At 40.4% G+C, this 72,089-nt stretch overlaps 2 long non-coding RNA genes across 4 annotated transcripts; both read left to right on the top strand.

Moving 5' to 3' along the window:
- The first annotated feature begins 6,899 nt into the window (after nucleotides 1-6,899).
- LOC137161492 (uncharacterized) lies at nucleotides 6,900-8,748 on the top strand. Its single transcript, XR_010922098.1, has 3 exons — nucleotides 6,900-6,950; nucleotides 7,406-7,555; nucleotides 8,620-8,748. It is a non-coding gene; the product is annotated as an uncharacterized lncRNA (long non-coding RNA).
- Nucleotides 8,749-29,396: 20,648 nt separating this feature from the next.
- On the top strand, nucleotides 29,397-67,757 carry LOC137161491 (uncharacterized). 3 transcript variants are annotated; one of them, XR_010922097.1, is made up of 5 exons: nucleotides 29,397-29,470; nucleotides 39,910-40,025; nucleotides 48,871-48,992; nucleotides 49,282-49,326; nucleotides 67,650-67,757. It is a non-coding gene; the product is annotated as an uncharacterized lncRNA (long non-coding RNA). The 3 variants fall into 3 exon arrangements; XR_010922095.1 differs by lacking the exon at nucleotides 67,650-67,757 and adding an exon at nucleotides 50,094-50,363; XR_010922096.1 differs by lacking the exons at nucleotides 29,397-29,470; nucleotides 39,910-40,025; nucleotides 67,650-67,757 and adding exons at nucleotides 41,076-41,132; nucleotides 50,094-50,363.
- The last annotated feature ends 4,332 nt before the right edge of the window (nucleotides 67,758-72,089 follow it).

Below are 72,089 nucleotides of genomic sequence, written 5' to 3'. Positions count from 1 at the left end.
ATACCACTCTTTCATCTCACAGAGATGTTATGAAATTAAATTCATTAATGTTTGTGAAGCACTCAGATATTCTAAGAGCACAGCTGAAATGTTCAAGAGCAAATTAATGATTTTGTATTCAGTGCAGGATTTGGATGGTATGCTAAGTAAGACTTGCGGCTACACATTAAACGATGTGGTTGTATGTCTTTGGGTACCATCCAACGGAATGAAGCAGTAATCCTGCAGAAAAAAATACCTTATGGGCATGTGTAATTAAAGACTATATCATATTGCATTCAGATAAGGGAATAAAGTTAAGGTTATGCAGGCAGCCTTAACGTTGACATTTTCAGACAAAGAAAAATAACTTTGCTTCTGTGGGGGGGTGTATAGCTACTTGCTGACACTTAGAGGCATGCAATATGTGAAAAGGGCAATTATAAATATAGTATGCATACCTCCCCACCAAACAACAACCCTCCTGTATTATTAAGGTTACAAAATCGAGCACTTAAGTTATGCAATGCCAGAATTAAGGTTGCCTGTGCAGCCTTAAATCAGCCCCCTTGAGCAGATACATTACAATAGCAGCAATAGGCTGTTTCCTTTATGTGGATGAGTCATTCTAGGGGATGAGAGCCATTCTCTGCCAGTGGGCTTCATAGCTATTTGCTAGACAGCAGAGAAAAGGTGTGACTCAAGACTCCAGGTTCTGGAGGGAGTGTTTTCGAGAGATTAAAACTCTTCCTTCCTCTAGCTACCCCAGCCTGTTCCCCTTGCTCCTCTTTTCCTGTCCTTATTTCCTATTTGTTCCTGTTGTCCTCATCTTGCCTCTTCCAACCCAACCTATCCCTTCATCTGCTCCTCTACCCTCTACATTCTATTCAGACTCTGTCCTCCTTTTTTTCTCTCCACTCTGCCCATGCATGAGTGATGGGGGCACTGAGAGCACAGGAATGACATTCTCCTTCCTCTGTTTTGTTGTCTGGCTCCACTGCAGCCCCTAGCATGAAGGAGGAGCAATTGCAGGGAAAGGCCCTGGCTGGAACATGCTCAGTGCGGGCTGAATTTAGCTGACATTTTCAGCTGTTTATACTTCACCAGATTTGTATGGATGTTCACGATAATGGGAAAACTCCTTCCAAGGTGATACTAACCCCCCACCCCAGACAAACTTCAAGTCCCTGCTCTAAAACATGGAGGTATTAAAGCGTCTCAATTAAACACCTGTGAGAGGTTTTTTTAGGATTGGCAAAACACAGTTTTCACATACTTCATTCTTAAACAGCTGAGAGTAACTTTCACTGAAACTTTCTATAGAATTTCAGTCTGGGGCAGAGACACAGCACAGAAAAATTCAGCCTAAATAATTAGTCTGGCAAAGTTCAACTGAAAACAGGCTCTTATAATGGAAAATATTAGGCAACCTTAACTAGTGGTGCCACTATAATACAATCAAATAATGTGCTCAAATTCATGAAGGTTAAGAAATGCCAAACTAAAGCTAATGGTCTGTTCTCAGCTCATGTTGGTGTGGAAAAAAATACCTCTTAGCTACTTTCAGCCTGGGGCAAAATTTTATGGTGGAGTTATAAACCCCTGCAGATAGATGTTTTAAGTGGAGTCACTATTAGACCTTAATTATAGCAATATAAGACTTTCATAAACAGCATTTAAAATGTGAGCACAATTGAGCAGGATCCCAAGAAATAAGTCAGTAGCTTTGATAGTATTAGCAGTAGCCAGAGAGCAATGAGCATTGTAGGGAATGTGCATTGCAGAAATGAAATAATAAATGTGATTTGTTTTCTTGAAACACTGAGAGGCAAAACTGAATTAATCTCATGGTTTTATCTGTAGTCTACACCTTACCCTCAGTGCAGGCAGATTCTTACTGCTGAATAAGACAAAATGTCTCAGTACTTTTTAACAGTGAAATGAAGTGCAGATTGCTTTTATTTCATAGGGACAGAGACAGTAGACACTTGACAAACATCCATTAATAAAGCTTTGCAAATTGTGGTGGCTTCAGTATGGGGTGGACATAGAGGGCTGTCTAATTGCAAATTTACAATGGGTTGGGGCGGAAAGGGGAATACAAGGATGAGTGGAAATGGGTGTCCCAGCGATCAGGTGCAATCCTGGGAAAATTAGAAATCAATAAGGGAGAAGGGGAAGGAGAAAGCAAAAGAAAGTCAAGGACACAACACAAGACATAGGGGTTGCAAAATCTTAAAATGAAAAACTAAGAACACCTGCTCCCAGGAAGAGTGATGCATGCTAGGAAAATGACTACCCTTAATTCTCTGATCATCTTGTCTGCTGTGGGCGGGTATTTCTATGTGACATCTGAGGTGTTGCTGCTGGATATGCATTTTTAGTTGCAGCAGAGAGCAGGTAGATTTAAGTAAGTTTTGCTGCTTTAACTCTGCTGTTGCAGGAGAAAGTAGGGAGAGTTTGCTGGCGGAAAGAGTCGGAACTGGCGGAACAGTACTTCTGCTCAAATCTGAATGCCACTGCTGCCACGGTTTACACTGTTTTAAGGAGTGATTAATTAGCTGACATTGCAGCTTATTATCATAATGGCTTGGCAAAGGTGGACCAGTTGTTCTGCTGCTCAGGAGAAAGTGGTGGGTTAGATTCTACCCTGGGTATTTGCCCATAATTCACATTGGTATCAATAGGAGTTGAACATGCCTATTGGCGGCCAGCAGTTGAAAGGATGGGACAGTCTACTAGGGAAAAGAGCAACTGAACATATTCCTTTATTCCCTAGGGTCAAATCCTACTCCCCTTTCACAAATAGCCCCACTGAAGATTATTTGCGCCAGGCAGGTGAGCAAGATTTGGCCGATGGTTACCTTCATAGAGCTTGGTGTAAAAGAGGAATTGTATAAGTCCAACCAATGAAGGGACAAGGGAGAATCAGCCTCCAGTTTCTTTTACTTTGGCAGGGGACATGATCTCCAGAAAAATAAACATTGCAAGCTGTCACCCACAGCCTTTAACTGTTTCATAGACACACATGCTGGAGCAGGAGGTGGACATGGGAGCTGTTGCATGTTGATTTGATAATTTTGTACAACTTTGCTATGTTTCTACCCTGTCTGTCAATCACATATATTTGTATATGGAGGAAGTTCTGGTCAGTATGATACCTTTCAACATGAGGTTGTTGTTGAGTTAAGCTGAAGGAAGATAGGAAGAGGTGTTTCCAAATAGTTGTTTTCCCCATTGCATCAGTTTAAATGACCCCTCATTTTGCGTTGACAAATCAAAATAAATGCCAGTTGGAATTGCTATATGTTCCCCAATAACAATAAAAGCCACGGAAGCCAGACAGAAGCACATTAATGCATGTAATGTCTTCCTTTAGAAGGACATACACATACTTTAGTTTAGAGGGCTTCTTGTGTCTCTCTTCTGCATTCCACTTCTTCACTGTAATAGCATCTTACCATAGAATGTTTTCCTTCCTCCTTTAAAGGAAAAATAAATTAAGCTTGTGTCTTTTTATGATTTATAAAGGAGGTTTCAAAGGATTATATTTTTAAAAAGATATTTTTTCTTGTTGGTTTTCATGTTAGAAATTTAAGTCCCATTTATGCTGGAAGATTCTGATTGTTGGGAAAATTGTGAAATAGTGATGAAAGAAAGTAGAAGGAGAGGTATTAAGAGGGGAAGGGATTTTTAGTCAGGCTGAGTAAAAATTTAATTTAATAACTTATTTATATTTATACCTATTTAATTTCAATGACTGATTTAACATTTTGGAGCAAGGAAGCCTTTGTTAAAGATTTGAAATCCTTGCTCCTTTAATCAATGTGTTAAGATGACAAAGAAGAAAAAAATAAAATAAAATTCATGATCTTCCAGAGGCTCTCCAATAAAACCAGGAAATATCAGACTTTACATTACTGATTGTTTTTCCCCTCCAAAACTTAAAAAAAACCCCAAACATCCCCATTTCTTTGGCCTCTTGTTTCTTTATATCTTTTTTTTTAAAGTCATAAGCCAAAAAAGTCCATTTAAAAAAAAATCTTTTGAGTTCATTTTTTTAAAAGGCTGTATTTATGGCATCAGCTTTCCTGCCACATTTAGGGCTATAGTCTACTCACACTGAATTCAGTGGCAAAACTTCCACTGAATTAAATGGGAGTAGGATGGGTGCCTATGAATACTCTCACCTGGTACAGTACCGGTACATAGCTGTCACGGATATTAACGGAAGCTATGTGCACACTGAGAGACAAAAAGATTCCTTAGCCTCTGCTATGTTTCTACCCTGTCTATCAATTATATATATTTGTAGACACAGTTCTGATCCTTTTAGAATCGCAGGTTCAAGCCTGGAATCCAGAGGGTTAAACATTCTCAGTAGATTTAAAAATGGTGCAAAAAAATCAAACCAAAAGAGAACCTCACATCAAAAACCATTAATAATAATAATAATAAAATATATTTTGGCCATGTGGTCATAAATAGTACCTGTCAATAGCACAAGAAATCATGCAGACTGCAGGGAGATGTAAAGCCACTGAATTATGTATTAATACGTCATATAAAAGGGAAAAAAACACTAAAGAAATACTGCAGAAAAAAAAAATCATTAAAAGTGAACATGTCCCATTTGGTCAATTTTGCTAAAATTAAACAACAAAAAGCACCAGTTAGAAGTTAACAAGTTAAACACTCTTAATTTTGATATTGGATTTTTCATTATAAACCATAGAAAGGTGTGGCTAAACCGTAGGTTCAAGAATTGATTTGATGTGTTCACTCATCCAAATCAGCTTTTTTTTTTTTTAAAAGAACTTGGAAACCTGGAAATGACTGAGCTGGCTGACATTAACCTGGAGCCGACACCAGCTCAAAGAGGGTATTTTGGATTAAAAGAACCTGCGTTGGAATCTCCTGGCAGACTGGTACTTCTCTGTCATAAGGTTTGTGGTGGTGCTGTGTACATACATGTGAAAAAATGACATCATGTGTCTAGAAGTCCAGATTGTTCTGAACAGAGGAGACAATGTTAACCAGTATAAGGGGAGGTAGCCCAGCCCACTTCAGATTGCAGGTTTGAGTTCACTCATTTCCCCAATGGCTCTTAACATAAAATGGCAGTAGCCAGTGCCTGACTGACCTAGTGGAGTTTGCGTCCACAAGGCATACAGGATGTAGAAAAGAATTGCCTACATTTTGCTCAGCGGGGTTCACTGTGACCATTTGCCAGGGCCCCTATTTTGCCATGCACACCTAACTGACATAATGCTGAATAGATTGCAGCTGTCCTCCTCTTTAACATGGAAGAGCTGCTGATGGAGATTGCAGGATGTGTGCTGCTCATTCTTGGCTAGTCACATCAAGATGGTGCATTGGGACTTAGCTCCTTTTTGAGAGCTATGGCAGCAGAACCTAGTGAAGAGCTCTGTGGTTCTATTTAGCCCACAGGATCTCACTTCAGTCCCCTCTCAATTTAGAAACCATGAATGTCTGCCTCAAACACAAACCTCTGAAAGATTTCTAAAGTATTTTGATAGGCCTGGCAGAAAGGACACATAACATGAAAACCACTTTGTGACTGCTTCATTAAATACATCTGAAATACATGAATAGCAATGTAATTCCAGCATATTTTGGAAAAGCAGAATTCCCGTTGGTCACCTCTAGCATGTTTTATCTGCGTCTTAGTCCAGCCCCAGTGGTGTCAGTAACATCTTCATTGCAGGGTGAAAAGCATTCAGCTGTTGTAGTGACAGCTGTGGCTAATTCAGGTGCTCAGACACCTGTACTTGTGCTGCTCCCATCTGCTGTTGCTTGTTCTTATTCCCCAGCTATGGTGTAGAGAATCTTTACTGATTCCACTTTGAGAATCCATAGATCAACACCAGATGAAGACAATCAGGCCTACCGGAGCTTATCTCCCTCCTAAGATAAATGGAGATGCCTAAAATACTTGTAAAATATATTGCAGTCCAATATCTCTTGTCACCTGAAGAAAAGAAGAGCCTTAAATGTCACCCTGGTTTTGATACCAGCTTGTGGATTGAACATCAGTGTTTTTTCCTTTCAGCAGACACTGATCTCCAGAACTAAACAGATGCTAGGTTTTATATTGTTCCATTTGAACATAATGAAACAATGTTGAAGGAAAATCAAAAGAATTGACTCCATACTTGCCACCTATCTGAAGACCAAGAGTATGTCTACATTGCAATAAAAAACTCCCGGTATGGAGTCTCAAAGTCCGGGTCCATTGACTCAGGCTCACCGGGCTCAGGCTGCAGTGCTAAAATCTGCAGTGTAGACAGTCAGGGTGGGGCAGGTGCCCAGGCTCCAGCCTGAGCCCAAACATCTCTACTACAGTTTTTAGCCCCACAGGTTGAGCGCTGGGAGCATGCGTCAGCTGACCCAGGCCGGCCATGAGTAGACGAACCCCTAGTGATCTGTATTACTTACTAGTATTTACCGTAGGCTGTAGCACTTGTGTGGTACTTCCCTGCTCACATATTGTAGGGTTACGTAGGTGTCTGCAGATCTTGGCAAATCTGTATTTTTAGTTATATTAACTTTATTATGTAGAAGCTAACATTTAGCTTTCTTGTAGTGAGTAATGTTGCAGCATATGTTAGTGTTTATGCTGCATTGGAAATTGATCTCTTGACTAGGAATGGAATTTTATAATTTAGTCATTTTGTTATTTTCCATAGTTTAGAGGCAAAGTTCATTGGGACAGGTTAAATGAGGCAAGTTGCCTGTTTGAAGAAATAATATACCACGTGTCTCTGTGTCTGTGATTGGATGAGTCTGTTCTGTCCAATCAAGACAATCAGCCCAAAGCAGAGGCAGTTTGTTTTTGAGAGAGTGGAAATGTATATGAGGTGGGGCTGCAGTGCATGTTTTCTCTGATTCAGCTGGGGAAATGTGTGTGTTTTGGCAGGGATGCTGATAGCTTTTTCCTGGCTCTGTCTGTGTGTAGTACTCTTCTGCAATTCCTTTTAGAACGATCTTTTTTTATTTAATTTTTAATTTGGACATAACTGAAGTGCTTTTAACTTTTTACATTGGGAAATGAATTTGTTTCACTGAGTTCTGTTGTGCCATCAGACGTGTGTTATTGCCAGAAGCCCGTAGGCAGTTTGATGTAATTTTCCAGTTAGTGGGAAGTGTTTTAATAATAACACTATTAAAAAGAATCCCTGTGTTCTAAATTTTGGATCTGAATTTGGATCCCTTCGCATTGCAGGCGTTTGGGATCCATGGATCAGTTTCAGCCTGTTCTGGATGCCTGGTTGTAAAACTCAGATCTCAAGCCTTCTCTGAGTTCTAGTTATTTGCGTTTGGGGCTGAAGTCTGCACCTATATCCAATCATTGTTTATCTTCTGGTCAAACTAACAGATAACTTCTTTGTTTCCCTGATTGTAGAGTTCTTTTGCATCATCAAGCTAAGGCCTAGAAAGCACAAGTCCTGGAGCCTGAGAGAGTGAGATCTTGTCGACACTGAAGATATGCCTGAATGGTGGTCAGCCACCAGTGTAACTTCTCCATTACCAACCCCTACTTAGTGTAGAGAAGGTAAATTGCTGTAGGGTGCAGCTTGCCCTAGCTTCAAGCAAGGGGTAAGCTCAGGAAATGCCAAGTAACGGCTGTGCCTGTTTACATGAAGAGTTTGCACCGTTACCTGGCCACCAACAACTCTGGTTGGGGCAAACCCCCAGCACAGAGAAGGTCTTAGAGTTTTTAAGTGCACACAGCACATTTTACAGCTGCTGTTCCTGTTACCAGCCCAGCTCATATGTGTCCTCACTCCCTTCCTTTCCCCCACGTTTTTTTGTCTGCTGTAGTTAGGTGTGGCTGCTCTTGGATATGTAAAAGCCAACTGCGCGTGGGAGAGAGAGGGAGTGTCAATTTTTTCCATTTGGTTTCCTTCTTACTACTTACGTTTTACATTGTACATGTATGTTCTGTCTCTAAAATTCACTCTATTCTCTGAAATATTTTTCTTTATTTGATTAAAGTCTTATGTGATTTCTGTGTGCATCACACAGGTCACATTCAGTAATAGCTTTGGTGCAAGTTAATAACTGTGGGCTCCTATGACTTTGTGTGATGTCTCACTCTGACTTCACAATGAAAGAGGGTGTTGTGTAAATATGGGATATTTCATTCATGCAAGCGTGAACATTCTGGCTTGTGATTCCCATGCAAACGCAACCAGGAAAGTTATGGAATTCATTTCAGAGCAGAAACAGGAAGGCTCATGCAGCGCTGTGTGACAAGTGCTGTAGAAGTTTTCAGTTGTTTTGTCCAGTTTTGTTTTGGGTACAATATGGATACATTTAAACTGTGCTCCTGCTTCCATTTTAAAACCATTTTGTCTTCTTGAATATTTCCTCAAACCTTGTTACTTTGGTTTTCTAGGCATTCTTATTCTAGCCCCATCCTCCCCCACACTCCCTCCCTTTCAAATCTAAAGCTCAGCATTCTCAGAAATCTGGCTTCCAAGGTGTTTGCAAGGAGAGATGATTTTTAAAACTAGAAAATGCTGATTGAGGCTGTATGAAATAAACTTATCTAGGAGGTACTACCGCTTGAAGTAATTTCTTACCTTTTTACATTTTTTTTTTTTTAATTAAAAGATTGGGATGCCTCAGGACATAACTTTCAGTGGACTGACCTGATGGAAAAATGAACATGAAATGTATGTATTGAGATATATGTATATGAATTTTTGTATGGCAAGGTTCAAATACGATGGTAGTTCTAAAGACACTGGTATTCCGAATTATGCAGGTGCTTTGGTAGGAGGGAGAGTGCAAAACATGTTTTCTGATGCACATCACAAGGTGCACTGAGGGGTGGGTGGGTGGATATGCTTGAGAGGGAGCAAATTATCCAGAAGTAATATTTTTGAGTTGAGTGCTGAGTAAAAGGGTCCAAAGATGGGTTCACCTGTACTTCCAACTACAACGCACCTACTACCTGGTGCTCTGAAGCAGTAATACTTAATGGCATTATGCCCTATCTGCACCAGGGTAACTCAGAGACCTGTGTATTTAATAAGTCATGTTTGGAAATGAACTTGCAGGTTATAAGATCTTACAATTTGCTTCAATATTATTTCTAAACCAATTTTAAATACGCCTTACTTCATTTTATATAACCGAGTACTTAAAAAGAACCAAACTGATCCACTTGCATAGAATTAAAATGAAAGCCAGCAAGTCCAGTTTACTGGATATTATTTAATGCTGCAAAACTCTTCCATTTAAGATTTATTTTTTCAACATTCACCTTTCTATGGAACAAAATACATTTGAATTTGAACAATGGAACAATCAGTAAAACCATTACTCTAGATTGACACAGATAGAAAAAGCTATCTTTAGCCAGAGAGAACTGAAACTGACAAAGTGATCATGGCATCTATGTTCTTGTTTCTCAGTACTTTTCTCAGTGACTAGACTCTGGGGAAAATCTTCAAATCTTTAAATAAGCAGAATGAAATACTCACTCTGAACTGCATTGTGGAAAGTCCCAATTACTTATTCTGTGCTTGAGCTTCCAATGACATCAGTGGTTGTTCCACCTGCACAGATAATAAGCAGTGTGGAAAAGGACTCTTGTATAGTGCAGGTTGGAAAGAAGAATTGTGTCCTTTTAATAGAAATTCATTGGTTTGGGCAAAATACAGCTTTTATTTCCAGAAAAGGTGGAAAGCATGACTGTCCTAGGGAAGGAATGAGTCTTCCACATATTATTTCTTTCTTTTGAGAGGGAAAAAATTGAAGGACTGTTATATCACTTTTCTGTGGGTGTCCATACTGGACATTGGATACTGTTTGTTCTCAGGGAATGAGTTGATGCCTGTGCAATGTCAGAGTATATCAGCCAATCTTGGTTCTGTTGCACAAATGTTCTGTTAGAACAAGGAAACAATTACATCACTATTGCACCTGCCAACTGAGAAGCTCAAAGCACTTCACAGACACTGTTACATTGAATCTTGCTGTGCCAGTGACAGGTAGCTATTGTTCCAGTTTTTACAAGAGCTGAATGAATAAATCTTAGTGGCTAATTCAATACACAAATTTGGCCTCTTTCCTATTTGTGAATTGTCCAAAAGCCCCTTTTGACTTTTTGGAATGTATTTCTTGGTCAGAATTACCCCCATAATAATTTCTATACGCAATTCTTGCTCTTTGTATTGCCTATGGGAAGCTTATGGTGCATATTTAATACCCGGATTTAGAAATTTGGTTTCCATTGATTCATTTTGATCAGTCACATGGGTGACATGGTATGTTTCTATAACTGCATGTCAAATCAGATTTCGGCTGCAAATATTCCCATTTCTGAGATCACAAATCATGCTTCACTGACATATGCTGCTTTAATAAACATTCCTGCAACTACATTCATTTGTTAGAATGTTCATGAAAAGGGACCACAAAAGGGATGTGAAAGCAAATACATTTAAAAAAAATTGGGTGAATATTTGTAAGGAGTTTTTAGGAGGTGTTTACCTGGCTATAGTTTTTAAAGGGGGAAAACCCAGGCATAAATACTAAGTGAATATTCTAAGGATATACGGCAACTTCGTGGCAAAGTGAGCCATGACTAAAACCTAGCTCTTATATACCACTTTACAACCATAGATCTTGAAGCACTTTGCAAAGGAGGTCAGTATTATTTCCCTTTTACAGACGGGGAAACTGGGACGCGGAAGTGAAGTAACTTGCTCGCAGCCATCGAGCCGGGCAGTGGCAGAATTGGAAATTGAACTCCGATCTCCTGGGTCCCAGCCTAGTACTCGATCCACTAGGCAAGCCTGGGTCTCCTGACACTCAGTCTTGAGCTTAAGCACAGGACAATGCTTTCTCTTTTGGGAGAGGCAGATGTGAAGGAGAATAGATAGGACACAAATGTGAGAGCAAACAAAAGTTCTCAAATCAGTTCAGTGCTTGTATTAACATCTTTATTCTGTTGTCATAAAGCATGAACAGTGTGGTAGACACATTCAATGTAGTTTCTTGATCCCTCTCTGCTCCATGCCATCCCTGAGTTTCAGTACTCAGTGAATTCCGTCACTTGATTACTCATCTCATTCAACTAAGGAGGAGCATGGACAAAACGCGTTGTTAAAAACAACTGTGCATGTACACAACTTCAGAGAAAGATATGCCAGGAAGGAACAATTCCTTACTGCAAATAGTCATATGTTAATATAACCTAGAAATAGGTCTTTGTTTCAGAATGTGTTTCACCATAATGCTCCCCACATTTCCTGAGGGTATATGCTTTCAGCCCTCTGGCCTTCTCCCAGGTGCCCCCTTGCGGTCTCACCTCAGGTTCTCTTTTGGGTCCCCAGTAACTCCATGGAATCTTGCCCTCTAGTTCATCAATGGTTTATTAACAAACATTGTGGGAAAAGTCCCTAACAGAAATCCCACAACATAGTGCGTGTCACCCCCGTGCAAGCAGTCTTTAAGAAAATTACATATTCTCTTGGGCAGTAACATAACATGTACCAACTTCTGGCATCTTCTGCTGTGCATGGACTCTGTCAGTCCTTCTCTGTCCTTCTGCCAGGACAACCACCACAGCCCTTCCTTCTGGAATGCCAACCCGATCTTCCCAGCAAGAACCCCCACAGCCTGTCTGCTGGGAGCATCCTTGCCAGGGGAGCATCCCTCACTCCCCATAACCCCATTGCAATTGCTCTGGGTCCAGCTTTCCAGCCCTGGAGATGTCAGCAGATAAGGTCCTCCGGTGCTCCCTCTATCTTCAGCTCTACCTAGCCTTTGGCTTCAGCTTTCCAGTTTAAAGCCAGCAGGCAACTCCCTCTGCTGCTGCTTCTCCTGCCTTCAGTCCTCTGGCCCTAGTTTTCTGGCTCGGGGATGCCAGCAAGCAAACCCCGCTTGCTGCTCGCCTGCCTTTAGCTTTTTCTCAGGAACCATTTTCTCTCTGTCAGCTCAGCTCTCCTGACTCTGCTCTCTGTCACTGGATGTCACCAGGCCTCCTACAGTTCCCCAGGTGCTGCTCTGCCCTCTTAAATGACCTAACTGAGAGCACTTGGACTGGAACAGAAGAGCTGAGCCCAGTGTCACTTAATAGTCCAGCTACGCAGTTACAGCTTAGAACATGCTGAACATTTAGCCTTCAGAATGAGGTTATGTATGTAAGGGTGGATGGAAGAAGTCGATGGACTAAATTTGCTGCTGGCATAAGTGGTACAACTCATTGAAGAAAACACTTATGGCACCAGTGAATATGTTCCACTGTGTCTGGCTGATGTGATCTTTCTCTTACATCTTTCTCTTTACTTTTTCATATGTTTGAATTCATGTTTATAACTATCAACAGAATATTATTACTCTTATCGGTTCATGATACAGGACACAACAAGTTTTCTATGCATTTTGTTTATTCTATACATTATCGGATAGAAGATATCCATTGAGGATTGTGGCAGGCTGAACTTAACAAATAGGATACTGTACAAGACGGACCTTCTCAGACAGTGGCCAAGGCTATGTGCTTCAGCTGCAAGAAACCTTGTAATGGATAATTATGGACCTATCTGTGGATCTTTATCCAGTATTACTGTTTCAAACCTTTTATGATTCTTCTAAAAACTGAACTACACATTTTTATTATACTACCTGCCAGTGAATCCTTTTGGCAGAGTTTAAACATAAAATGCACTTTGGGATAAAGTAACAATTTGTCATAGCACATTATAGTAAGTTGCTAATCCTTATCAAGTTCTGAGATGTTCCCTCTAGAGGAACTGATCATGATGAACTCATCTGTTATTGATTTGGGCCTAGAATAATTTGTCAGAATTTCACTGGAATTTAGAGAGAGTTCTGCAAAAACAGATATGTAAACTAGGCATGCCTGTGTTACCCAGGGTTTTCCAAACATGAAACTATAGTAACTAATCCTTGTTTCCCAAATAATTCTAGGAAATAAGTCAATGGGGGACACAGCTCTGCTGTCTGATAAATGATTGGTACACATAAGAATGATTTCATTCAAAGATCCTTTTTTACTGAGTCTAAAGCACACTTCTAAAATAGCAATAGTCTAGAGTGACCCATATAGTTACCCAAAATCTGAGATGGTGTGCAGTGGTCAGCAGCAGGTGTCTGGTGGCCAGCCTTCCTCCTAGCTGTTGGGGAATTGGACGTTCACTCCCTAGCTTGTTGAAATTCTCTTGAACTACTTCAAATTCTCCTAATTTCACACTTTAACTAATTTCTTAATAAATTGCTCAAAAAACAAAGGACATAATTCAGAGTAACCCCTAATGAACTGACAATTTTCCTAGTATCAGCAAGCCCCACCCTCCATAATTATACTTATCAGCAAAGCAATTCCTAAGCATAACAGCAAGAAATGCATGATCCAAGGTCAATTATCCACACACCCTCCCATTCCCATGAATCTGTCACCTTATCTATCCTTATTAGCAATACTGCAGCTGTGCAGCTGTTTTGTCTGCTTAAGCAAAAGTCAAATTATTCCTGACTTTGTGGTGTTCTCGCTTCCAGTTAATGGTGGCTGAATATACAACATGGCTGTGGTTATGTCAAGTCTAGCTCTCTCATAACACCTGAACTGTTTGAGACTGGGTTAAGATGAGAACTGTCCCAAGACTTAAACCAAGACTGAATCAAACCTTTGAGCTTTTGAAAAAATATGGGTAAATGTTTAAAAGTATCTTGTTTCCACTTTTTCTCCTCAATTTACCTTGGTCCAATAGAGATTGGACACAGGTAGTACCAGAATGCTGAGAGAATCTGTTCTCAAGATATTTCCAGCCCAATACAGTAAGTCTATACTGGAGCTAGAAGGAGTAATTTCCAGCTTGAGGAGACCTCCCAGTGCTAGTTGTCATCAAGCTAGCATGAGAAATAGAAATGCAGCAGACGCAGTGGAGTAAGTGGTGGGAGGGGTTAGCTGTTCAAATATGTACTGATTGTGCTTTGGGTGACTAGCCTGTCCTGCTGCTCACGCCAGCTGTGGCTTGGTTCCCATTCTTAGTGCTCTAGTTTGATCGGAGCTAGCGTGGATATGTCTCCTAGAGCTGGAAATTACATCTTAGAGCTCCAGTCTTGATAAACCCTCACTGGATCTATGGAAGATCTATTCTTCCTTGGTCACTCCTGTCTCATGGAAGTCCCTACCCTCCTGTAACTTGTAAAGCACTGGAGCCTGAAATTAGTTGTATGATCTTATTACTATATCCCTAGTGCTCTTTCATTCCATCCCCCAATTAATTGAATCTCATGAGGACGTTAAACTGCACCTACGAAAGTTAGACATTTTCAAATCAATGGGTCCAGCTAGATTGCATCCAAGAGTTTTCAAAGACAAGAGCTGACTGAGGTGCTCAATGGACCATTAATGTTGATTTTCAGTAAGTCTTGGAAACCAGGGAAGTGCTAGAAGACTGGAAGAAAGCTAATGTTGTAAAGGGTAAATAGGATGACCCAGTATTTATTGGCCTGCCAGTCTCACATTGATCCTGGGCAAGATAATGGAGCAGCTGATATGGGACTTGATTGATAAAGAATGAAAGGAGGGTAATATAATTAATGCCAATAAACATGGATATATGGGAAATAGATCATGTCAAACTAACCTGACTTTTTTTTTTATGAGATTACAAGTTTGGTTGATAAAGGTAAAAATGTTAATGTAATACACTCAGACTTCTGCAAGACATTTGACTTGGTACTGCATGGCATATTTTTTTAAAACCTAGAAAGAAATAAAATTAACATGGCACAAATTAAATGGATTAAAAGATGGCTAACTGACAGGTCTCAAAATGTAATTGTAAACAGGGAATCATCATCAAGCAGGTGTGTTTCTAGTGGAGTCCCACAGGGATCCATTCTTGGTCCGATACTATCTAACATTTTTATCAATGATCAGGAAGAAAATAAACTCATCACTGAAAGCTTGCAGATTATATAAAATTGAGTAGTAAATAATGAAGAGGGCAGGTCACTTATACAAAGCAATCTGGATCACTTGGTAAGCTGGACTCAAGCAAACAATATGTGTTTTTAATATGGTGAAATGTTAAGTGTATGAATATAGGACTAAAGAATGAATGTAGCCATACTTACAGGATAGGATCTTCTATCCTGGGAAGCAGTGACTCTGAAAAAGATTTGGGGGTCCTGGTGAATAATCAGCTGACCATGAACTCCCAGGGTGAGGCTGAGGCCAAAAGGGCTATTGCAGTCTTGAGTAGGAATGGAGAGATTATTTTATCTCTGTATTTGGCATGGGTATGACCACAGCTGGAATACTGTGTCCAGCTCTGGTGTCCACATTTCAAGAAGGTTGTTAAGTACCTAACTGAGGAACAACTATTAAAGAGGCTCTTCAACCAAGCAGAGAAAAGTATAACACAATCCAATGGCTGGAAGTTGAAGCTAAACAAATTTAAATAGGAAATAAGGGGTACATTTTGAATAGTGAGGCTAATTAACCATTGGCATAATTTACCAAGAGTTGTGGTGGATTCTACATCACTAGAAATTTTTAAATCAGGATTGGATGTTTATCTAAAAGATATGCTGCATGAATTATTTTGGGGAGGTGCTATGGCCTGTTATACAGGAGGTCAGACTAAATGATCACAGTGGCCTTCTGGCCTTGGAATTCAAGAATCATGTTCATTGGGGCAGGAACTATATTTTTTGTTCATTCTGTAAAGAGCCGCTGGTATTTTTGGGAGCTGGATAAATAAGCTGGTATGGTGTGCTATTAATAAGCTGATAATAGTAAACGTGGTGTGATGTGTTAATTAGCGTTTGGTAAAGCTGGTTAAAATTTTGTGGCTGATTTTTCCTATGAAAAAATGGGGATTTGTTGGGAACAAAATTTTACACAGGAAAATGTTGTCTTGATGAGATTTTTCTATGGGAAATGGGAATTTGTTTAATTTTGAATTTAATATTTTGTTTCTGAAACTAAAGAAAATTTTGTATTTAGATGAAAAATTTTGATTAAAAAAAATAAAAATGTTTATTTCATTTCAAAATTCTCTGCAAAAACAACTTAGAATGAAACATTTGAATAGGGTTGTTGGGGGAGTAAAATGAACCCCAAATATTTTTTGACTGGCTCATGTTTGGATTGAGAACTTTCTGGAGAAAGGGGATGCAGCTGTTACTGGTGCTTGTATAAGTAGTAGCGTGGAGAATTAAAATAAATAAATAAGGAAAAGATCTAACACTGACAAATGTTCTAATAAAAGTGGATGTCTATGTGCTACCCTTATGAGTTGGGAAATTTTGTGTTTTATTTCAAACTTCCCATTTTTCTTAGACTGGAAATACCCTGGCATATTACTGAGGCTGAGTCATTGGTGCATTATAAAGTTATTGCCAGTGATGCTTAATATGTACTTAATTTAGCTATAGGTCTCATTGTCTAAAAGAGTTAAGAAAAAAACACATTTAAAATGAGTCCTAACTATGCATTTAATTTGGATTTATAAGACAGATATTTGTTCTAGTAATTAAAAAAGGCACTTCGTATTAAAAACACATTCATTGAGGATTTTACACAGATGTAAAAGATTTAAAAATAGTTAATGAAGGTATTCTAAAGAATCAATTGGCATTTACGAGAACTGATTATTGTAAACATATTTGAGGTTTAACAGCATTAATGTAACCACTGATTTTGAATTCGGGATGAACAAAGGCTTGTCTGATTCAGATCCAAGTACTCTACTTCTGTCATTTTTCTGAGGCAATTCAGCTGTTATCTAGTGGGAAATCACTTCATTTGAGCCTTTTTATATTTCATTCCAGTTGTTTTTTAAAAAAATGTATTCCTGTGGATGATGCCATCAGAAACCGATGGAAGGAAATTGCCAACCGACAGTGTATGCCTAAACTCTAGTGAAAATGGCAGAACCCTATGTTCTGGAGGCAAATAGCCAGATTTATAGTGTTAAGGGGTGAAGAGGCTTATATTGCACTGCCCTGTTCCAAAAGGGTCTTCTGAGCACTGGGTGGGGAAGGGATTCACCCAAGGGAGGGCTCTCAGTGTTAATATCCATGCATTTCCCTGGGGTGTCTGACTTCTGGAGAAGGGTTGGGGAAGTCTTAGTTTGTGGCTCAGGTTCCACAGGAGATAAGGTTGGGGTCAGTCTATGCTGCAGCTGGCAGCGAGCTGCCGAGCTGCTGAGCCCAGAGTAAAGACGCTTGTGGTAGCAGGGCTCAAGCTAGTGTGCTGAAAATAGCAGTGCGGATGTTGCAGCTCGGATTCTCAAGCCCACCCAACCCACTGGGTCTGAGCTCGGAGGGCTAGCCCAAGTCTCTGATAGAGCCACAGGTCCACACTGCTATATTTTGCATGCTAGCTCGAGTCCCACTAGCACATGCCTGTCTACCTGGCTTGCTCCTAGCCACAGTAGACACATGCCCTTAAGGGGTGTATGCTGAATTGATGTGTCCCCAGCCTCTGTGCTCCAGCTGGGCACATGGAGGTCAAGTGGAAAAGTAATACATTCTGTAATTTATATTCCTTTACAGTGGCCCCCCTGTGCCCTTTGAGGGGGGAGAAGGTTAGAGAAAGCCTAGGAGCCATGTTGCCAGACAGAAGGGTGGGTAGGGGAGGGGCTGTCAGAGTCTAAGGTAGGGCTCCATGTAAATGGCTGTCTTGCAGGACCAAAGGACTTGGGGGCCACACTCATGCCATGTTCTTCAGGGGCTTGTACGGTTGGGGGACAAGACAAATCCTCCCTCCCCCCTTCCTGGAAAATACTTGGAAGAAAATTCTGTGACCGAAACTAGCCTTTTGTTTTTAACCCAGTCCTTACTCAGGCAAAGCTTCAATTGACTTCAGTGAGAGTTTTGTCCAAGGAAGAACTGAGAATTTGGCCTAGTAATTTTTTTTGGGGGGTAGTGGGAGTGAAGGGAAACCCTTTTTGCAAGCACAATAGCCTTTTGCATTTACTTTACAGGGTACTTTTTCAGAGCACTTGGAAGAAGGGGAAATAAAAGACTAGAGGACTGGGCCCATCTGTGGCTTTGGTCAAGATTGTTTTCTTCTTTTCAGCTTGTGCTGAAGCAGCCGCTGCCAGGGATGACTACCCTATTGTCTCTGTAGATCAGTTAATGCCTCAGCAATTTCCTGTCCTTTCATTCAACTTTCAGTCCTGTCCAAGAAGTTGTAAGTCAGTTTCAGGAAAGCATTGACTTTGATCTGACGTCAGCATTCCCTTGTGCACTGTGAGACAGTGGACAAGCATTATACATGATCTTGCCTTGCGGGTTGGAATTCAGCCTTGTAGTAGTGTCTGATAGGGCTGTATTATTATAAGTCCTTATCATGTTTTTTTCTCTTTTCATTCACATTCCCTCCAATGGTTTGATTTTTAGCCTTAAGGCAGATTCAGCTATATATCCACAGATGCAACTTTACATTGAATTAATGTGTATCTCTTTGCTATTTAAGAAGTTAACAAAAAAGGAGTAGGTGTCACTATTTTGCTTATGGTGGGAATTTGACAATGCACTGAACCATGTACACCATGTGCCTAGAATCTTAACTAGTTTCATTGCGCCGTCGACACTGTTATTTCGACAGCCCTGCTCTCCTGCATCTCGCATAATTGGAAGCAGCAGCCAGCAGGTATCAAATGTCAGTATGAATTGTCTCCTGCTGCATAAGTACTGACTATGAAATTGATTTGCTGTCTTTTTTTCGCAGTTTTGTAACGAAAATAATGTAAAGTCCATAACAGACACATTTACTATTCACGCAGGTGCAGTTAAAAAAAAAAAGTAAAATAATTAGGAAGAAAAATCCCACCAACAAAACAAAATGGTTCCACCAGGCCCTGACTCTACAGAAGTGGTGGGAGCATTTCTCCAAGTGCTTCTGAAGTTGAGCTGAACAAATATCTCTAAAGTGGTTCTCGCATTCCGGGGTGTAATCGTGAGGGGTTGTGTCACCACTTACCCTGCAACCTTTGGTGTCTCACAATTTTTGGTGCTGTAGCTCCCACCTGGGTTGCTCACAAACAACCAAACAGCATGCAGGTCATAACCTGAGTGTCTGTGTATAGCTGCATCCTGCCAGCCACACATCAATCACACTCTGGCTTCCAGTAGCCCTGGTTACTACTTGCAGCATGACCCAACACACTCCCAGAGCCAAATTTCCCAAAAACATGTGTTCTGCACCGTCCAGTCCTCTCTTGGACAGTTCAGATATTTTAGGTCTGTTGCTCTCAGTAAGGGGTCAATGCATAACAGTTTTCTACTTTAATTGAAGTTACCAAACAATTCAGTTTAAACACTACCCTGAATTATTTTTTATTTTAAAGAATAAAACAAGTTTATTTAACTACAAAGAGAGAGATTTTAAGTGAGTACAAGTATATGGTATTAAAGTCAGAAAAGGTTACAAGAGAAATAAAGATAAAACACTTTCTAGTAATTAAAACTTAACAAGCTAGACTTGGTTCAAGGTAAAATCATCACTACATGTTCCCAGCAACATAGCTGACCAAATTCTCAAGTCAGGATTTGCCCTCAAAGTCCAAAGGGCTGGTTCCTTTGTCTTCTTAGGAGAAAGAGAAAGAGAGAGCGTGAATAGTTGGGGTGTTTTTTGCCCCTCCCTTTCATAGTCTAGTCTCCCTTTGAAGTGGATTTTTCTGAGGGTTACCTCTCAAAGCAACGTTTACTCCAACGGTAAAGAAGGTGACGTGCAGTCTGGCAGTGAAGATGCCCCTATGCTCTTTCTTCCTCCCTGTGTATGCTCAAATACAGACTTGCCTTGTCTCTCTCTTGCTGTCTGAAGGACCTTGTTTACCTTAATTTACATATAAGAAGTAAACATATGTTCCTTTGTTTAAGATAGACCTGTTTAACCACTCCTGCCTAATTGGGGCTATGTGGCTTTGAACATGAATTTCCTCTGTATGATGTTGGTAACATATAACTTTACATATAATGTTGCTGCATACATTTCACCATATTATTGACCAGCAAATTATTAGTTTTCAAATGATACCTTATTTTGTACAAAGATTTTGTACAAAGATTATTACAGTGGTATGTAGGGTTTGAATACAGGCGTGCATTCAGTCACACTGGTTCCTTGGATAGTTGTGAGGATTGGTGGTAAAATATAGGAAGGAATAACCTGTCAGTGAGAACTTGGGTCCCTCTTACTTCACCCATTGTGGGCAGCACTAGGTTAGAGGAGAGAGACATCTTTTAAAACAGGCCTCCAACACAGAGCAACCTACTCCCTGGCCCACCTCAGGATAACTGAGATACCAGGGATGAAAAACTGGCCCTGTTGAAATTGATGGGAAAACTTCTATTGACTTAATGCAGCCAGGATTCACCTCAGGATTTTTAAATCAGAGGAACAGTATGGAGGCCACTGTAGAGTTTCATGCAGTAAACGGGAGCTAGTCAAAATCTGTTGTGTGGCAGTTTCACAAAATTCATAAATAAGGCCCTACCTGAATTACAGGATGATCTACAAATAATTGCGTCTGAGTTTTGGACAAGACATGGAAAATTGCAGAACAGTAATAATGGACCTTTAGTAACAGAATTGATATGGAAAAGCCAGCGTAGAACTATTTGTTTCAGAAAAATGTGCTGGCACGATATAAATACTCAAGTATTATGTCATGCCTGCTAATTTTTTTTATTACCAGACATTTTGCTGCAACTATATTATATTCATTTTTTTAAAAAAGTAACCGGTACAATATAAAATTTAGAAGACTAAAAGTCTTAACATAGCTATCGAATCCACTCACTTTAGCCTTTTACGTTTTACGGGCATTGAATGTTAGTGCAGTACTAATTGCATACTCAAAATGTATGCAAAATTGTGGAGTGTGTAAAGTAAGCTAATTAAAATCAAAATTGTGGTGGAAGCCTAATATTGCAGGATCCGCAATAGGACCATACTCATAAAGGTAATCTAGAACTCAGAACTTGACCTGTGAGTCTAGGAACAGTAAGAAAGATCTAGACTGGTGCCAAACAAGATATCCCCATCCTACTCTTTACACGGTATTAACTCATCTGAAATTATAGATATAAACCTGGAAACCCTAATTTGCACAGAATTTTGAGATGCTATCAGGGAGGATTTGGATTAGGTGAGATGGAAAGATGACCATGTCGATTGCTACTGCCTCCTGTGGTAGAATGTAATACGTGGATCTGACCTGTGAGGGGCTGTAATGAATTCACACTGTTATTATATTTTGAATTAAATGGGAGTTTGAGGTTTTTACAAAGAATAAATCATAACAAAACAAATTCCCATCAAATGAGGGTCAAGAAATACTGTAGATGTCAGACTGAACATTGATTGTTGACCTTTACACAGTTCAGCAAAGTACACTGGGGAAAAAAGTTCAGAACATCTGGTGTGTACTCACTGGAACCTGCTTCCAATGTTTAATTGTGTTTCTGCTCCGACAAACAGTTGCATAACAATAGGGGAGTGTATGATGAGACATTTTCTGTGGGGGTGGGGAGGTGTGGCCTAGTGTACTGAGCCTCTGACTGGAAGTCAGTAACTCTGGCATTCTAATCCTGGTTGTGACATGGGCTCACTCTGTAACCATAGGCAAGTTACTTTAAAGTTCTTGACTCCATTTCCTCACTTATAAAATGGGAACAGAAGACCACTCTGCAACTACCTTGGGCTTCCTTGTTGTCATTACACTGAACACCATTGCCTCTCAGAACTCTTGATGGCAATAGCAGGGCTATAACTCAGATCTGCTGTTTCAAAAGACACAGACCCTTACCAATTCAGCCAGAGAAGTGTTTCCTTTAGTTGTTAGGACCTATCCTGCTGTGACACAGTTAAATGGTTCTGAGTCCATCCAGCATAGTATTCAGACCATGATGGCACTTAGTTGCTTCACTGTAATATTGTGAAGATGTGATGAGTCTGGGCCTGCTTTAGCCAGATGAGTAAGCAGAGGCAATTACCTGCAGGTCTTGTGATAGGTCCCGAACCATTCATCCAGGGTTCAGCCAATCCAGGGTGAGGACCCACCCAGCTGATCCCAAGGCAGATATCTAGGCTCCCAAGGGAAGCAGTCTCTCCAGTTGCTACCTGTCAGGAGCACGTCCATTGCCTAGTCATTCTGACAGACTGGCCATGTTCCTGCTCCCCCCTGCTGCTGATGTAGTCCATGGCTGTTTTCACACTAGCCCCCCCTGCTCCAGCTTGCCTCAGCTGGCCACCCAGTGATTCTGATGGAGGTGTAGTCCTTCAGTGTTATAAAGTGCTTTGAAGTGCTCTGTTAGTGTAATTCTGCTCAACGGTGGAGAACTGTTGGGTTTGCTCATCCAGCAAATGCTCCTCCTCTCCTCTAGGGGGTGATAATATTCTCCTGCTGAGTTCCTTGTTCTCTCTGGAAGTACTCTGAGGATGCTCAGGCTTCAAATAGCAAGTGGTGTCAGAAGAAAGAAAGAAAATGTCCTTGTCTGTGGCTCATTTTTAGCTCTTGCAGGGAGAAAGGGTATTTGCTGCATTGGGGAAACAAATACCTACTGTGCTGGTTGCCATTGAAATCAAAGGGAAAAGAACAGGGAAGTGATCTAACCCTGTTTTCTGTTGACTGTTAAGAAAAAAGGGAACATACCTCCTTCTCTAGAAGATTAAAGTGTCACTAAAGGCAAAGAAATGTTACATGTTGGTGGTGCACATTAACTAGTAGGAGAGAGAAGATTCATATAAGACTGAAAGAAAACGAAGCTATGATGATGAGTTAAATATCGACAGTCCTCCAACAGCAAAACATAAAACATAAGCTAAATATTTTATTATCCACCTAACAAGCTGCAGCAATGCCCTTTCAGGTCTGTCTGCCCCTTCATTGACTTTTTCAGTGGGTTCATTTATCTATCAAGCATGTGTTGTGTTGTGAACATCAAGTGGAGTAATATTGAATATTGCTGTCTCCATAACCCTATTCTTGCTTTTTCCAAAATGCATCACAATCATTTTACAATGACTGTTCTGGCTTTTACCTTTCCTTGCTCCATCAAAAGCCTCTTGGGAATTCAATAACCTACATTTCTCAGTATAAATGGGAGCAGATTTAATATCTAAATCCAGTATGGCAGGTACAATAACTTCCAAAGATGGCCCAAGAGGATCCTAATGCGTCTTTCTCCAGTTCTCTCAGGTGACTGTTCAATTGTTGTTCCTCTCTCCCCTGGAGTGATTTATCTCTCTTAAAGAAGAGTAGACCAGCTTAACTTGTTCAGCCTTCTGCTCTTAGATCCTTTAAAGGGAAATTTTCAGTGGGATCAATCTTAATGGAAGCTGCACAGTTAAACTCATGTCTCTGCATCTTACTGAAAACTTACCTCCTAGCTATTGTTTTAGTAGCTATGGAACTTTTTGCAAATGTAAGAATTTTCTGAACCTTTTACTGTTTCTTTTATAGCAAATTTTGCAGCATGGACATTTCAGATTGCTCTTGTGAGCATTTGATTTTAGTGACATGAATATGACACAAATGAACTTGAGGAACTGGCTGTCAACTCAGTCGTTCAGTACCCTGTTTATTGCTGTGACCTGGTAGCACAGAACAAAGAGTTTCCTGCTGAACTTCACACAGCTGCCTAGCTGAAAAGTATGTGAGAGAGCTTTATTTGTCATGCACAAAGTCTGAGATGTTCTTGGAACTGGCTCCCAGAATCCCTATCTAGGCTGCGGTCTATGATATCACCACACAGGCTTTCTAAAGATCCTGGCCTGCCTGGAATCTGCAGTCCTGGAGTTGGACTATATTACAGCATGCAGTTCAGCATACTGCTCCAAATAAAGTGCCCCAATAAGGATTAGACATCTACAGAATATCAGAGTAGCTCTGTCAGTTTTAGTGGAGAAAATGAATGTAAAGAAAGTGTGAGCAAGGATTTTGTTTCCATTGAGGTATAGTTTTATCAATATAGTCATATAGGTCCTCTGTCTACTGCGAACATCAGCAAGTAAATTGTTTGGGGATGTTACCTCATCTATGTTTGCAAAGTGTTTATTAATAATTCTCAGTCCAATCGCTGCATGAGACTGTTTCCCAGCCCCAAACCACAGCAAACTATTGACAAAATTTACTGTCAAAACGAATAGGAAACATCTTAAAATAATCCAAGGAGCTGCTGGGGCACTGGCAGACAATGTTATGGCTATCCATGTAAGTCAAATATGTTATCATTTTCCCTTTCCTTGTCTGGCTGCCCATCATAGGGCTCAAATGCCAAAAGGCAGATGAGGGCATTTTTTCTGGTGGTGCCATCAGTTTCTTAGCTTCTTCTGAGGTGGCTGTTTAGTATTTTTGGGTTGTTTTTGAGCCTTCATGTGGTTCCAACACTATGGTCTCTTCAGACAGCTTTGCCCTTTGGATGCTATTTTCTCCTGTCTATTTTAAGTCTGATGAGTTTTCTTCACCTTATTAATTTTGAGGGCTTATCTTGGTCCTACTGAAATCAAAAGGAATAAGTTTGAGCCCTTGAGGATATAAAAGCACTGACTCTCCAACTCTTCTGTTTGCCTTGCATGAGACCTTAGCATTTCTCTGTTGTTTTCTTTTAAAGCAAAGTAAACGTACAGTAACAAGCTCACATTCTATTATTTATTATTTGTACAGAGCCATAGGCATGCATGGCACTTTACAAATCAGAAAATTGAATGGTCCTTAAAATTTTAAATGACCATTACATGTTAATGACCTTGATTGCATATGGTAGAATTTTTGTGTATGTTAAACTTTCTATTTAAAAAATGGGAAGACTAGCTGGAGAACCCCTGCCCAGCCTAAACTTGTAGACAGTAGAAACCAAATTTTCATAAAAAGATTCTCCTGCATGCTTCTCTTATAATTCCAGAGCATGTGGACCATCCTCTCTCCCATTTTCTAATTTCCTACCCTCCCTGTTGCATCTATAGCAATTGCTTACATGGAAAAATAATATTAGGAAAGTATTTAGTGTATTTTTAGAAGTCTTTAATACGATGTACCAGCTTGAAATGAGGAGTCGAGCCAGCAGCTTGTGACCAGCCAGCTGTCCGCGGACCTCATTTTGGGAGCCATTGATTCAAGAGATTGGCAATGAGTTACAGAAACTTTCCCATTTAGATCATTGGTTCAAATCAACACAAACTAATAGTGACTGAAAGCTGTTCCCATCTGAAAACTGTTCAGTGGCTTTTGCAAAACATTAGGTGGCTTCGTCCAGTTACTAGTGGACAGTTATCTGCTTAAAAGAAAAAAAATCATGCTCACAATTGACACTAATTGGGACTTTTGTCACTTTCAGTAGAGGCATAAGAACTTCATACTGGGTCAGGCCAATGGTCCATCTAGCCTGGAATCCTGTGTGGCCAGTACCAGAGCTTCAGAGGGTGTATACAGAATAAGGCAGTTGGAATGATCCACCCCGTCTTTCCCTCTTAGCTTCTGGAAGTCAGAGATTTTGGGTTGCCCGAGCATGGAGTTGCATCCCTGACTGTCTTGGCTAATAGCCAATGATGGACCTATCCTCCATGAATGTATCAATTTCTTTTTTGAACCCATCACTTTTGGCCATCACAACATCTCATGGGAAGGAGTTCCACAGGTTGTCCATAGTGTGAAAAATTACTTCCTGCTTATTAATTTAATTAAATTAAATTAAATTAATTTAATTAATTTAAAATTATTAATTTAATATAAAACCCCTGGTTTTTGTATTGTGGGAAAGGGTAAGTAATACTTTTCAATTTACTTTTTCATGATTTTATAGACCTCTTCATATCCACTCCCCATTAGTCATTTCTTTTTTCCTAAGATGAACAGCGCTAATCTTTTTAGTTTCTCCTCATATGGAAACCATTCCATACCCTTGATCATCTTTCTTGTCCTTCTCTGAACCCTTTCCAGTTCCACTATAATGTCTTTGAGAGGGGTGACCAGAAAGTCTGGGTGCAACATGGATACATATATATAGTGGTATGATGACATTTTGTCTTGTTTTCTATCCCTTTTTGATTGCTGCTGCTTGTTGAGCTGAAGTTTTCAGAGAACTATCCATGATGACACCATGATCTTTCTTCAGTGGTAACTGCTAATTTATATTCGATCATTATATATGTGTAGTTGAGATTATTTTTTCCAAGGTGCATTTCTTTGCCCTTATCAATGTTGAATTTTCTCTGCCATTTTGTTGCCTAGACACCCAGTTTTGTGACATTCCCCGTAACTTTTTGCAGTCAGCTTTGGACTTTTAACTATCCTGAACAATTTTGTATCATCTGCAAAATTTGCCACTTGAGTGTTCACTCCCTTTTCCAGACCATTAATGAATATGTTGAACAGCATAGGGCCCAGTACAGATCCTTGGGGGACCCTTCTGTTTATCACTTTCCATTATGAAAACTGACCATTTATTCCTACCCTTCATTTCCTTTATTTTAACCAGTTACTGATCAATGAGAGGACCTTCCCTTCTGTCCCATAACTACTTAATTTCCTTAAGAGACTTTGGTGAGGGACCTTGTCAAAGGCTTTCTGAAAATCCAAGTACACTATATCAATTGGATCATCCTTATCCACATGCATCTTGATACCCTCAAAAAAATTCTAATAGATTGGTGTGACTTGACTTCCCTTTACAAAAGCAGTGTTGACTCTTCCCCCAACATATTGCGTTAATCTATGTGTCTGATAGTTCTGTTCATTACTATAGTTTCTACCAATTTGCCTGGTACTGAAGTTAGACTCACCATCCTGTAATTGCCAGGATTTGCCTCTGGAGCCCTTTTAAAAAATTGGCGTTATATTAGCTACCTTCTAGTCATCTGGTACAGAGGCTTTTTTCAACGATAGGTTGCATACTATAGTTAGTAGTTCTGAAATTTCATATTTGAGTTCCTTCAGAACTCTTGGGTGAATACCATCTGGTCCTGGGGATTTACTGCTGTTTAATTTATCAACTTGTTCCAAATTCTCCTTTACTGACACATCAATGTGGGACAGTATTTCAGATTTGTTACCCAAAAAGGATAGTTCTGATCTGGGGATCTTCCACATATCCTCTGCAGTGAAGACCAATGCAAAGAATTCATTTAGCTTCTCTGCAACGGCTTTGCAGGGAAAAACAAGGACTTGCATGGGAGACTGAGGCATACTCTTCTTCTATGTGGTGGTCTTTTTTTCAGAAGGGGGGATGTGGTGAGGTTGCAGTGTGGGGAATAATGCCCATAGCTGAATCTTTTCTGTGGATAGAGCACATCAGACCCTATGGCTGTCACTCCTGCACCTTCCTCAAACTCCCTTGAAAGTAAATTTTAAAAACACATAAAATGACAATAAGAAAAATAGGGATTACGAATAACTAATATCGTGTGTAGCTATATATAAAGGAGAAATACATCATTAGTTCATAAACCTTTTATAGAGTGAAGACATGTAGTAAATGAATTTAATATGAAAGCACTGAAGCCTAAACCATTTACAAATAACAGTGGCTAAGTCAAACTTCTGAAGCAAATCCTACAGCTTTTACTTTCATTGGTTTCACTGGTAACTTAACCTGAGGGTGAGGTTCACAGCTCCTGTGTGCTGTGTAAAGGGGCTTTATAAAGCCCCAGCTATTACCTGGGGATAAATCCCCCTAGTGCAGGAATGGAGGCAGACAGCTGTAGGCTACCCTCTGAAGACTCCATTGCTAGCCCTAGTGTAGGGTGAATACCAGGGTGGGGTTGAGTAGCGTCCCAGCACTAAGTGCTATGGAGATTCTGGATGGCCACTGCTGCTCTTCAGGTGGCCATCAACAGGCTGCGGTAACTGAGGCAGCACCTAAATTACATGGGAGAAGGAGCCCTCTGTCCCCCAAAACAACTCCAAATATGGAGAGTACAAACTTATCTGAAAGCCACCTTATCTCCCTGGGCTGTAAGGTTCTGTGCTGAATCTCTTATAACCGTAGCCTAGAACAGAGGTCGGCAACCTGCGGCACATGGACACTGCTGCCGGCACTGGAAGAGGGGCGGGGGGTAAGATTGGGAATGACCCTTTGTTAAACTTGCCGACCCCTGGCCTAGAATTTCTCCCTGAGTATGTACTTCAAGTTTTCATCCTAGGTGAGTACTGCAGACCGTGCTTCAAAGCATCTGGCTTACAAATACAGAATACAAACACAGAAATTTCCGTATCAGGCTGTAGCATAAAAAAAAATTCCAAAAATCAAAATTATTTCAGGGACGTCTTTCCAATTAAGTAGAATACAGCACAAATCAGAAACCAGCTCTTCAGCACTGTGTCAATGCAGCTATGCTGATTTACACCAACTGAGAAGCTGGCCTGTTTTTTAAGGAATTAGGAGTAAATAAAGTCAAGGGGAATTGACCTAGAGTCCCCAGTGTCTGTCTATGTGAAACTCCTGCATGTTTTCAGTATGCGGTATTCATAAGCCGTTGCTTGATGAATATGGCCTGAAGTGATGAAGGCAACTTATTGTAATTTCTTTTGCTCTGCTTTGTTCGGATTTATTTCCTAGTCAGTCAGGTTGGACATTCTGCAGATTAAGACTTAGCACACACATTTAGAATCCATAGGCTAGTACTTGAGGGTGAAATAGGAACTGCTTTATGTTTCAGAGCAGTAATGACCTGAATGGCCAGAAATAACCACAATAACAAACTGCTAGTTTCCCCAGTCAGACACAGAGGGCTGGAACCCACAGTCTCAATGTAAGAACACGTCCCTTTTCTCTAATGAAAATCACATGGACATGAACTGAACCAAGGTGAGTTTATTTCTGTAACTTGGCTGATCTCCTTTTAAAACAGTCCACCTTAGGAAGAAATAAAACCACGTTCCTTTAAAAAGTGTTTGTGTGGATATAGAGTTATACAAGAGACATATTCAAACAGCTGAATTTTAATTTTATTTTAAGGAAATCATATGGATTATTCTTTTAACTTTATTGTAGTCAGCTTATTTGTATATAGTTGTATAGCTTATTTTTACTCATCCTCTTCTCCTACCCCTATGATACTCACACCCTTCTGTAAACTAATTGCGTAGTATACGTATCATTTTGTTTCACTTTGAGTTTTTTGGGCGGAAGCTCAGCTCAGATTGGCAGGGTTGGGTGGATATGGAGAGGCCTGTTCCCCTTTTGAAGAAGAATTCACTTAAAGAAGATTCTATTGTGTGCCTCTTTAAAGACTTCACCTCATGGCAAATTCCTGTTTGAAGCTGTAGCTTTCCTCTCTTTTTAGGACCTTTTGTATTCTTGACTTGCATCATATGTTAACTGTAAGAGACTTTCCTCTTTAAAGACTTAAAATGTCTTTTGCAGTCTGTTTTTAAAGGGAAAAGGCTTGTGAGGAATTCATGAAGAACTACAGAAGCATCCAAGGATGCTGAGACAGATATGCAATTTCCTGAAATATCCTTGGGTGAGCTTATTAAATTAAGTTTAAGTATCTTTTGGGGTCTGTTGTATTAAATAAATGGTTTCTGTATTGTGGGCTAGGATTGTATGTAGCCTCTTGAGGATGAGATGTGACAGATGCGACACATGGGGGTTCAGAGGATCATATTGAACAAAATGCTAGACAAGAATGGACTTTTGGAACAAAATGTGTCAAGTGGTTTGTTGGAGCAGTGTTTCTCAACCAGGCATATACGTACCCCTGGGGATACGCAGAGCTCTTGTGGGAGGTACTCCACTCATCTAGATCAATGTTTCTCAACCTGGGATTGTGATCCTCGGGGGAGGGGGGGGTCACAAATGCAGGGCTGATGTTAGCTGGTGGCAATTGCCTGGGGCCCCCACCACATGGGGCCCTGTGAAGCCAAGTTACCTGTAACAGCACTGTCAATTGGGGCTCCGGCTTCAGACAAGGCTCACAAGTGAGAAACAGGCCCAAGTGTCACAATGAAATATACATACAAGATTTATATTCCAATCAATTAATTTTGTAATTATATGGTAAAAATGGGAAAGTAAGCAATATTTCAGTAATAGAGTGCTGTGACACTTTTGTATTTTTAGGTCTGATTTTGTAAGCAAGTAGTTTTTAAGTGAGGTGAAACTTGGGGTTCACAAGACAAATCAGACTCTTGGGGGTACAGTAGTCTGGAAAGGTTGAGAACCACTGGCCTGGAGAAATCTTTGGTAGATGGTAAATGCAAAATCCCCACCTCCAGTTATGCAAAATCCCAGCCTTTTGAAGCTATGCCCTGAGGAGTGAACCATCATCTGCTGTTACCTTAGCCTCAGTTCAAAGATCCAAGCCGTATAAAGGAAAAACTGAATTATTCATGGTTGCTCTGGTTCTGAATGTGAGACAAGTTATGAACAAGTAAACCGAGTTGTGGGTTTTGAAGGACTGACACCAATCAGAGTCCAAGCCTGATGCTGGGGTGAGCTCTGGTATATAGCATGCATGTAGGTTCCTTTATGTTTAACATTTTCTCTGTAATGCTTTCAACATAAGAATAAATGCGCTTGCTTATAAAGAGCTTTAACAGCAAGTAATCACATTGTTCATAGCCTCTGGAGAGAAAGCGAAGTGCAGATGCTGGCCTTTTAGGCAGTCTGGCTTGCTGGGGAACTCAGGGAACTGTGCAGCCTGGAAAAACCACAGGAGGGAGAGAGATGTGGGTCTCTGCTTAAGATAGGTGAAAGCTGAGGAACCAGAAGCCTAGAGTGGGTGAGCTCGAGAGACAACGGAATGGGAATACAGGTGCAGTTGTCCTGAACTGTGACAGATGTGTCTATGTTGGCAAAGCTAATAACTCTGGTTTCGCAGCTTCACCAATACTAGCAATGGTAGTGTGGATAGATAGGAGTTAGACATTTTTACCAGGTCTTCTACCTTTCCAAGCCAATACCTTGTCCTCCAAGTCCCCCTTCAAAACGCACCTTTTCGGCAATGCATAAAGTACAAACTGATAATGGCGAATCAGCTGCAGAGCCGTGATCACTATTACTGACTGGCTAAGAACTGTTTGCATCCTATTATATTTGTTTGTTATCCTGGCCCACTTTTAACAGGTGGATAGAGACAGACATCTTGTCTTTTGGAGAGTAAGCTCTTTGGGGGCAGGGATTATCATTTACTATATATTTGTACTAGTACAATGAGGCCCAGCTTGGTTGTGGTCTTCAAGGATTTATAAAAGTTTAATAATAATAATAATTTATAATAGGCCTAACCTTGCTCAGAACAAATTTTGGGTTTTTCACTTCTATGGTTCTAAGTTCTAATAGCTTGCTTCCACTGAGAATTAGTGTGGCGCGAGCCAGGGTGTGGATCTACAGAAGACTAGCCTACTGTGCACAAACCGGCTGTGTGGACTCTGTTACCATGCACTAAAAGTTCTGTAGTGCTTTGACGTACTTGAAATGGCAGTAGGTCAAAGTGCACTGTGGAACTTCCAATGCACAGCAGCAGGGCCTACATGGCCAGTTGTTGTGCGGTAAGCAGCGCATTGTAGAGACTCAGCCTGCTTTGCCACACACTAGCTCTCGGTGTAGAGAAGCCCTAACACCAAAGTTTCAACCATGTGATGGCAGCTTGGTGGTTGTGTGGAACAAGTTGGTGGATGTGACTGAATGCCCCCTTGTATTCACACTCTACACACTGTTGTAATAGTCTTTGTACAAAATTTGCCTTGTGAGGTATCATTTGAAAACTAATAGCGCAGTGGCCAATATGATGATGAAATGTGTGTAATAACATTATATGTAAAGTTATAAAGATAAGCTGAAATTAGGCCTCAAATGTGTTTACCAGACAAATCTGGGTAAACAAGTTTCTCAAAGACAAAGGACAAGCTGATACTTCTAGCCAGTGGTCTAGATCAAGTGGCCGTTCTTTGGCCCTTTCACTTAAGAAAATTAAAGAAACAGCCTATGAACTTTGAGAGCAGATTCTGGCTTGAGAATTTGGCCAGCAACCTTACTGCAAACATGTGGCAAGGGATTTCCCCTTGAGCCAACTCTAGTTTAAATTTTAGTACTAGGAACCATTTTATTTTTCTATTTTTCTTGTGACCATTTGACTTTAATGCCTTGTGGTTTTAGTCACTTAAAGCCCATCTCTTTGTAGTTAAATACATTTGTTTTATTCTTTAATCAAAAATAATCCAGTGTTGTTTAAATTGTGTGGGCAACTCCATTTGAAGTAGCAAATTGTTGGATATTGTTGGCTCTTAGAGAGGCAATGGACCTAAGTATTGCACTGTCCAGGAGAGGGCTGGACAGTGCAGAACACACATTTTGGGGGGAAATTTGGGACTGGGAGTGTGTTGGGGTCACCCTGAAAATGGTAACCAAGGCTGATGGAATGTTGCTGGCAGACTGCAGCTATACGTAGACACTCAGGGGGTGACCTGCATGCTGTTTGGCTGTTTGTGAGGGGCCCAGGTTGGGATCTACAGCAACGAAGCATTGTGAGACACCTCAGGTTGCAGGGCAAGGGTGACACAGTCCCTCATTGGTCTGGATTGCACCCCAGAATGTCATAGTGGTACAAGTCTAACTTCCAGTAAATGTGTTGGTTTCTTAATACAGACACACCCTGGGCACTAATTGCAAAAGTTAAGTGCAGTTGTCACTAACTGACAACTTTGTCTGCTGTCTCCGAGAGAAGTTCTATGGCTTGTGTTATACACTCATATACTTGAAGGCCAGAAGGGACCATTGTTATCATCTAGTCTGACCTTCTGCACAATGCAGGCCACAGAACCTCACCCACCCACTCCTGTAATAGACCCATAATCTCTGGCTGAGTTACTGAAGTCCTCAAATCATGATACAAAGACTTCAAGTTACAGAGAATCCACCATTTACTCTAGTTTAAACCAGCAAGTAACCTGGGACCCATGCTGTAGAGGAAGGCAAAAAAACCTTGGGGTCTCTGCCAATCTGATCTGGGTGAAAATTCCTTCTTGGCCCCAAATATGACCATCAGTTGAACCCTGAGCATATTGGCAAGAACCACCAGCCAGACACTTGGGAAAGAACGCTCTGTAGTAACTCAGAGTCCTTCCCATCTCTGGCTGTTGGGGAGTTTTGCTACTAAAATGCAGAGGGGCCACAAGCCATTGTAGATAGTCTCATCATAATATCCCCTTCATGAATTTATCAAACTCAGTCTTGAAGCCAGATAGGTATATTGTCCCCACTGCTCCCTTTGGGACACTGTTCCAGAATTTCACTCCTCTGATGGTTAGAAACCTTCGCCTAATTTCAAGCCTAAACTTGTTGATGGCCGGTTTATACAGGTGGTCAGATTACATAATCACAATGGTCCCTTCTGGCTTTGGAATCTATGACCAAAGTATGAACAAGGCTGCAGAATGCATTATTTTATCACCTCTATGGGTGGAACTTCCTGGTCAGCTGCTGCTTGTGTTGAAACTGCTCCTTAGATAAAGGAACTCATTCTCCAGGGCTGTCAGTCGGGCATCTGCTAATTTCTGGGTTCTATGGTCCCACCCTCATCAGATGGGGTGTTCCTTTTATTGCTTTGGTGGGCTCTGCCCAGCAATCCTAAGTATTAGTATGGAATTTCAATATCTGTTTTTAAAGGGAGGGAAGGGATGGAGACAAAATGTATTATGTATTTGTACTGAGTGTGAACTTTTGAGTCTCCTTTGTTTCCTTAGAGGGGTTAAGAATATTCATTCATACTGGAGAGAAACTAACAAACTGGATTTCTCTGGTTATGCTTGGTCACATTGGAATCTTCAGCCATCAAGGCATCCTAAAAAAGAAAAGCAACACTAATATGTAACCCATCCTTCCATTGCCACGCAAAGAACAGAGCTGATGGGCAGAAGAGAGTGGTACTGATTAGATCTGCAGCTGTGATTCACAGCCTAGGATTATAGTTTCTGCAATTTGTTTGAGTTTGTACAACCCAAATATCAGATAACATTAAGGTTTACATTTTCCATGGAATGGTGTCTCAAGAATATATTGATTCCTGCAGCATCGGATTACTCCAGAGCTTGAGAAAGCCAAAAGGAGAATTATACATATTTTTCCTGCTGACCTTCGAGAAACAAGATTGTATAACCACATATAGAGCCCTGTGTAATCTTGAAGGGCCTGAATCTGAAAGTTGCTCATGAATTACCACAGTTTTTCTTTAACCAATTAAAAGGTGCCTTTGTGACATTTTAAGAGAAAAGTTTTTTTGTTTGTAGTCAGGTTGGTGTTTGAGAAGTGTCAAGTACAGGAGTGAGATGGGTTACTGCAATTCTATGTCCTTCATGTACAGCCCCTCTTCATTATCACAGGCCAGATTCTGACATTGTTACTCTCGATTTCAGGGCGCCCACATGGGGGAGGGAGGAAAGGGTACGATTTACTGGGGCCTGGAGGCCCTGGGGGGCCCGGCCCAGGCTGCAACCCCCATGGGTATGTGTGTGGGAGGGGGCTCGTGTAACAAGTTTGTACTGGGCCTGAAAAAATTATGCTTGGGTCCTGCTTGCCTGATCCAACGCCCATTGGCGTCAAGAGAATCTTTCATTAACTTCATCGGGCTTTGAGTCAGTGGCGTAGCTATGGGTGGGCCTGGCCCACCCACTTTGAAAGCAGGCCCACCCACTTGAAAGCAGGCCCACCCAATCAGATTTTAAGCACTTCATCCCATGTTTTTATCAGTCTCTGTAAAACTGGCTGTTTCACTTGTGAGACAAGGCTTGTGCCCACCTGTGTCAACCACAGGCCCTGCCAAAAAAATCAGTTCTGGCTATGCCTCTGCTTTGAGTCATTAGATCCTTACTTCAAAAACATTCCCATTGATTTCAATGAGTCTACTCACAGAAGAAGGTGCTACTCAACATGAGGATGGCTATCAGAATCGGGCCCTTTATTTTTGGGATACTAGTTGACTGTATTTTTAAGTTACAATGCAAACTATTTTCTGAAAGAACTGATTTTAGGGACATGAGATGAAATCTCAGATCAAATTTTCAAAGTTAGATGTTAGGCACCACAGTCCATGGGTAGGCACCTAATTAAAAGTGGCCTAACTTTCAGAGGTGCTGAACCCCTATATTGCCTACTGGATTCATGCTTGAAACAGGGAAGTCATTGGGAGCTGTGACTGCCCAGCACAACCTCAGAATACAGATCACTTTTATTTATATGCCTAGCTGTGGGCACCCAAGTTTGGCCTCAGATCTTAGTCTGTGGGTGGGTTGGTGGGTTTTTTTTTTGTTTTTTGTTTTAAACTTCTCAGCTGCTTTGCTTAGAAGTCATAAACTGCTCTTTGTAAAAGTGCAGCTGTGACTAGTCTATCATACAGTATTTTATTTTAAGATCGGACAAGAGCCAGAGCAATGTAACTCCTATTGTTACTTGTCATCTTGCATTAGTGAAATTCAGTGTGGGCAGTTGTTCGTCAAGGAGATATCGCATTATAGCTGCATACGTAGATGAAGGCTCCCCAGATGGACTGCAGTGAGAATTTCAGGGCAAAGATCAAGTGGCAGTTTTGCTCTTTGGAATTTGTATAATGTATAAGATGCTGCACTGCAGACCTGATAGTCTAAAAGGCAATAATGGTAATTGCTCTAGTTGGTCACATTATGATGTAATGGAATACGACACTTTTGACAAGCTGTGGCAGGAGTTAAGCAATGTAAAATGTCAACTTAAAGCTAATCCAAAATACTAAAGTTACAAAATACAAACTACTGAAAATGAAATAACTATAGAGACGAATGCCAAGGTGCTTGAGACTCTTATGTATTTGGGGTGCACTGAAGTTCAGCAAAATACCTTTAGATATCAGTGTCAATAAACACAAGTCCAGTGGATCTTGTAGTGAACTAGACATTGTGAAATTCCATTTATAGTGAAGCAGAACAAAATTCCCAAATGCACTACAACAGGTGCACCGCCCTTCTCGTTAGAGCTAAACTTGGGCTAAATCCTGTGCCTCTGGCAAGTTGGAGGAATTTCACTGGGCTAGGGATGGAAATTTTTCCCATTTCACCTTTGTTGAAGTTGTGGGTGGCATTCCTGTCTCCCTTCTCAACAAAGGACAATGGTCAATGGATTCTTGTAATGGCAGACCCTCCGTCTCTTCTTCTGCAACTATACTGGCTGCCATTCAGAACCCCCCTGCAGGGACAATGCAGGGACCTTGTGTAGGGAAAGGTATTACAACAAACAGGGAGTGTATGTCCCTGCCTCAGATTCCAAACTTTGGCCACTTCTCCACCATGGACTTGAATTAGTTTTGTTGTCGAGGGCCTTTCATGGCTACAGAGGAGAGAGCAGAATTTGCTATATAATGAAGTTGCTATGTGAAAAAAGATGATTTTGCTATACCTTTTTGGTGGCATCTCTCTGTGTAGATGATTATATTGATATCCCTCCCCTTAGTACCAGTATCTAAGTGCCTTTTCCTTGGTAGTTTAGAGATGTCCTGTAGCTATTTAACTACCTGAAAGGGGGTTCCAGGGAGGATAGAGCTAGGCTGTTTTCAGTGGTAGTTAATGACAGAACTAGGAGCAATGGTCTCAAGTTACAGTGGGGGAGGTCTAGGTTGGATATTAGGGAAAACTTTTTCACTAGGAGGGTGGTGAAGCACTGGAATGGGTTACTTAGGGAGGTGGTGGAATCTCCATCTTTAGAGGTTTTTAAGATGTGGCTTGACAAAGCCCTTGGCTGGGATGATTTAATTGGGGTTGATCCTGCTTTGAGCAGGGGGTTGGACTAGATGACCTCCTGAGGTCCCTTCCAACCCTAATCGTCTATGATTTTATTGGTTGGTATTCCCACACCCCAAATTCAGGATAGCTCCTGTTCCTCCCACAGCTGATTCCTCCTTAGCAGCAGTTCCAGTGTAGCCTTTCCTAATGACTTCAGCAATTACAATGGTCTTTTCCATAGCAGACTTTTGGTGTTCTGGGGAAAACTCATGCAATTATTAAACTGATCAGGATAGTGACTCTAGTGAATGATGATAGCTGGTGGGAAACTGAGACCAATCAAGTCACATAGACTCTAAGGTCAGAAGTGACCAGTATGATCATCTAGTCTGACCTCCTGCACAACGCAGGCCACAGAATCTCACCCATCAACTCCTGTAATAGACGCCTGGCCTATGACTGAGTTATTAAAGTCCTCAGATCATGGTTTAAAGACTTTAAGGTACAGAGAATCCACCAGCAAGTGAGGCGTTCCCCGTGCCACAGAGGAAGGTGAAAAATCCCCAGAGCTTTTGCCAATCTACCCTGGGGGAAAATTCCTTACTGACCCCAAATATGGCCATCAGTCAAACACTGAACATGTGGGCAAGTCAGTTCATGCCCTTGGTGAATTAATATGTGAAATAGTCTGGTGCTGTATTTGGCAGGAGGTTACACTGCTACTTCCCAACCCACTTCCCTGGCTAGAGCCCCAGCACTCAGAGATAGTAAGCCAGACTGGGATCTAATGACATCCTTTGCATAAAGCCACCCCCAACACACACAATTTGCTAATACGTATGTGATGAGAAAAACTGCCACGACGTCTTCTAGACAGTCGATAAACCTGACCTATATTTTTCTCTGTATATCAGTTCTGAAGGAACCCAGCTATCTTGAAATTTGGGCTGCAGGTATATAGCCAAATATTGAGCCTCTTTGCGTATAAAGGAGGGTAGGATGAGATATAAAATGTCCTAAAACTCCCTAGTCCTGCTTGTCTTTTGCTTATCTTTCTCTAACGTGCTTCTCTACCCTCACCCTGAGACAACCAAAGTTCCTTTTTTGGGGGTTTTTTTTTTTTTGGTTTTTTGGTCAGGCACTTCTCCTATTCATAAAGCATATATCATCCAATCAGGAAGCAGAAATAACACTGTAAAAATGACAAAATGCTCATATTGGACAAACGATTCATGTACTAAGATTTGTTTGCACAATTAATGAAGCAATTAGGAATGCTGAAACCAATTCACAGCAATAGCGACCTGCTGGCAGATAATTCATATGAAAAAGAAAGCTAAATGGACTGGAAAAAAATTGTTATGAATTATTTGCTCCAATGTATGTACTGCTGTGCTTTACTCCCACCCCAAGTTGTTACAGAAAAGTTGTATAGAACACATACATAGTACTGTGTATTTGAAATAAAACTTTTTGGTTTTGTTATTGGCTTTTGAAGTGTCACTGGGCTATTTCTTTTTAAAATAAAGTATCTGAGTAATCTTTTGAGAATTATGTACAATATTGTACAACTTTGTAAGATTATATGAAGCATCAATACATATTATGAAATGTGTTGTTTTCTAAAACCAAGGTGTCTCATCAGTGCTTTTTTTTTTTTTTAATTTATAGTGTGTGAAGTTTTTATTCTTTTTCAAAGTATTTTTTTTCCCCACAAAGTGTTGACAGTAACTAGGTCTGCAGTTGTCTTTTTATATATCTACTAACTGCTTTTCTTTGTAATGATGTGCTGTGTATGCTATGCGTGGGTCTGAAAATACAGCAATGTAATAGATTAGAGAATGTTGATGATTGATTTAAGAGACCTATTATTTTTACCACAGTTCTGCTAGAGGAATACCAGGGCTGCAGTTTTTAACCAGACAATCCACCGCTATCAATGTCTCTTTGTTAAGTTTTAAATAAACTATTGGAAAAACATCTCGGACAGCTTTATGAAGATAATAACAGCAATTAAATAGTGATTATTTGGGGAGAAACCCTCAGCAAACCACCGATGCAAATTTATCTGAGAGATATCCTTAGTAAGATATATAGATATAGATAGATATAGTGTAGAAAACATAAGTGGCTGAGGATCCAGAGGACAAATCCTTCCCTTGTTGGATTGCAGCTGGAGTCCAGCCACAGCAGGTGTCCTGGATTTGTGGTGGCATGCACAGACTCCCGTGCCTATCACCTGACCACAATCAGAAGCTCTATCCCCAGATTCTTGCCCTCATCTCATTCCATCTTTCTGACAGCTGCTGCACTTAGCTGCCCTGCTGTTTCCCAAGCCACCATGTAGCCCCCATGGCAACTGACACCAGGATCAGGGGTGGAAGGTCAGCAAAAAAAAAAATAGAGTTGCAAACTATAGCAACTGTTGAACGGATGCTATGTTGCTAATTCCATAGGTTCATAATGATCACCATATTTGGGAAATACTTTAAGGGGCACCCTCAGAAACACAAAATAATCAAAGTGGTGTGTGTGTGTGTGTGTGTGTGTGTGTGTGTGTGTGTGTGTGTGTGAGTGTGTGTGTGTGTGTGTGTGTGTGTGAGTGAGTGAGTGAGTGAAAGTTCCCTCTCCTCTCAGGCAATGACAAATAGCTAAAAGGCTCCCTAATTTCAGAACATATGGTCCTCTCTTAGACTGAGAGAATAATACTACTTGTTTGTATAATTCATTCCCTCAAGGATCTCAGATCACATTGCAAGTGACTAATAAAATCTTCAGACATTCTTGTGACATACGTAAGTAGTAGTATATCCATTTTACAGGAGGCTAGGCTAAGGCGCAAGGTGCTTGATTGATTTGCTGAAGTTCGTACGCAGAGTAAGTGAGAATGCTGGGAATGGATCCTGGGAGTCTGCCTGACTCCTGTTCCCCTTTTCTTTCAGTGTTAGACTCCAGTCCCTCTATAAAAACTCTAAAAATGAATCCAGGACTAGGGCTTCCAGGCGCTATGATAATACAAAAAATAAACTAATGAATTAATAAAACCTTGTCCTGGGTAGATTGCAAATTTCCAGCTTGATGTGACTTGTAGTTGTTGAGGCAGAGCATCATGAAAATTGGGTCTGTAACTTGGAATAGCCACTGTTGAAATGGCACCCTCCAATACACACAGCAGTCTAAATCACTACTTATTTTGCATTCCTTCTTTACTCAGGCAAACTCTCATTGACTTCATGGTATTATCCTCAGTGCTTCATTCCCTCCCCAGGGGAATAAAATCAAACCAAGCACTACTCGGAGTGATGGCTGTCTGAGCACTACTATTCAGTGGTAAGTATATTCTGCATTATACCATGTAGGCAGCGAGCTAGTGTAGCCAGAGCAAAGAATAACAGCAGCCTACTTTCAAGTATCTGATGTTACAGTTCTACATTCTGAAATTGGTTGCAGGCAAGAGGACTATTTTATTGCGGGAGCAGTAAAAAAAAAAAAAGGAATGCGGTGTTGTGTTTAAAGCAATCAAGATTCGTTGGTATCAGTTACTGATGAGTCTGTGGCCAAGAAAGTGATGAGTAACTGTTAAAACAAAACTGCAGTGACAAACCTCAGTGGGTGACAGGCAATCAACATGAGTTTTGCTTGATCTGGAAGGAGTAAAAATTTCAATAAGAACCTTAACATTAGCTCCAGCCAGAGGGTTGCATGCCCCATGCCCAGACAGAAGTTTACTTCCTGCCACCAACTGAGTATTGTTAATGCCGTTTTGTTTTAACATTTAGTCATCACTTTCTTGACTGCTCTTTCTGCAGTAGAACAATTCAGTCTAACACCAATCAGTTCCCTTAAGAATAATGTTCAGATATCATTTGAAGGAAGATTTAAAGAGTCTCTTCTGCAATAAAGAAGACTAATTCCTATCACTTTAGAAATTTCTCAGATGAAATTCTGTGGTCTGTGTTATACAGGAGGTCAAACTAGATGATCAAAGCCGTTCCTCCTGGCCTTAAAAATCTATTAATATGTTGTTCTTTGCTCTAGCTGAGATAGCGTACTGTCTACCTGTTGTAATGCCTTGCATGCTTTTCACTTGAAATACCAGCATTCTGCTCTCTGTAACTTAGAGCACTGTTTGATTCTATTTTAGGCCATTGGGAACGGTTGTTTTTATACATCCTCTTTGTGCAATAAGGATACCTTCATATATTGTGATTTCATGCCCCCCCCCCCATCCACAACCCTTGTTGCGACTAAAATCTCTCTGGATGACGTGCTTTGGACGGCATTCCTTTTTGCCTCAGTTCCCGATCTTCAGCTTCTCTTTCCTTTTTATCTGTCTTGTCTACTTAGGTCCAGATTGTGGCCTGCCCTGCATGTTTACATAGGGGAGTAAGAGAACGTAACATGTCCCCTTATTTCCGTTCTCCAGCTACATCTACTGTGAGTAACAGCGCAGAAGGGAAAGCGGTTTCCATGTGACTATTATATTCCTCACCCCTGCACATGTGGGTAGGAAGAGGGCAGAATCTTGACTCCTCCCCACTCTGCATAGGCCAGCTCAGTTGTGCCAGCAAACTGGGGGGGTGTTCTCTGTACTAGGTATAGGGCTTGGATCAGATACAGCCACTATCATCTCACTCCAGAGCAAGGGGAAACTGGTGAGCAAACTGTGGCTGAATCACAACTTACTGGGGAGCTGCTCTCTTCTCTGGGCAACACAGCTCTTTGTTGCCCCATAAATGCAGATTGTGGAAAAGCCACAGTTTAGCTCATTGATAGAAGCTTTTTAGAGGTTGCACCTGTCTCAGGGTATGTGTTTATACGGTGCCCGGCACAATGAGGCCTTGATGTTGGTTGGGTATTGTAATTGTTTCCTGAGTTCCATTTTTGGGCCTGTCTCTATTTGACTCAAACGTTTTCTTCTTTAACATCAGCCACAGACTTTTCTTTATTTATTTCCCTTGATATTAAACTATGATTACTAAAATTGCTGCCAGTAGGTCCTTTTATAATTCTTCAGCTTTCATAATATCTTTAATTTTCGGTCCCAATTTCCTTCCCCACTGTTAACACCTGCTATCTTTAAGTGAAAAATGTTACAGTGAAGCTCTATTGAGTAAAGTAGCTATGGCGAGCTGAAATGTCCTAATCAAATCTCACACCTAACATGGAGCTTGGTTAGCAAGGTAATTTGAAAGTGGTGTAATGCACTTGTTATTCAAATGATGAAAAGTCATTCATTATTCATTATCCTACATTTCAGGAAACTTGGAGACAAACAGTGGGAATTTATGTTAGATTGCACTTTGGGGTTCTCTGTGGAGTATATGTATCTTAAAGGAGAAGGAGTTATCAAGAAAAGGAAAGGAGCTGATCTGTAGTTGCACAGTTACATGTTTCATTTAAAAAAAAAAAAACCTGAAGAATTTGGGTGGATGGACCTTCAGGAATCACCTTATTTCTCACTAAACTTGAGAGGATTATAAACCTTGTATTTACCATGTAGGTAATCTGTTCCTTGATGCTGTCTTAAATGTATGAGGCCCAAATGTGCTGTTCCTGAACAGCAGGCCTCCATAACTTCCATTTTCTTTAATAAGCAGTGTCCTGGGTCCTACTGCAAGTAAAACCTACCTCTATGTTGTGACTTGAATTCTACCTAAATAACTGTGCCCTACTTCTAATCTTGCTTACATGAGTGTAAATCGAATGTAAGCTGGCAGACATCAGTTATTGCTTTTAAAACCAGTGTACTTAAGATCAAAATCATCCCTGATGAGCCAAATTCTGCTCAGTGTAAATCTTGAGTAAGTCAGTTGACTTCACTGGAGTTTCTACTGATTTATTCTAGTGTAAGTAAGAGGAGAATCAGGCTTTCCTTTTGAGAGTTCTCCTTGACCCCTTTTCCAGTCCCATGGGACACCTGGTAATGTTTGCACTTTTCTAATCCTGGGTTTGGGTGGGGAAATTCAGGTTAATTATCCCATCCTGGCTAATGATCAGACCCAGAATATGCCTTGCTTGGAATGGGGAAGGTTCCCCTAGATACCACAGGGATGGGGATACAAGGAACTGAATAAGACAGAATAGCACACAAACAGGAGAGGAGGTTGTCACGCTGTCTGGAGTGGGTCACAACTTTGAGTGCCTTCCTCGGGACAGATTGTCAAAAACAGGTACCCCAAACTGGAGTTGTGTTCTATAATTAGATTCCATCAACCCAGTAACGAATGTGAATTCCCAGATCCCTACGAGAGTCTTACCCTGGAGTAACGGACAGTGGACTCTTCACTTTACCTTGCCACCCAGACAAACTGGCCTTAGTGATAAATGGTCACTTTACACACAAAAAATCACACCACATTCAGGTTGCTTTCAGTCCCAGATCAACTGGACCCCTTGATCTTACATCAAAGACAACACCTGTAGCCAATCCTGTAATAAACTCGCTAAAGGTTTATTAACTAGGGAAAAGGAATGAGAATTATTTACAGGGTTAAGCAAGCAAACATATACACATATGAGCTACCACCATCCAAATCCTAAGAAAGACTGAGTTGTAGTGATCTGTCTACTCAAGGTGTCTTTCAGGGCAGCTGCAGGAAGCAGCCCATGGGGATCTCTGGCTTCAGTTTAGAGTCTCTTTCCCTTTGAAGTTCAAACAGCCAAAAAGATGCAGTTCCTTCTTGTCAGGGATTTTTATTTCCAGAGTTCAAGATAATGGGAAGAGTTCACGTGCACGTCCCCTCTTCATGATGGGGCATGGGGGGGGCGAGACCAATCAACAAAGTATTTTGTCCTCTAATGTTCCACAGTGATTTGCAATAAGAGCAAACACTTAAATGTTACCTTATACCATGGGCTATTGATATAACGTGAGATTAATGCATGCAGCAACATACAAACATTTCATAGAATCTAAACACTACATACATTCTTGGAAGACTAAGGCCATGTCTACCCTAGAGAGCTTTCAGCGGCATAGCGGTACTGATGCAGCTGTGCTACTCTAAGATCACTCCTGTAGTCACTCTACGTCGATGGGAGAGAGCTCTCCCATTGGCATAATACAACCACCTCCATGAGCAGCGGTAACTATGTTGGCGGGAGAAGCTCTCTCACTGACATAATGCTGTCCACATCAGTGCTTCTGTCGGTGTAACTTATTTTGCTCAGGGGTAATTATACCGACAAAAATGGTAGTTAACCTGGTCTGGTCTCCAGCTATGAAGTTGTCAGTTCTTAGCTAGTGCCTGCACCCTGGGCAAGAGCTGGCATCTGGCCTGCCAGTGTCACAGAGGTGGCAGTTGGAGGCTGTCCAGTATGAAACTGGCAATCTCAAGAAGCAGGAGAATGGAACGTGATGTTCAAATAGTCATGCTACCCGTTTCCTATTAATCCATGCATTTCGTAGCCCAACCATGAGTTTGTGTGCTAGTACTGGCTATTCTGGCTGGTACTCTAATGACTTGATTCTCCTCTCTGTCACACTGGTGTAGATTAGAAGTAACTGCCCTGAAGTCAACTGAGTTACATGGTGATAAACTTGTGGGAGATTAGGATCAGACATCAAACATATGTCCAGTCCTGTATTCAGGCAAAACCTCTCATTGGAGGTTGGATCCTAAATTAGTAAGCACAAAATCCATGCATTTTTAGGCAAAATTTTCATATCCATTTTTGTATTCTGGTAGCAGCTAGGGGAGTCTCAATTACAGATCACAGCCCCATTGGGCTAGGTGCTGCACAAGTAGCAAAGAAGAAAGGCCCTGCTCCAGAGAGCATACAATATAGTTGTCAGACAGCACACAATTAGGTAGGTGACCTTCAGACAAATGGAAATGGAGGGTGGGTTGGGAGTGTGAGATAATCAATCAAGTGAATGGAATATGGCATAAAAAGAGAAGCCCTTTGGGAGTAATTTCTAGGCTTCATCCCAGAGGTAAGCTTTAAGAAGGGATTTAAGAGGATAAGATGGCACCTTTATGGAATTTGGAAGAGAGTATTTTCACATGTGTATTTTCACATAGGAGCAAGACAGGAAGTGCTTGTGAGTACAGGGGGCAAGGGAGGCTGATCTTATTGGTAGAGTAAAAGTGGGAGTGGAAGGCTCAGTAAGATCAGATAGATAAGGCAGAGTTACATGGTTAACAGGTTAAGGGCCTTGGAGGCAAAGATTAGAACAAGTGTGATGTGGTAGGGGAAAAGGAGTGATCTTGTTGGAGTAATGAGCCAGGAAGATGATCCTAATAGCAACATTTGGAACCGATGGAGTGGGGGCATGTGGCTGGTATCAAGGCAAGAGAAGCAATAAAATAGCCTTCCTCAGCCCTAACATTTGTGAACAAAAGTAGAGAATGTACAAAGTACATTTGGCCAAATGGGTATGAGTTAGTCCATTTCCATGTAGGATGTGATTCTGACCTAACACTGGTTTATTCTAATGTAGCTCCACTGGTGTCAGTGGAATATTGCTGAATTACACCCATATAAGTAAAAGGCAGAGTAAGACCTGTCAATTCTCTACGAGCATTTTTAATGCTCAGAAATTGCACATAGTACTGAGGGCCTTTGAAAATTTGTGTCTGTTTCTCAGGGTTAGACTGCTGGGCAGAATCCACACCTATTAAGCTACCAGAAGATCCTCTATTGAATGAAGAATATGCATAAATAAGTAGAAAAATCTCAGGTTAGAGCTTTAATGCAAATGATGAAATACTGTACGTGTTTGAGAGGAGGATGGTAATAGTGTATTTATTTAATGCCAAATCGCTGCAGATCAACCTTTTTTTTTTTTTTTTTAAATCAAAAAGGGATCAGGTAATAACTATGCTTAGCTATTTTGCACGCATGGCTTTTATTCATAGAAGAGATGTAATAATCGGTTGGAATACTTCTGCTCAAACAGAAATGAACGCATGCAAAGGGGCAAAATGTTTGTAAAATAGTAATATTCAGTCCTGTACACAACAAATATATCAAGCATTTGCTTATGTCTGCCTCACCAAGTAACTGTGGATTAGTGGGGTATTAAACTCCAGTTTAAGAAGAATCTCTCACTAAATTTCCCTGTTTTTAAGGCTACCGCTGAGAAGACAGATCTGTAACATTCCACCTGTGTATAAATCGATTCCAATCATCATTTAGAAGGTTTCAGGCTGCTTCAGCTGTAGGATAGCACATACAGCAGAGAAACTTCCCCTCCCTCCCCCCCATCTATTGACAGGTTTATTATGAAACATAGAGCGTTTACATTTAGGGTATTCATCCCAGTGTGTCATACACATGGCTCTGTTATCTTGGCTGCAAGCCCATTGTAAAACTCTCATTATGTGCAGCAGTGTCCCTATCACAAACAATGGGCCGCCAGCTCCTGTAGATAAGCTTTTTTTGGATATAAATTATATTCTAAAAAAAGATTGATGATTTCCTACTTCCTTTTAAGCTGTATCTGCATTAAGAAAATGTGCCAAGTTCCTCATTTCAAAGCTCTCCCACTTCTCCTCCCACCCTGCTCCCAAATCCTCTGATTCAGCTATGGACAAGGTGAGAGGTTAGAGGCCTCGTTGTTAATGAGAGAGGCAGCCTCTGATTTTCACACTAATTGAAGCATTTACATTTTTTCCGCAGAACTAAAATGCAAAACTAAAACCTTCCTTGGAGATTTATAACCCCACAATGGGTTCTCTTACCCCACACTCCCTTAATTATCCCAAATTATCCTAACTCTCATGAAGAAGAAAAATTAATATTAATATTCCATTTAGAATCTACTCTAAAATGTGGTAGAAAATGGAGGCAATAATAATGATAAAGAGGGTAGCTGAGATGATTTGGAATATATAATCTTCTCTTCATTGCAGCTTCTTTATACTAGAGTAAGCCAGGAATAGTTTATCTTGCATTCATTTAGCAGAGCAGCAGAGCAATTTTTGTGCTGCATTGATTTTCAGTATATAAGTAAAAGCTTGGTAAAATATTGCCCTGTCCATTAGATACAACATTTTGGCTTCCAGCCTTGATCAGAAAGCATTTCAGGGTAAAGGAAGTCAAATAGCTTGTACAGAAGAGATGTGAGATAGTTTGTTTGTGTTTGTATGCGGTGCAGGTCATGGGGTGAGGATCATTTCTGCATTGTAGATGAAAGAGAGCAAGAAGAGAAGAGCAGGTATAAAATGAAGATGAAATGAAGCAGAAATTATAATTTATGTTCAGCGGATGAAAGAAAGGAGAGATTTATAGCTATTGGAAGTGCAAACAGTGGGGTCAAATTAATCAGAAACTGCAAATGTTCCGTCCATACATAATGGACCTAGACACAGAGTGTGTGTGTGTGTGTGTGTGAGAGAGAGAGAGAAAGGGAGGACCTAGAGACTGTGTGTGTGTGTGTGTGTGTGTGTGTGTGTGTGTGTGTGTGTGTGTGTGTGTGTGTGTGAGAGAGAGAGAGAGAGAAAGAGAGAGAGAGAGAGAGGTAGACAGGCAAAGGTATAAGGCAAAGATGTGAAAGACAAAGAGGATTGTTCTTGTAATAAGCTTAGCTGTTTGTCCAAGTAACTTCTTTATTTTAGACAATGAAGCCTGAGGACATGGCAATGTCAGCAGTAGCTGTTGGTTAGCTTCCCCACAATACATTACACATTTGTAACATGCCTTTAATAATCAGATGGTTCCATACTGGCACCCCAAATCCCAGCTTTCCTTCCTCCAAATGTTGGGGTTTTGGTTTGATGTTCAGACTGTATTTGCTCTTGTGGTTTTAGTTCCAGGTCACATCCTTCAAGTGACCCTCTTTCCTGGATTGGTTTGGAAGTGGACCAAGATGTCAGAAACCCTGTGAGAGCAATTCACAGGATTTTCGCTCCGTTGACTCTGAACCCAAACCTTAGTTCACGTTCAACTTCAGACATAGCCCTGAGCAGATACAAAATTTGTAACCACATCCAATCCATAATCCTCAAACATGGTCCACAGATATCCGTGGATGTGGATATCTGCATATGTAAAGATCCGCAGATATAAAGTAGATATCCACAGATTTGCAGGGTGCTATTCAAATGTTCATCATCTGATCATCACCTCCGGGTCCCCATTTCTCATTGTTATAGAAGCTTTCAATGCTTGGTTCCATCACAGAATCATAGAAGATTAGGGTTGGAAGGGACCTCAGGAGGTCATCTAGTCCAACCCCCTGCTGAAAGCAGGACCAACACCAACTAAATCATTCCAGCCAGGGCTTTGTCAAGCCACACCTTAAAAACTTCTAATGATGGAGATTTCACCACCTGCCTAGGTAACCCATTCCAGTGCTTCACCACCCTCCTAGTGAAAGAGTTTTTCCTAATATCAAACCTAGACCTCCTCCACTGAACTTGGGACTGTTGCTCCTTGTTCTGTCATCTGCCACCATTGAGAACAGCCTAACTCCATCCTCCCTGGAACCCCCTTTCAGGTAGTTAAAGGCTGCTATCAAATCCCCCCTCATTCTTCTCTTCTACAGACTAAACAAGCCTAGTTCCCTCAGCCTAAGTCCTGTTCTCCAGCTCCCTTATCAGTTTTGTTGCCCTCTGCTGGACTCTCTCCAGTTTGTCCACATCCTTTCTGTCGTGGGGACCCCAAAACTGGTTCATTAGACTTCTTTTGAAACCACAGAATTCTAAATAACACTTCTCCTGTGAGCGTCTTGGACCACACCTGCCCTGACATTACACCTTCACATTTATTATCCTTTGTAAATTATGTCTCATTTTTCCTGTGTTTTTGGTAGAGTTTAGTCCTGTGCATAGATTTAGATTGTTAAGGCCAGAAGAGACCATTAGATTATTTAGTTGGACCTTCCAGGAAGACACCTTGCTGCACCTTTCTTCCTATTCTATATTCCCCTCCGTTCATTGTCTTAAAATAATAACTTCACCAGCATACTTCTTGGGTGATTGAAGGCACTAATCAAAATGAAGCCTGTCTTGGTCGCTGCTATACACCATCACGTATTGTGCTTAATGACTTTGGGAGAAGCACCTGTTTGTATTTTAAAAGAAAACCAATAAATAATGTTAATTAAAAAAAATGGTGGTGATAGACTTGAGACCAGCGGGTCACTGAAAAAGCAAAACTTTATTGCTTTGTAGGCTGAAAACATTCTACTCCTTCTGCAACAACACAACTCCTTTTGTTTTCATAGTTTGTAATAATCCGGGGCCTGTTCATGAGAGCTGGTGAGAAACACAACTCCCATTAAAGTCAGTGGGAGCTGTGAACACCCTCCACTTCTCGGGATCAGGAGTCTACAATATAAGGAGCCAGGTATTTATTATATTGTAGTTGTGACTGTCTGTGTAGATTTCTGTATGCTGATATGGAGCTGTAGTTAAAGAACTGTGGAACATGAGTTTAGTTTTGGCTTAGGACATGTATGAACTGAGTTCCACATGCCTCAGCTTCCTCTTGAAAGACAGATTACTTGACAGGAGTCATAGTCCTAGTGATTGGTGATCCCTTATTGGAAGGCAAATTTTTGAAGCCTCCTTATATTTACTATGAAAATGGAAAAAATGTATCAAGACTAACAACAAGCCTATCTAATTTATTTCAGGGTGTTTCGAGAAGTTGCCAGAGAATACTTGACCTTCAAGGAAGGGTAAGGATATGCAGGGAATGGGGATATGAGATTTTCTTTGTTTTAGATTGTAATACATTTTTCAGTCCTTCACAACCTCCTTGATTGCTTTTAGTGGCACCCCACCTGCCCCGGGCGTCGTGACCAATTAGCTGGAAAACACTAATCTAGTTAAAACATAGCTTTGGGAACCAAGAAATCTGGGTTTTATTGCTGGCCCTGCCATAGACTTGCTCTGTGAGTTTGGCCCAGATAATTAACTTCCCTTTGCCTCAGTTTTCCTATCTATAAAATGGAGATAATTATAGCACATCTGCCTGAGGTAGACACAGAATTATTACTAATGTTTACAAAGAACTTTGAGATTTTTGATGAAGACACTGTAGAAGTGCAAGATATTATTATTCGATTTCTACCTTGTTTCAGAAAATCACTAGCAAGAAAATGGAAGCCTTCATCTCTGAGTGTAGTATGAATTGGCTACAATACGCTATTGTGTTGAAGGTCCCAGGTTGATAAGTTTAAATAGCATATTCAATATCTTGGACAATAGGTCACTAAAAATATGTGACCATAATGGCATCAGTCAGTAGTTTTTACCACTATTAACTTTTACATAAATAATAAAAAGTGCTTCATTTTAGATAGCCTCTTCATTTTGGTTTTCCATAAGGTGGTAGAGGACTGAAGGCTAGCATAACAGCATTTATTATTAAAACACGGCTTTGATATCATAAATTCCATTTTGATTTGTTTGCTGATAAACATTTTTTGGATTGCCTTCTTAGTTTGCATGATGGTTTGCTACTAAAAAAAGATGAACTATCACAAAAGGAAAGGATAACATTTACAAGAAGAGGAGGAGTGGGATGATACAGTAACTGCCTAGAGATGAACTAAGCTAAATATATCTCTCTGTAGCTTTGTATTTCTTTAACCATACTTTAAAAAAAAATTATTAATGCTATGAGAGAAAGCAATCCAAAGGAGTGGCTACTTACCATTCATTTGAATAAGATCTTGGTTAATTCCAGATGTTGACCTCATGCTTTACTATTGTTTGGGGAAATAAAAAGGTGTATTTCCTTTATGTTCTTATTTGATTTTCTTCAAGAGCATAGTTTTCTCCTTCATCACAGGAGAAAACTATGCAGTGTGACTCATTTACATGGAAACTATATAGTCTGTGTGTCTCTTTGGCTGGCTTGACCTGACTGTGGAAGGCTTGCTTTTCTCTTCCTTGCTGGAGGCCCCAAAGGCCACATTTGTCATACAGTCACTTTGCTATGAGTGTGTAATTAAATGTAAAGCACTTTGGGATGTTCAGGTCTATAAAGAATTGCTATAGAAATGCAAGTTGTATTTCTGCAGACAAACACAAAAGCAAAACGAAACAAACAAGAAGGCTTATAAGGGATAAAAATGTGAACGTTGGTAGATAAATAAAATATTACAGAGAGAAGAAAATATTTCCGAAAAACAAATCAATACAAGGGAAGGGGAGGAGGGAGATTTACGTGGGAAAGGTGATTGGTGCAGAGAAATTTCTGGCTTAAGAAAAGAGATAATTAAAGAGAGAAAATACAACCAACAAAATACTCACTATAAAAATTTTTTGGTATTAAAATTTGTATTGCTAGAATGTAGTATAAGCCCAGATCATTTCCTATGTGGGATAAATCTGTACCAGAGACTGGAATGTCTGTGAGAGTTCAATTTCAGAGTTCCCTTTATGTTGCCTCATTGGAGGTGGTGTTTGTCTCCCTGTGAAATGAGCATGGGGTACTGCCATCTCCCCACAAAGTGTGAATGCCATGGAATCCACTGGGAGGCCAGACCTTTTGTGAAAGCTCTGTTCCTCCATATTGCCATTAAAGCTCTCCTTCTCCATCCCACTTAGCTCCATCATCACCCACATTTTGCCACCAAAATCTACCTACCTACCACCAAGCTTCCTACCTTAGAGGTCCCAGGTGACATTTGGCTCATGTTGAAAAAAGTCTTGTTAGCTTGCTCCTTATGAACCCAACCAACTGTTTTTTCTTTCTCTTTCACCCCAATGTAGGTCTTTGACTTCTTTTGAAATCAAGGGATGATAATGATTAAGAGCTTTACCGTGTATTGATGTTTCTTGTGTTTGGATTGCTGTCATGTGTTAGGGTTCAAATGCACAACAGAATTAGGGATTTTCGTTCAAAGGTCTCATTCCCCTCTCCCTTTTTTTCTTTTAGTTGTTCATAACAAAAACCTCAAACATGTTACTATAATACTAGTTAGTTAGTCTTGAAATTTATAATTAATTCATAATAAAACCTTCACCTCAGTTTACAAAATGCATAGTACAACACACTCCCTGCCCCAAAGGACTTATGAGAGTACATGTAGCCCATTCACTAATGCTTTGCCTATAGTTGCTCAAGACGGGGCCTAAACGAATCCCATACAATTCTGTGTTTAGTTTTGTAGGCACAGCCATAAGACATCTGGAGCATTCATATGCATGAGAGTTTGAATAATGATGTGTGCTGCCAATTTCTTACCAACTAAATTATAAATTAATTTGAATAAGGCTATGGTGAACTCAAGATGTTGACCTCGTGCTTTACCTTTGTTTGGGGAAATAAAAATGTGTATTTCCCTTATGCTCTTATTTGATTTCCTTCAAGAGGCTAATTTTCTCCTGTGGATAGCATGTAGAATTGGAAGTGTGGCTCATTTACAAGAAAAATGCAGTGTTTCTGCTGTGTGGTCCAAATGGCTGTTTACTCTGTAAACCATAATGTGGTTGAAGGTTGGCAAATGACATCCTCTGACTTGGACTATAAAAGGCTATATCTGCACTGTCAAAATTTAGACCCCTTGATGGCAGCAATTGTGGGAATTGTATTGTAGACAGGGTTCATATGTTGTTTTGTTTAACCCATGGGGGTAGATGACAGAGTGCCAGAAATGCCAGAGCTCTGTCTATACTGCAGCTTCCATTATTGTTAACATCAGGGGAGTTCCATGGGCTTGGCTAACATGATTTTCTTTCCTACTGTAGACAAGGTCAAAATGGCTGTACCCCTGATTTGCTGATGCTTGGAATGATTGATCCATTTTCCTACATACCCATAGCCTCTTGCAAACCACACATCCATAGTCTCTGTATAAAATGCTATAGTTACAGCTGAATTTTGTGATGATAGGTAACCAAATTAGACTTGATCTTAATTTTAAAAATTGAAAAATCCATCAGCAAAGAAAATAGATTTTCCAAATAGGAAAGAAGAAAATATCCTCATAAAAGCAAACTCCAATGGACCCAACAGGCCATCTAAGTGGCTTTTGTGCATTGCCAAGCCGTTTTTCTTTGTTCATCTTTTTTTAAAACATTGGACCTTAAAAGGTTTTAAACAAGGAGAGATGTTTTGAAAGTGGAATAATAGAAAGCACTAAATATTTTATTAGTGATTTATGAAAACATGCCTTTACTTTATTTCTTTAATAGAAAAAAAACCCTGACAGTTGGTGAAATGATGAGGATTAATGTATGAAAATGTGTTTCGTGGCAGCCTCTGAGTAATGGATTCATAAACAGTTCCCTTTTTTTCTTTTTCTTTTTAAGTCAAAGTGATTTACAAGAAGAGTGGTGAATTACTGTAGTCAGATCAAATAAAACAGACAGGCCACCGTTTTTCCTTTAATCCTGTTGACCCTGTAACTCTGGTCACCATTCTATCAAGTACCATCTCCAATAGGAACCACTCATTGCTGTTGTTGTAAAGGTTCACTTTGTGCCAGGGTTTATCGGAAAGAACAGGCCGGGTGAATATTTGAACAGTTTAATTTACTGCAAACATTGCTTGCTTTAAGCTACATTTCAACCAAAAAATGATCTTCCATTCTCTATTTTTAGGCTTTTTTTTTTGTTTTGTTTTGTTTTTTTGCAATAGCCAGTGAGTTTATGGCTTTCTTTTCATACAGGTTATAACTTAATTTTAAATATTAATAGATACCAAATCTCAAGCTACACATGAATAGTCTGAGCTAAGTAATAATGAAGAGCTTTGGAAAAGAAAAATAATAAATAAATAAGGTGAGTTTTATACAAAGGCTAAACAGCCTTTTTGAGACTGTCACTTCCAAGTTGACTGGATGCCATTGTGCTTTAAGGGTCTGATCCAAAGCCCATTTGAAGTCAATAGAAGGTCTCGCATTGACTTCAATGGGTTTTGGGTCAAACCCTAATTCAGCCTATTTGTCAAATGATTTCTTTACTTCTCTGAAATCCAGCCTTGCAGTTGGGAGGAATGAGGAGTGAAGGAGACTCTAGGAGGCAAAAGGAAAGTTGACCACACAAATGCCACATTGAAGATGTTAGTCCTGATATACAAGGAGTTGTTTAGCCTCCACAAAGGACCAAACTTATTCCCATGGAAACCAATGTTTGGAGATGAATAAGTTGTCTGGCTCTCAACAGTTCCCCTTCCTTCTCTTTTCATCTCTCTGGGATGTTTTGTTGTTGTGGGGTGGTTGAGGGTTTTTTTTGTTTTGTTTTGTTTTTTTTGGTAGGTTCTTATTTTCAAGGAAGAAGAAAGAGGCTCTTCATTTGCAAGCAGCTTGTAAAAAGACTGATGACATTCATTCCACTAATAAGCTGGCAATTAAGAAAAAGTCCCAGATTTCTCAAAGAGAAGTATTTTTCAACAGGAGCTAGTCAAGATGTTGATGAGGTTTTGTTTTTTGTTTTTAAATGGGATGTTCTCTTTCTTAGCAGAAAAAGGCTGCTAAACTGGCTTTGTTAAGTCTGCCCTCACATGTCTGTGGACAAGGAAAAATCTCTTAAGCCTTAAGAAGAGGAAAAATCAGTGAATACAATGAATTCACACCAGCCCTTCCCTGGTGTAACCAAGATAAGGATCTAAGCCATATTTTTATTGAGTTTTAGATACATTAATAATGGGCTATATACTCACAAGTTACATAAAGGCATGTGGCATCCATTTGGTAAAGCAGTTTTAGGGCATTATCGTTACAGCACAAAGTACATGGTAAATACAGAAGCATTAAAAACATCTCATTGATAGTGTCGATGTTATAGTGTGTTGCAGCTAGTGGCTCAAGTATAAAAAGAAACAAGGAAAAGAAAAATGAAACAGGAACATTAGAAAGTTAACAAATAAGTTACAGTAAGAAAGAAAAAAGAGAGAAACCACAATCTCAGCTGTTTGGAAGAAACCTCTTGCATTTTATTTCTCATGACATATATATTCAGATTTTGAGGCTCTTATTATGGGTATGTGTAGGAAGGATCATATGGAGAATTTTCTCAGCAAGCAATTGTGTTTCGAGTGAGGAAAAGGGTTAATAGTAAAAAATTTGAATTACTGGGCTAGAGTTAAAGGTGTGCAGAGTATGGTAAGGGGTTAACCAAAATTGCCTGTGTGGCACTACATGCTGCTTATACCAGAGTACAATTTGATCCATACTTTCTGGTTTCTTCCAGGTGCTGTTGCCAAATGCACCACTCCACAGCTGGAGTGTTGTTGAGTGGTGATAGCAGTGAACTGAGCATAAGTGTTCATTGTCTCTTTGATCCTTGGCCTGGCTGTCAACTATAGTCAGTTTAGGTGGTGGCTTTTCTGTGATGTGAACACTCATCTACTAGAAAATTGACTGAGACCACCAATCCATTTAATACACCCAACTGAATATCCTTCTGAAGGTTTCTGGCTACTGCCAATCTGACCTGGACTGAAACCAGCCATTTACAAGGGACAGGTTTTATATCGTATTATCGGTCCCCTGAGTTATTGCTTTCCTTGATTAAAATTTTTTAATGAACTTTTAAAAAAAATTTTTAAAAAATCATCCCTTACTTTGTTTTACCTGTTTACAGGGCTTTATTCTTTTCATATTAATTTGAGCTTGTAAAGTTTCCTTTCTGGATTGTAGATTATGGCTTGACTCTGAGAAATCCTGTGCACATGTCGCTCCCACTGTAATAAATGGAAGCTGTGTGTACCTTCCATCTCTCAGGATTTCTCTTTTTATCTGCAGTGAGCAGCTCATGGTATTTCCCTTCCCCACCTCCCTTCCAGAACTGTGGTTAACAAATTGTGTTTATCTTTGCAGAAAACTGAAATGCTCAGCTCTGTTTACCCCCCCCCCTCCAAAAAACAACAAAAAAACCATTCACAGCTGACTTCCTTCTTCAACACATATGGTCAGTGATATTCCCCTTGTTGAGATCTGTTCAACTCCCAAAGTGTCTTTTAAGAAGTGCAATTTGCTTTATGTACTAAAAAAGGCATATGGCCAAAGCTCCTTGTGTTGAATTTTTTTATGGTGTGAATACTGAGTAGAGGAAAGGCATTGCAAACACTTTCCAGAACGAGTTTGTATTTAGAATTCTGTTTTATCCTGAGGCACTGACCTTTCTATTATCAGTTTCTCTGAAGGGAAGCAGTACAACAATGTCTTGTCTGTATCAGCTTGTTTATGTTTTTTATGTGGCTCAAAGTTCTGCCAGAACTTAGTGTCATTTTATTGGCTACTTCTACATTCTGTCTGTGATATGCTAATTATTGGGATGTGACAGAGCTCTTATTCCTTATCATAAATCAGTCTGTTATCCAAGAATTAAACTTGTTCTGAGTCATCAAAGGATGTAACTATATGAAATAGTCTCTAAGGGCCAGATCCTGATCCTGTTAAATTCAATGGAATTTTACTATTGTCTTTATGATGGAATCAATATTGAACCCAATATAGTGAAAAAGAATGGAATTACAATGTCTGTTTTAGCAATTATGATTATTATTTAAAGGAAACATATTCCTGCAGTACTATGAGCAGTAGAAAGTGAAACTGCTATGGCAACTCACACCTGCTGAGCATCTACTTTTAAGATATTACAAGTAAGGACATTAACAAATTAGAAAACCACCACCTCATTTGGTGTAAATCACTGTAACTCCACTGACTTCAGTGAAGGCATGAAGTTTTATATTAACTGAGACTCTGGCCCAGAGTTTTAAATTCACATGATCTCTTTTTTAAATTCCAGACTGCAGTTTTAATCCCCTCACAGTAGGGGAGGGTTGAGAGGAAGGAAAGGAAAGGAAAGATATTGGAGAATATGGAGATGTCCTTTATTGCCCAACTAAGATGCTAGCAGTACATAGTTAGCTTATGTGACTTAATTTAATAGAAGTATATTTGTATTTACAGTCATATTTCATCTACAGTAGAAAGGACAGCTCAGTGTTTCTGCTTAACCATCATGAACCTTCACTAGAATAGCAGGAATACAGCTTTAAAGTAAATTCAACCTAAAGCAAAATAAAATTGAATGCAGCCTGCATCCCAGTCAAAGATTCTGAAACACACCTGTTGAAATGATTGACTGTTGCATTTGCTTATGCTTATTATTATAGCCTTCAGTCATTGTCAGTATCAGTGTTCTGTATTTTTATCGGCTGATGGCCATTTCCTCCTCCTCCTGCATGGGAGAGGCTTTAAAACTGAAGGACAAATAAAAGAGTTACTCTAGTTAGTTCAACAGTAATAAACCGAAAAGCCCCCAGTGCCCAGAATACATGAAATATATTATTATGGACACTTCAGCTCTTATAAAAAATGGCTACGAGAACAAAACACAGCACATTAACACATTCACTTGACAACAATTACAATAAGCTAGAAAGCAATGTAAACTGAATTCATCTTCATTACAACCGTGTCTCTCCATATAGAATCCCAAATCCTGCTCCTTTTTCTGCTGTTTCCCCCCCAAAGGGCAAAAGATTTTTGAATATCTTATTTTAGTTTTAGTGTGGAGTTCTTTTCTTAAGCACTGTAAGTGAAACCTCGAAAGGTTTGTAAGGAACTAAATGGTTCTGTTCTCCTATAAATCCCATAATTTATTAGCTTTTTGCACCTGTCATGCTCCACATTTCTTGCACAGTGGGAATACATCCCCCTTGAAGCAGTCATCCTCTTTCTATAACCAGAGAGAGAGAGAAAGTTACATGTGTCAATTAAGCCTTGACTGCATCTTTGATCTTTTTTAGTTGCTCTTTATTTAAATAATCATTTCCAACTGTTTTACCTGGCATGGCAGGCTTAAAAATGGAGCAACACATTTTATTTTTTAATAAACACTGGGTCTGTTTCTCCTCTTGCGTCAGTGTAAATTGGGAGTTACTCCACTGAAGTCAGTAGCGTACATTGGAGTAAAATCAATATAAGTGAAAGCAGTATCAGGCCCAATATCTTCAGAAATGTGCTTAAAGTGCTTCCCCAAATAGAGATGCTTTCCTGAATTGGGGCCCTTGTTAGCGTTTGGGCATTAAAGGGACACTGTTGTGTTAAAAAAATCAATATATTAAAAAAAAAAATCCCTCCTTCCCTAGGGACATAGTGGATTCTCCATCACGTGCAGTCTTTAAGTCAAGATGGGATGTCTTTCTAGATGATAGGTTGTAGCTCAAACTGAAATTGTGGCCTTGATGCAGGAATTAGTGGATGAGATTCTATGGCCTGTGTAATCCAGGAGGTCAGACAAGATGATTTTAGTGGTCCCTTCTGGTTATTAATTTATGAACTTTGATTATTAAAACTGAAATAATTGTTTTAATAGACCTTAATTTTTACTAATAATGCTGCTTGTTTTCCGATTGAATTCCACTCAGTTTAAACAGTGAGCCTAGCCTGGTCAGTTTCCCTTTAGTTTCTGCCCCATCTTCCTTTCTGATTCTTGTGCACCAGCAGAGCATAATATTGTTGTGTTTGAGTTCACAAAACTGCAGAAAAGTGTTAAAGTTTAAAAGAGAAAAACCTATGAACCATAAGGCTTTGAAAAAATTCCTGAAAACGTTTCTACTCACATCATCTTGAATAAGGACTCCCTTTTTGTTTTATTTACAAAACCTACATTTGGGGCTTAGAATAAATGGGCAGACATAGCTCTCTACTATTTGGTTTTCAGATCCTGCACAAACTCTTCACCTTTTCTTCCCCTCCCCCAGCAGCCTGTTTCTTTCAATCAGTTATATGAACAAACGTAAACTCTTCTCGCTTCAGTGCTGACTGACAGTGGCACCTGCTGGTGGCAGTGGGGATGAAGCATTCCATTTTGGGGGGTCCTTAAAAACCCATCAGAGTCACTTGTAGCTCCACTGGTACCTTTATGTCCCTGCTATGTGTGCAGAAGGCTCAAAAGATAAGTTGGGGTTTTTTTTTAAATTCATTTAATGGAGGTAGTTTATCTCCTTTCAGCTGACATGATGGAATTTAGATAATTTCAAACTATTTTGTTCTGCTACATTTCCCTTCACTTTGGCATCAGCATAGCAGGACAGAGGGGCGAGTCACATATTCTAGCTATCCTTTCACAGTGATGAATTTTCTCCTCTTAGCACGTTGTACTAATAGCTTAAAAATGGGTGAAATCTTACCTTGGAAACTTTTTTCTTTTTTAATTTAAACCCAGGATCTGTGAATTTTCTGCTTTGTTTATTTAGATCTTGATTCTGCAAACACTTATGCACTTCAGTTATCCAGCTAACTTTAATAAGATAGCTCATGTATAAAGTTACATGCATAAATGTTTGCAGGATAGGAACATTAGTGTGTCACTGATGAAATGATATATCTTTAGTTAGTTGGGGGTTTCGGTCATATTTGAGGGGAGGGTGGGCTGAGGTTGTAAATGCCTGCTTGTTAACATAAGGATAAGGGAGACACTGCATTGTTTCTGTTCAGTGGTGTTTGCTATTTCTTAGTTTGAATGTTCTCCATTGGTGGTTTGTTTTGCACTGAGGAACATTGGAATATGGTTGTGTGGTTACTGAGGGCTAGTCTCCACTAGAAGTGCTACAGTGGCACAACTGCACCGATGCACCTGCACCGCTGTAGTGCTTCTGGTGAAGACGCTCTATGCTGACCGGAGAGAGCTCTCCAGTTGGCATAATTATTCCACCTCCATGAGAGACGGAAGCTGTGATCACTGGAAGAGCATCTCCAGCTGACATAGCACTGATGCGTACAGCGCGTAAGTCGCTGTAACTTGTGTCACTCGGAGGGGTGGCTTTTTCACACCCCTGGATGACATAAGTTATATTGACTTAAGTGGTAGTGTAGACCTATCTTGAGGCACTGTGGTCTCTAGAACAATGAGCATGGCACTGGAAGTCAGATGTTTCTTTAATTCTAACCCTGGCTATGACATAGAAGTACTGCGTGGCCTTGAGCTAGTAACTTCCCCTTAGCCTCAGTTTCCCCTTCTGTAAAATGGAGATACAAATACCTACCTGTTGTTGCAGAGCTTTGAATGTGTGCATACTAATTATTATCACAATGACACTCTCTCATTGTGATCCCTGAAAATCAAATGTACGTCTCTTGCAGGGATGGATGAACTAGTCTGGCGAAAGCAAGAGCCAGCTCATACTCAAATCTAACCTTGTTTAAGGTTCCCCTTTATTTTTAATTTTCTCCTTCATTTGCCTCTCCTGGTTTTGGATGGCATCAGAGGTGAAAGTGTTGAAATATGTGAGAAAGGCTTATCCTGTGGTAGTTTCCAGCTTGATTGGGCAGAAGGAAGTACTGGTCCTGGAAATCTTATGAGAGACCCTGCCCTCATGAGATTTCCAGCATCATTCTGGCAGCTGAATTGGTACAGATAGTTTGGAAAAATTCAAGATGAGCATGAGACTTTTGGGTCTTTAACTAAACCAAATCTCTGAACTTCTCAAACTTTGCTCCTTGCTGCTCTTATTATAGTCTGCGCACGATGCATGAACTTCTTCAGGGCCTCACCCTACTTCTACTGAAATTAACAGCAAGGCTCCTGTTGACTTAGCAGGGCCCCTGTGAGACGCTGAGCAACTTTCCGAAAGATGGAAGCCAATGAGAGTTTACATCACCTTCCTGGAGGTGCTTTTTTTCCTGTTTCCTATTTTTTCCTCAGATAGTTCTGAATACCCAGCAGCACTGTGCAATTTTTAAATTCAGCATTTTGCTTAATGTAGGCAGTCTGAGTCTGATTCTCTTCTCACTTTTACCAGTTCTATACTAACATAACTCCATACACTTAACTATTGTTACTTCTGATTAACACCAATGGTAGAAGAGAGCCAGGTTGCAAGGTCATGGGAATAGGCACCATTGTTGCTTATTGTGCTGGAGACTCCTACTCTGATTTCACTCAAATATCAGAGTGGATTTTGAATCTCTTTCACCAAAACGTAGAGTCGGTCCCACGTTTTGTCATGCAACCAATTTCCACTGGAAAATGCTGATTTGTCTAAATCAAAACATTCCCCAGGACCATGTCACTTCATCTGAACTTATGGAAGAAATTATCAAAATGTTTCATTTTGACTTTATCATTTGACTTTTGGGTTCTATTACAATATTTATAAAGAACATAAAAGTTGAAATGATAAAATCAAAATGAAATGTTTTGACCTTTCTCAAAAATTCTGAGACTTTTGACTTTTTGTCCCACTTCAGGATGAAACTCTCAGAACTTCCCAGAGGATGAAAATTATTTTGAATAGCCCTACTAAAATGCTTTCTGTCCTTCACTTCAGTATTGGAAAGTGGTTAGAAATGCTTAGCTGTTTCTTGAGAAGAAAGTTCAGTATTGGTTCTTTTTGTTTGTTTGGGTTTCCTGCCATCACCACGTCCGCAAAAAACCAACAAATAGGAATCTCAGTGCCAGCTTCATCCATTAAACTCTATCGTAAGGTTGACTTCCTGTTGCAGCCCCTTTGCCCTTGAGGTCCTGCAGTACAGCCAACCTTCTTGACAAGGACTTGATAAGAACATCTCTTTTTGGACCTTGTCAGTGGTAGGAAAATTGCTGTGGAGCATCATGAGGCACTCTCCCCCTCCCCGGGGCTTTAACGTTGCTATTTACAATTAAAGTGTTTGTTTTAGATAAGATACTCAGGGCTATAACAAGGTCAAGATTTGCTGACTGTTTAAAAATATCTATTTTGTAGAGGGCGATCAGATCTTGTACTGTGCTACGGGATAAATACAGACAGATCTGGTATAGAAATAGTCAGGAGTATGATGCTTTTGAAGAGTATTTTGCAGTTATGATGGTGACGTTGTTTCAATCAAGCTGTAGTGTTTGATTATGTTGGCATTCTATGTGATGCAATGTAAGTGATGTATCAAGATATGCCCTCCAAAACCTAATGTGCTTCGATTTGAGTCAGAATGTATTAATTCACTTGCTGAATAATTGACCCAAAGAAATTATGTCAAATAGTACTAAATTATTCACTGAATTTCCAAATCAGCAGGCACTGCCCTTAAATGTTTGAGGATCCTGTCAAATGATTTTCCACACAAAAATATTCCTCTCTGTTCACTTAGGTTTGTTTTCAGAAAAGAGGGATGGGATAATTAAACAAAACCCAGTCAGTCCTTCAGAGGTGCTAACACATCTCCCAACCTCCTCACCCCCAAATGTCCTCCGCGCATACCAAGAAAGAGAAGGAAAACTTTATCCAGTTCAATTGCTCGAGCCAGACCCATTTCATTTTCTATCATTTTTGCATTGCCTAATCACCATATTTTCAAGTGAAACAGCACACCATCCAGTTTTGAATTTTGTGTTTGAGTCATGTAAATTCCAGATCAGCACTAAGTACCTCAAGACAGGGTGCAGCATCCCATAATGCACAGCAAAAGCTGTTAGGCACCTTGCTAGTCTATGTCCTGAGGCCTCTCAGTACCTCTCTAGGTATGCATTATGAGATAACAACCTTGCAGGATCAATTCTGGTGTAGAAAATAGGTTTCTTTAAAAGAGGAGCACCACTGTAGCAGCATTTAAGTTCTACCAATTACAGTGTCTGACACCTTTCCCCTTGAAGGTTGCATGCTGAGTGGGCACAGTGTATATTTCTGGCTTGTTTCAAAAGGATAAGGGCAGGAATCTGATAGCTTACATTAATTACTGCATTTCCTTCTCCCTGAATACATTTCCAGAATCTAATTTTAGTGCACCTGGCTCCCTACAGTCCGCCAGGACCCAGAGATTAATATAAAGCCACTGGAGGACAGTTAACTCCCTTTATCGTTGCACAACCTTGCAAATATATTCCAGCTGTCTTTTGATGTTAATGTTTTGATACATTCATCACCACTTTAGCATCTGCAGTAAGCAATAGTTACTTTACAAGCTCTACTAAAAGCTACTGCCCTTGTTACTCCTATTAGTCCACTCAATTTTCCACCTGAAATACCACGTTTGTCTAGTTAGGGCTTGACATCTATTTCCAGGGGGTTTTGCCTTTAATAACAAGTTTTATTTAATTGTATGTTCTTCTTCTCCCAAAGAATATGCTAGGCAATCTGTTCCGTATTGTCAATCAACCAAGATGCACTTGGCTGCACTTTTGTGGTTTTTTTTTTTTATCTTGACCCTGATAAGGAGACATTTGTGTGTGTACATCTCGGAGTGTTGAAGTGGAATTGTTTATCTGTTCTTCTGCCGCTTTATTTAGAGTGCAACTTACTGCAATGCCCTCACAAGTGCAGGAATGTTGTACATGGATATGGGCGTGCATGCCTTTAGTGGAGAGTGTATTGCACTTCTCACTAAGATAGCTATTCAAAGCCAGCCAGGGTCGTCATTTTGGGATTCTTTTTAAAACAACCAGTCTTAAAACACAATAAGTATTCTTTATTTGTAAAAATAAATGAAGAATTCTCCTTTGTCTCCCCTCCCTTAAAGGTATTTAGAACTGGCTTTAGGCAACAGCAAAACCTAATATGACTCTGGTGAGCCAGAATTTAATGAGGGAGGGGGGAGCCCAAACTCAGAACAAACAATTGTTCTAAATGAGAAACGGAGTTTTTCCTTGTCAGAGGGCAAAGAATAATAATAATAATGAACATAAATATTGCAGCCCCCATCAAGGACAAAAACTCAGGCCTTATCTAGCAAAAACTTGAAATTTGGCAGAGGGGTCTCCCTTGTACTGAGATGTGCCTATTGCTGGCCCTGTTAAAATCTATCAAATGGTGGATGCAATAGAAGGCTCTGAGAAGTCTCAGTCTCTGTATGTTCATTATAGACTTGCTGGTTTGACAGCTACATTCTCTGATGTTTCCATCTACACTGAACATGCATGCAAACCTGCATCTCTTTCTGAGGGAATTGTTATCCATCGTATTGTATCATACCTGTCTGTGCCTGGGTCAGATTGTAGTCCAGGTTAGAAACATATCCTTCCTGTGTTTGCAGGAAAAATCCTTAGTACTACAGCTGGTCAGAAAATGCTGATTTGTCAGTTTTGACATAGCAGCATTATTTTGGCAGCAAGGTTTTACGGATCCAGGATGGAATTTCAAGACAGTGAAAGCTAGCCAGCAAGCCCAGGTTAACCAATAGCCAGGCGTGGCAAAAATTGATTGGTTGATTTATAATTTGGATGGATAATATCAAAGTTTACTTTTAGTGTTTTTGTTTTATTTTTATACATTTGACATTTTCACAGTTGTGCGAACTTATGGGTTTTAAGCACTTTTAAAAACGTTATTGATTTAAATTTTCACAGCTGCAGGAAACTATGGGGAGGGAGGCGGGGATCGGACAATACTTATTTCATGACTCTAAATGCTGAGATTCAACACGTTAAAAGCTTTCTAATGATTAAAACACAAATTGTGTATCTTGACACTGATGTAGACAAACTAAATGGCCTTGAATCAAACTCTGAGTTCTCCAGCAGCATTGTTGGCCTTTTGTAAACGTTGATAATTCTTGATAGAAATATTGTTGTCGGTTTGTGTGTGTACAGTGAAATTGATGTTTACCAATACAAATCTAATTCTTCCAAGCCTCTGAGTAGCCCAGGGGTTAGGAGATCCTTATTCAAGTCCTTGCTCTGAATCAGGCAGAACAGGAATTTGAACCTAGGTCTCCTACATTCTAGATGAGGTTCCTAACCTACTAGACTATTGGCTATTCTGGGAGCCTCTCTTTCTCTGCCCACTTTTTAAATGGAAGGTCTTGCATCAACGTGAACAGAAATGTCAACCTCAAACATTTTTTTTGTGAAATGGAGTCTTGTTTTTGGGCCAGCCCTGTTTTGTATTAACATAGGACCGGCTATCCAAGGCTTTCAGAGGGTGATCTTGTGCTTAAAGTGCTTGGCTAAAGCTAGGAAGCCCTACCACCGGCTTCCTGTGTGACCTTAGGCAAGTCACTTAGTCTATCTGTGCTTCAAGTTCCTCAGCTGTAAAATGAAGATAGAAAGTGCTGTACTTCTTTTCTCCCACCCTTTGTCTGTCGTGTCTGTTCAAGCCAGGAATTATTTCTGACTGTGTGTTTACACCATACCAGGTGACCACGGTTTCTAAGTGCTAATGTAATAATGAGGATGAATAATACTTTCGGAAAGAAATTCTAACCTGTCCTCCACAGGCTTGCAGGGCCTGGCTTCAGCAGAGCTAGTGCAGTTCTGCTCTGCAGGGGAAGCCTGCCGAGGAGGGGTGCACCCTCCCACCCAAGTTTCTGCGACCAACAGTTCTGTGCAGGCTGCCTTCATGTTGCAGAGCAGGAAGAGTGCATCTCATTGCATGGCTCTACTTACCATTCCCCTTGTGTAAAGGATCACAGACACTGCCCAGAGACACCCTGCCACTTCAAGGCATGGAAAGGAGAATTCCTTCCTTCCTTCCTTCCTGTGAGGAACGTACCAGCACACAGTTCAGCTGTTTGTGCTCTGCACTGAGGGAAGCACTAAGAGCTAATTGACAGAGCCCCACCGCACTGCTTGAAGTAGGTTTCGTATGTGTTATTCCCAGTCTATACAGGGATACAGAAAGGTTGAATAACTTATCTGAGATCCAGATTAAGTCAGTGTCAGAGCTGGGATTAAAACCCAGTTTCTTTACTTCCAATACCTTGTTTTGTCCACAAGACTACACTTCCTTTCCTAGCACGATGCTATCGGACGGCACATACGTTTTGGTGTTCTGTAAGTCATGATGACTAGGTGTGCAGATGTCTAATATAGAATATGTATTTCAGAACAAGTTTTGCATCTGAGCTGAGGCCTTGTCTGCCAAGACAGCCTGGCAAAGAATTTTTATCGCTGAGTTACAGACCCCTGAAAATGATGTTTTTCCACTAGAAAGGCTGAAAAACCTTTACAGAAACTTACCTTAAAACCTTTACTATAGCAGCGCTAGCAGACAGCTCAGTAATACAGCTAGATTTACTGTATGCATGCTGGTGGGCTTACATGAGCGGGAAGTAAACACCTTTCGAATGACTTGACGCCAAAGGGGCATATATGGCATCCTCAGACAGCCTCAGTGAGACATCTGACCGATTAGATATTTAGGTCAGGCACTGAAATACCAAGGTCATGCCACATCCTGTTTTTCTCACACAGCTGGGCCCTGATAAAATAGCAGTTGGTAAGACCACCAATCAGATAAGGTGGCAGTTTGCGACAGTCTGAAATTATTGTTAGAGCAAGGAAGGTCCAGATAAGATCAGTCAGACACTGGAGTGATTTAGCTATTCCTGAGATTTTTTTCTTCTTCTCCTTCCTGAAGACACTTTACACAGCCAGTTTTTTGAATATGAATGCAAGGAGCACTCATGGAATCTTTTAACCATCCTCCGAGCAAAAAGCAAGGATTGATTTATGGGCTGGATTACTGAGAAACAGTAATTCTTTGTTCTTTGTGATGTTTTGTTGGAAGGTGCAGTACCCTGCAGTCAGAGCAGCATGATTTCAAGTAGGTTTTACAAAAGGGTCTATAGAATGGGGTGGCGGTGAGTAGGACAGCTCCTATAACAGAGCAGTTAATAAGACGCAAGCACATAAATCATATGACAGGTATTGAGTCTAACAGGGCAAGGCAGTAGCTTTTAAAAACAACAATTTAAGTTACTACCCAGTAGAAAGAGGCTGACTGAATGCCACAGATTTTTTTTACCATTAATTGCAATTAAGCTTTTTTTTCCTTGCTGTCAAAAAGTTTCAGACATGTTTTGGGAACCCAGAGGAAATGGATGGGGAAAAGAGCTTAGTGTGATGCCTAAAGCTGAGTCCATCCCCCTCACTTGGAGGGACATTGCTAATTTTAGTTCCAAAGCTACCTATGTTCCAAGCAAACATTTTTTACTTTTGAAAACTATTTACATCAGAAATAAAGACTCAGAAAATGGAAATTGCAGAAAGCTATTTACACGAAAGGAACTATTCCCACCGAATTTTAGTTTTCCTGCATAATTGTTTTGTGTTCTTCATTTTGGGTCTTTGTCACACACTGGCTCACACATTTGTGTCTTGGCAGGATGAGAGGTATAGATGAGGCAAAAATAGAATGGTGCAAAAGATCCAGACTCCTCTCTTTTCTTCTGTCACAAGGTCAGAGTCAATAGGTGAGGTCAGGAGAGTGCTCTCATGAATGCAAAATTGGGTCCCCCTGTGCTCTGTGTCCTGCTCTATCATTTTTTGCTAGAGCTGGGCCAGATGTGGTTTAAGTCACTGTTTATTTTTCAACAAAACCAAAAATTTTACGTTCATAGACATTTTTCTTAAGTTTTGTGGTTTTGTGAAAAACTTGAAAACTGAAAAATTTCAAAATAAACTGAATGGTTTTTGTTCTGGTTGCTGCAAATACATTTTTTTAAAAACAAAATTTCCGAAAAAAAAAATTAAAACGGACATTTCCCAACATAACTTCTGTTTTTGATGAAAAAGCATTTTGAAATAAAATTTTCAACCCGCTCTACTTTTACCTTTCATGGACAGGGAGCACCCCTATCTGCACAATGCAGGTTCAAGCCCTGTATATAGATAGCATAACTATCATGCAAGAATTTTTTTTCTTTCAGTACCCCACAGTACTTTCTAACAGTAGAAAATAGATTTGTTGCATATTATATAGCAGTTATGAGCTAGTATTGGGATAAATCTATATGCATTTCCCCATACCATGTTTATAAGGCCAAGTTTATGGTGGTGAATTATTTTTACATCCAATCCTGACAATATCAGTAGAGATAGGTAGTTCTTCCAAGGAGATTCATGACATTTCAATACATGGCATCTCATCATTAAAATCTTGTTAGATACATTTCAGAGAGGGTATTTTGTCCCCATTATAATATATTAAGCTTTCTAACACCACGTCTCATGGGCACTAATGAGGAGGAAATAGCATGTAATAAGATGGATGCCTTAAAGTGGTATACTAACAGATGTCACCAATGAAACAGGAGCCTCGAAATTGCCATACTACAATACACAAAAGGTCCATCTAGCTCAGTATACTGTCTCTGACAATGATCAATGTCTGGTGTTTCAGGGGCAGGCACTTCCCCTCCTCCCTCCGAAAATGCAGCTAACAGCGGTGCAGTGCTACTGGAGAATCTTATTCCAGACCCTACACAAATGATCAACAAATGCCAAGCAACAAAAGGTGAAGAGCACAATTATATGACTCTGCAGATGAGATTAATAAAACAGAGTTGCCCAATCAGTGCTGTCTGTTTTTATAGTATGTCTGGAAGTACAGCTTTCAGGCCAATAGATTGAAGGAAGTGCTCCATTTCGTGAATACAGCCAAAGTTTTTGGAAATGGGTTGTATAGGCAAGATGTCTGATATGCCTGGGGGAATACTAGCTGTGTGTATTCCTTTTATATGATGTATGTGTTTATTGGGTCAGATCTTCATCTGTGCAAATCAGCACAGCTCTGTCCTCTGCTGGTGGAAATTGGCAAACTCCACTGAAGGCAAAGGAGCTACCCTTATTTTCTCCTTCTGAGGATCTGACCTACTGCTTTTCAATTGTTGTTGCTGGTTATATATGGAGGGGGCTTTGTGGAACTTTTATGGGTTCAAGAAGATGCTTACTAGCTCTGCAGCTTGTTGAGTACTGTTAGTCACGTGGCTTATTCAATGAATATCATGACATTTTCCACATTAATTATTTTTTTTAGTATTCACTTAGCTGTATAGCTGGGCAGATAACAGAAAAAATGGATTTAGGAAATGGATTTGGCAAATTTTTTGATATTTTTAAAAGAAATTATTTGAATTTTATTTTGTTGTTCTTCCAGCTCTTGCCTCTCTGTAATTCCTCTGCACATCATATTCACAATCAAGCTGTCAACCCACCAACATGAAACTCTGGCAGATATGCTAGTCTATTGCATTTATATTTGCTTCTCAGTGAAAGGTCTTTTTCTTGGCCCACGTCACTGCCTAGTTTCCATGATGGCTGACAGGATGCAAATGTGTATGTGTGGGGTGGCTTTCGCCATGAGCCTCTGCTCCAGCAAAGTTTTATGAGTGAGGTCATTGACACCCCATCCATCAAGACTGTGTGGATGGTTGCTGTACCCACTTTGCTCCACTCTTTCTGAAGAGAGTGAAATCCTGGTCCCATTGAAGTCAGTGGCAAAATCTCCACTGACTTCAGTGGGGCCAGGATTTCACCCGAGGAACATAGGGATAATAAAAGTCAGAGGATAAGGAGATTGAGGTGACCTACTTCTTCTTTCTGAAACAGCAGGAGTCCTCAGTCACTTTTAGCACAGTGCTTAACAAATAACACAAAACCCCTTCTCAGTCACACCCTCGCTCACTTATACTGCTTAAGGTGGACCTTTTTCACAGTGTCTTCTCTAGACTCTTATTTTGAATATATGGTGCAATGAATACAAAAGTATTTTTTTCTGGATTTGAATTAAGGAGGGTTGGGTTTTATGTGTGTGGTTATTTATTTATTTTTCAGAAGGTGGAAGAACACAAATGCATGAAGTAGTCCTATAACTCACAATATTTTAATAGCTCCTGCTAAGAGAATAACAAAGGCGCTGTTAAAAAAGACATGAATGAAATGCAAGAAAGTGAATTACACTAAACAAGAATGTGTGTGCCATATTTTCCCAAGTTCTTTAAAAGAGTCTCAGACTTTCTCCGAGTAGTTGCTCTGTGGAGAATTTTGATGCCTATGTAGAAGCATCTGGACCTAAATATTTAAAATAAACAAAAACATAACGCAACCTACGCATCTGGGTTTGACAAGTAAAGCCACAACCGCTGGAATTCATTAAATGCCTGCATCTGCGAAAATGAATGCCTCATTTGTTTCGGCTTATCTATCATCTTCCATTTAAGATGCATGTGAACCCCTTTGGTGATTAGTTTTTTTTTTTGTTTTTCATTTGTCTTCCTCCTAATCAAACTGGAAGTTACTCAGCCTGAGTGAACTGGTGACTCAACTAGAAAAGCCTTTTTGCAAAATTCTTAAGTCCCAAATTTCAATGTGTTGGAATATGAATACAGGATTGCAAACTGCACATGTATAGCTGCCTTGTTGCTTATACTGCACCCAAAAAAACAAAACTGAAAGAACGTTAAGGTTGCCAAGTGGGGTACGAAGAAGAGGGACCGAATGAAGGTTGCATGGGCAATCTTAATCGTGTCATTTCTTAACTTTGGAGCACTTGACTTTGCAATCTCAACATTCTTTTAATGTAGGTTTTTTGGAAGTAATTGCCTGATATTTTTAAAACAAATGAAAAAAATGTCTATCATGTGGAACCATATTGACCCCCAACTCTGGTTATTTAGGATATGTTTACACTGCAATAAAAGACCTGTACCATAGCCGTGTCTGGCATGGGCCAGCTGACTCAGGCTCATGGAGTTTGGGCTGGGAGGCTATAAAAATTGCAGTTTAGATGTTTGGGTTCAGGCTGGGGAGGAGAGGGTCTCAGAACCTGGGTCCCAGTCTGAGCCCAAATATCTACAATACAGTTTTAGAGCCCCACATCCTGAGCCCTAGTTACCTGATCCAGGCTTTGAGACTCAGTGCCATGGGTTTTTTATCACAGTGTAAACATACCCTGCCAGGTTTCAGACCTTTAGATTTACAGCACAGGCCTCTACCAATTGAGCTAATGAATAACTGATAGAGGATAACAGCCTACTACTGCTATGTGGACCAGCTGCTTGAGGGGGATGGTGGGTTGCACAGGTATTTGCTGAAAGCAAAAGAGTAGAGATTTGGGAATCCTGGGTTCAATTCCAGGTTCAGGAGGGGAGCATACTATATTGGTTATAGATCATTCTGCCCCTGTGCTCCAGCCTATACATGTCTACCTCTGCTTCTATTGATCCCCCAACTCTTGTCCCACTCTGCTCCTATCTACCCCTCTCCCATTCCCAGCTACTGTCCTCCCTTCCTCACTCTTACCCATCTCCCTATTCACTGACTGTTGCCCTCCTCTTCTGTGCCTATCCACTCCTCTCCCTCATCTACTATCCATCTCCCTGGCTGCTGCCCTTTGTGCTTCCATTCCACTCCGCTGTCCCCCACCCTCTGGTTCCTTCCATGTCCTCTGTCCCTTTGCCTCCACCTTCCTCATCTCTCTGCATTCCTTCCTTCTCCATGCAAGCTGGGAGCACTGATAGCACAGGAGACACAGTCTCCCTGCCCGGCCCTCAGCAGCAAGGAGCAATTACAGGGAAGGCCCAGCTCTGCCACTGCAGCCCTGAGATGGAACATGCTCATTAAAGTCCTGCAGAGGGAATCTCCACGTCCCTGCTCCAGATCAAGTTGTTGCTCGAGCTTCTTGACAAAATGCTTGTGAGGAGTCTTTTAACATGGTCAGAGCAACATATTCCCTCCCCCCTCTTCCGCATCTTATTCTTGGAAACAACCGAACTATTTTACCTGAAACTTTCAAAAATAATTCAGCCCGGCATGGAAAATGCAGCCTGAGCAGTTAAAGCTTGACAAAGTTATTAGCAACTGAAAATGGTCTTATAATGGAAAGTGTTGAGCAACCTTAGCTCTAGGCACTGCTACCAGCTTTACCTATAATGCCAGCTAAGGCCTACATTGTGGCATAAAGTAATAGCACCATGTTGAGTGGTGTAGAGGTGCACTACTTCAGCGGTACCTCCAGAAAGTAGCACACTCTACAGAGCGCCCATGGAGTGTAGGTAAGCATTGTGCCACCAGGTACAGTATGCACTCCGCTCTCTGACCAGCAAATCTTCTGACTGATAGGAGAAGGGACAGCATCATACGTCTGACCTTCCCCACCCCTTTGTAGAGTTTTTATGCTTCCTGAATATAACGCCTTCCATTATGTCCAGCCCTCAAATTGGGTACTTTCTCTTTCCTTTGCACATCCATACAGGGGGCAGACATAGACTGACCCTAAAAATCTTTGACCAGGTTACAGCGTCAGCCAACAAGTTTACATTCAATATAAGGAATTGTCCAATGTATTATTAACCGAGAGGAATGATGGTCCTGTGATTTGGGTGCTAGGCTGGAGCTACAGGTTCAGTTCCTTGCTCTGATGCAGGCTTCCCGTTTGACCGTAGGCAGATCTCTTGTTCTCCCCATGCTTCCGTTCCTCATCTGTACAATGGGAATAATAATACTTCCATTCCTCACAGCGGTTGTTTTGAGGGGCTCATATAGTACAGTAATGGAGGTAGAGCTGTGTGGCAAACATGGTGTTGGTGACTGGGGGTCTGTTAAGCGAAAATGAGCCTTCTTTGGTGGTGTTTCCTGCTTCTGTTTTCCTTCTTTTTCCTCCTTATCTTCCTGTGCTCTGTCTCTTAGTTTTGTTTGCCCTCTCAATTTAGACTTCAGTGCTATATTTACAATTTTCAGAGGCAGTCCAATCCAGTATATGATTGTATATGTATGCCAAATCGTAATATATCCCAAAACCTAGAGATGTGCATTTGCAAAGCTATTTCTGGTTTTTTGTTTG

Source organism: Emydura macquarii, unplaced genomic scaffold, assembly GCF_026122565.2.
Source record: "Emydura macquarii macquarii isolate MOO-44397 ecotype Brisbane River unplaced genomic scaffold, CSIRO-AGI_Emac_v2 contig_2308, whole genome shotgun sequence".
Lineage (NCBI taxonomy): Eukaryota > Metazoa > Chordata > Testudines > Chelidae > Emydura > Emydura macquarii.
This window is presented reverse-complemented; position numbering and strand designations above follow the sequence as displayed.